Source organism: Arachis hypogaea, chromosome 4 (assembly GCF_003086295.3).
Source record: "Arachis hypogaea cultivar Tifrunner chromosome 4, arahy.Tifrunner.gnm2.J5K5, whole genome shotgun sequence".
In the NCBI taxonomy this organism is placed as follows: Eukaryota; Viridiplantae; Streptophyta; class Magnoliopsida; order Fabales; family Fabaceae; genus Arachis; species Arachis hypogaea.
Window position 1 is genome coordinate 37,536,332 of NC_092039.1, and position 72,089 is coordinate 37,608,420.

The 72,089-nt window shown below is 34.6% G+C and overlaps 1 protein-coding gene and 1 non-coding gene across 3 annotated transcripts; both read left to right on the forward strand.

Moving 5' to 3' along the window:
* The first annotated feature begins 15,645 nt into the window (after positions 1-15,645).
* On the forward strand, positions 15,646-26,404 carry LOC112796678 (cytochrome c6, chloroplastic). 2 transcript variants are annotated; one of them, XM_025839249.3, is made up of 7 exons: positions 15,743-16,149; positions 16,298-16,433; positions 25,079-25,176; positions 25,276-25,307; positions 25,404-25,467; positions 25,539-25,647; positions 26,197-26,404. In XM_025839249.3, the coding sequence occupies exons 1-7, from the start codon at positions 16,090-16,092 to the stop codon at positions 26,208-26,210; spliced, it is 513 nt and encodes a 170-aa protein (XP_025695034.1). In that variant the 5' UTR covers positions 15,743-16,089; the 3' UTR covers positions 26,211-26,404. The 2 variants fall into 2 exon arrangements, with proteins under 2 accessions (XP_025695033.1, XP_025695034.1); XM_025839248.3 differs by lacking the exon at positions 26,197-26,404 and having other exon boundaries at positions 15,646-16,149; positions 25,539-25,829.
* A 15,441-nt stretch (positions 26,405-41,845) lies between these two features.
* LOC112798708 (small nucleolar RNA R71) lies at positions 41,846-41,953 on the forward strand. The gene has a single exon (XR_003200307.1). It is a non-coding gene; the product is annotated as a small nucleolar RNA R71 (small nucleolar RNA).
* The last annotated feature ends 30,136 nt before the right edge of the window (positions 41,954-72,089 follow it).

Below are 72,089 nucleotides of genomic sequence, written 5' to 3' on the forward strand. Positions count from 1 at the left end.
GGTGAAAAAACGCCAGTAAGGGGTACTCTGGGCGTTAAACGCCAGAATGGATACCATTCTAGGCGTTTAACGCCAGTAAAGGTACCATTTTAGGCGTTAAACGCCAGAATGGGCACCATTCTGGGCGTTTAACGCCAGGTGTGCAGCATCCTGGGCATTTAGCAAAACGCCCAGTGATAAAGGGGTTTCTGGCGTTTAACGCCAGCCAGGGCACCTGGCTGGGCGTTAAACGCCCATAATGGCCACCAAGTGGGCGTTAAACGCCAAAATGGATACCATTCTGGGCGTTTAACGCCAGAAAGGCAGGGGGAGGAGATTTTGTTTTCCACTTCAAATTTTTTTCAAACTTTCTTGTTTTGATCCATAATTTTCTGAATATACACATTACAAACTTTCATCATTCATCCTTAAAATTCGAAAATTAAACAATTTTCTAAATCATTCTTAAATCTCTTTCAAATCCTTTCCAAATCTTCTCCAAAAACTCAATTATCTTCTCAAATTCTTTCCATATCTTCTCAAATCTCCTCCAAAATTTTCAAAATCTCTCCCCCTCCCTTTATAAATAAAGCTCGGCCATCCCCCTCTCCCCACCATTCGAATTTGCTCTCCTCCTCTCTCTCCTTTTTCCTTTCTTTTGCTTGAGGACAAGTAAACCTCTAAGTTTGGTGTGCTTTTCCGTGATCACTAAGCCAAGATTTATCATGATCATGGCTCCTAAGGGAAAACGAACCAATTCAAGAGGCAAGAAAGAGAATACTCCAAAGAATCTTTGGAGTCAAGAGAAGTTCTTAACCAAAGAACATGCAGACCATTACCACAAAATAATGGGTCTAAGGTCAGTGATCCCAGAAGTCAGATTCGATCTGAAAGAAGATGAATATCCAGAGATCCAAGAGCAGGTTCGAAACAGAGGATGGGAAGTTCTAACCAACCCTGAGACAAAGGTTCGAAGAAACATGGTTCAGGAATTCTACTCAAATTTGTGGTTGACAGATAAGCAGAGAATGACTGGAACTGCTTTTCATACCTACAGAACCATGGTCAGAGGGAGAATTATTTGCTTCCATCTGGACAAAATAAGAGAGATCTTCAAATTGCCTCAACTGCAAGATGATCCTGAATCCTTTAATAGGAGAATGGTGAGAGCAGATAAGGGGTTGGATCAAGTTCTAGAGGACATATGCCTCCCTGGAACTAAGTGGACAACTAATTCAAAAGGTGTCCCAAACCAACTCAAGAGGGGAGATCTCAAACCAATTGCAAGAGGTTGGCTAGACTTCATTGGGTGTTCCATATTGCCCACTAGCAACCGTTCTGAGGTCACTATCAAGAGAGTAGTGATGATTCATTGCATTATGCTGGGAAAAGAAGTGAAGGTTCATCATCTGATTGCTTGTGAGATCTACACAATTGCAAACAAGAACTCCACTGAAGCCAAACTGGCTTACCCAAGCTTAATCTCTTTGCTATGTAAAGATGCTGGGGTGAGGATAGGAGTAGATGAATTCATCCCAATTGAACACCCAATCACCAAGAAGTCAATGGAAGGACAAATGCAAGACAACTCTATCAAAAGGAGGGCGCAGGAGTTCCTCCCTGAACTTCTTGAAATTGACTACTGGACCCGCCTAGAAGCATCTGTTGCCAAGCTGCAAGAAGCTATGGAACAAATTAAGAAAGAACAGCAGAATCAAAACTGCATGCTCTGCAAATTGCTGAAAGAACAAGAGAAGCAGGGGCGTGAGCTACAGGAGCTAAAGCGCCAGAAGCTCTCCCTTGAAGGGTCAAATACCCCACAAGTTGAGGGAGCATCCACTTCTCAAAATCAAGGTTGTTGAGTCCTAACTCTGTGATAACTTCTATCATTAGGAGTCTATTTTAGAGTCATTTAAATTTTTGTTTTCTATTACTATTAGTCTTATCTTATATTTATTTTTGAGTCTTGTTCTTAATTCATGATTAATAAAATTCAAGGTTCATGTCTTAAAGCTATGAATGTCTTATGAATCCATCACCTCTCTTAAATGAAAAATGCTTTAATCACAAAAGAATAAGAAGTGCAGGATTTCAAATTCATCTCTGAAACTAGTTGAATTAGTTTGATTTGGTGACAATACTTTTTGTTTTCTGAATGAATGCTTGAATAGTGCATATGTCTTTTGAATTTGTTGATTAAAGAATGTTAAACTAGTTGGCTCTTGAAAGAATGATGGAAAATGAGAAATGTTATTGAGGATCTGAAAAATCATCAAATTGATTCTTGAAGCAAGAAAAAGCAGTGTATTCAAAAAAAAATGATCCAAGGCAAAAAGAGTGTGCTTAAGAACCCTGGACACCTCTAATTGGGGACTCTAGCAAAGCTGAGTCACAATCTACAAAGGTTCACCCAGTTATGTGTCTGTGGCATGTATGTATCCGGTGGTAATACTGGAAGACAGAGTGCTTTGGGCCACCGCCAAGACTCATAGAATAACTATGTTCAAGAATCATCACACTTAAATAGGAGAATCAATAACACTATCTGAATTCTGAGTTCCTATAGATGCCAATCATTCTAATCTTCAAAGGATAAAGTGAGATACCAAAACTGTTCAAAAGCAAAAAGCTACTAGTCCCACTCATCTAATTGAAGCTAAGTTTCATTGATATTTTGGAGTCTATAGTATGTTCTCTTCTTTTTATCCTAATTGATTTTCAGTTGCTTGGGGACAAGCAACAATTTAAGTTTGGTGTTGAGATGAGCGGATAATTTATACGCTTTTTGGCACTGTTTTTAGTATGTTTTTAGTATGTTTTGGTTAGTTTTTAGTATGTTTTTATTAGTTTTTATTTAAAATTCAATTTTCTGGGCTTTACTATGAGTTTATGTATTTTTCTGTGATTTCAGGTGATTTCTGGCTGAAATTGAGGGACCTGAGCAAAAATCTGATTCAGAGGCTGAAAAAGGACTGCAGATGCTGTTAGATTCTGACCTCCCTTCACTCGAAGTAGATTTTCTAGAGCTATAGAAGCCTAATTGGTGCGCTCTCAATTGCGTTAGAAAGTAGACATCCTGGGCTTTTCAGCAATGTTTAATAGTCCATACTTTGCCCGAAATTTGATGGCCCAAACCGGTGTTGCAAATCAGCTTCAGAATTCCCGGTGTTTAACGCCGGAACTGGCACAAAAATTGGAGTTAAACGCCCAAACTGGCACAAAAGCTGGCGTTTAACTCCAGGAAAAGTCTCTACACATGAAAGCTTCAATGCTCAGCCCAAGCACACACCAAGTGGACCCCGGAAGTGGATTTTTACGTCATTTACTCATTTCTGTATACCCTAGGTTACTAGTTCACTATTAATAGGACCTTTTGACATTGTATCTTTACCTCATGACATTACATGTTTCTTATTGTATCTTCTACGGCATGATTCTCTAAACCCCATGGTTGGGGGTGAGGAGCTCTGCTGTGTCTTGATGGATTAATGCAATTACTACTGTTTTTTCATTCAATCACACTTGCTTCCATTCTAAGATACCACTTGTTCCTCAACTTGATGAATGTGATGATCCGTGACACTCATCATCATTCTCACCTATGAACGTGTGCCTGACAACCACCTCCGTTCTACCTTAGACTAAGTGAATATCTCTTAGATTCCTTAATCAGAATCTTCGTGGTATAAGATAGAATTGATGGCGGCATTCAAGAGAATCCGGAAGGTCTAAACCTTGTCTGTGGTATTCTGAGTAGGATTCAAGGATTGAATGACTGTGACTAGCTTCAAACTCCTGAAGGCTGGGTGTTAGTGACAGATGCAAAAGAATCACTGGATTCTATTCCAACCTGATTGAGAACCGACAGATGATTAGCCGTGCTGTGACAGAGCGCGTTGAACATTTTCACTGAGAGGATGGGAGGTAGCCATTGACAACGGTGAAACCCTACATACAGCTTGCCATGGAAAGAGCCTTGCTTGCATGAAGAAGAAGACAGTAGGAAAGCAGAGATTCAGAAGATAAAGCATCTCCAAAACCTCAACCCGTTCTCCATTACTGCAAAACAAGTATTTATTTCATGTTCTTTTACTCTTCACAATTAAACCTGAGAATTATTGATATCCTGACTAAGAGTTACAAGATAACCATAGCTTGCTTCAAGCCGACAATCTCCGTGGGATCGACCCTTACTCACGTAAGGTATTACTTGGACGACCCAGTGCACTTGCTGGTTAGTTGTGCGGAATTGCAAGAGTGTGATTGCAATTTCGTGCACCACCTTAATATAGCTAAATTTAATTAACTTTAATTCCATTCGACGCCTTGATATGTTTGTTGAGTGATTTCAGATTTTTAAGGCAAGTATTGGATGGAAGAGGTGAAGAAAAAAGCATGCAAAGTGGAGAATTCATGAAGAAATGAGCATTTGGAGAATTGAAGGCCACACGCACGTGTCACCCACGCATATGCGTGAAGAGGACATTCACGCCACGCGCACGCGTCACCCACGCGTACACGTGAGGAGGTAATTTGCCAGCGCCACGCATGCGTCGTGCACGCGCACGCATTGTCCACACGCACGCGTGACGCTGATCACGTGACCTCATTAAAGGCAAAACGCTGGGGACCATTTCTGAGCTTCCCAGACCTAATTCCAACTCATTTCTGAGGTTATTTCATGCAGAATTCAAGATGGGACAAAGGGAGGAGCTAGTGACGGACCCAGAAAATTTATGTTAGGAGGCAAAAATAATACACAATACTACCAAAATATATATTAATTTAAATTTTAAAATATAAAAATGCACATTAATTATTCGAATACAAAAAAAACAAAAATTACATTAGTTGCTAACTTTCTTCGCTTCAAATCTTGAAGGTACTTCTCTTCTTGTTTTCATATTTTGAAAATGTTGACTAATTGTTTCATTATCAACTTGATTGAATGTCTCTCTTTCTATATATGTAACCAAACAATCATTCAACCACTCATCTCCCATTCGATTACGAAGTCGACTCTTTATGATATTACATATAATAGAATAGAACGAAAGATAAACAAATAAATAATAAGGATCACTAAATTGAGAATAAAATAAAATATATAAATTTATGAAGAGAATAAAAAAATAGATTAATACCTAAACTATAATTGTTTGAATTAAAATTTGCAATTGAAAATATCAAAAAGAGAAACAATGAAATTTAAAGATACATAAAGTCATAGAGAGCTATATAAAACAAAATATAGAATTTAAAATTTACCTTTTGATGAAGAGAAGATGACTACTAGACAAGGAATAGAAAAAGAAGATTGAAAATATGAAACTAAGAAAAGGGTTTAAGAGAATAAATGAGTGACGGCTAGGATTTAAAAATAGATGAAGACTAAATTTAATTAGGTTAACTAATAGTCAAAATTATAAAAAGATAAAACGGGCTTAGATTTTTAATAATTGGGCTTAATTTATCTGTAGTGGGGTCATTTAAAATTTAAAGTAGGGGCATATTATATATACATTTTTTTGGTTTAAAATTATCAAATGACACTGGGGGCAAGTGCCCCCCTCCCCCCTCCCCCCATTCATAAGCATGGGTCCGTGCCTGGGGGGAGTAATTAGATTAGGTTAGCATCATATTGTAGGTAGTTTTTTAGAGAGAAAAGCTCCCTCTTCTCTTTAAAGTTAGGGTAATTTCTCTTAGATTTAGGATTTATTTCTTGTTTTCATCTTATTTTCTTTACAATTTCTTGTTCTTACATCATTGTTCTTCTTAGTTCTCTTGTTAATTTTCCTTTTTATGCCTCTTTTATGTTTATGATCACTCTTGTTACTTTGATTTTCATTTAATGCAATTTATGTTTTATGTTCTTTTATTGTTTAATTGAGTTGTTATTCTTACTTTTCTTGCATTAGGTAGTGTAGATTTACTATTTCTTGCAATTTACCATATTTTTCTTTTATGCCTTACAAGTATTTGACAAAATGCTTGGTTGGATGTTAGAGTAGATTTTTGAGCATTCTTAGTTTGAAAAGAGAAATTAGGCAATCTTGAGTCATTAATACCCAACTTACGTTGGTGATCCAGAGTTGTTAGTTAATATTATTTCTATTGATGCTAATCTCCTGCTAATTTAATTAGTGAGTTGATTAAGACTTTTGGATTGAGATTAACTAGTTTTATTTGACTTTCTCTCATGTGAAGATAACATTATACCTTCTTCTATGTTGGAGATGACTAAATAGGATTAGCTCTTATTAATCATCGTATGATAATTAATGACTAGGATAGAAAGTCTATATTCTCAATCTTTGCCATGAATGTCTCTCTTTATTAATTGCTTTCTTTAGTTGCTTACTTTACATTTCTTGTCATTTATTTTCTTGCCCCTTTTATCAACCCAACCCTCGTAAAACTCATAACCAATAATTGAGCACTCGATTGTGATTCCTAGGGAGAATGACCCAGTACTAATACTCTCGGTTATTTTTATTGGGTTGGATTCGTGACAACCAAAATTAAACTTTGATTTGAGGATCGATTATCAGTTTGGGCTATGCTCACAATGAAATTATTTTGTTAAATTCTGAACCGATATAAATCCTCACATCAAGTTTTCCTCTAACCAAGAAGAAATTTTTAACCAACGGTTATGCTCTTTCAGGCGCTGTCCATAAATCTCGCGTACGCGGACATGTCATGCGTACGCGAGATTGGCAATTTTCACACTCATGCGTACGCATGACCACCCTGTTTTGGAAAAAGTTGTGTTTTGAAATCTAGACTTATCTTCTAGCTTTCCAAACTTATTTAACCCCTGTTTAGGGTCCGTTAGCGAGTTTTTAAGCCTTATAACAAGGGTGAATATGTTGAATAAGTTAAGGGGATACTGGGGGGATATGCGAAGAGATAACTAAATTAATGAAGTGTTCGTGATGTTAAATATGAAGTGATTGATAAATATGATGATGATAATGATGAATTGCAAATTGAATGAGAGATGGATTGATGATGATTGAATATGAATGAAGGATGATGGGGATTGTTATTAAAGTATGATATTTGAACGAATTGAATGATATTGAGGTATATGTGACTGGGTAATGTAAAACCCAGTTAATTAACAGCTAATTAACCCATAAATGAGAATTTATTCTGGAAAGCCTAAAATGTGATTTTTATGGCTAAATGTGAGAGAGGAGATTGAGACGAGAATTTCGGTACCAATTTTATAGAATTCGGACCAGGATTGGACCAAACGGGCCAAACCGGGCCAAACGGACCCAAAGTGGGCCCTTGGCCCAACATAACTAAACCAAAACCCTAGTTTTCACCATTCTCTCTCCTCACTAAACACACTCACATGCTGAAAATGGAGGCCATGGAGGGAAGAACACTCTCTCAAGTTCTTTCTCTCACTTGATCTTCAAACCACCATAACTTTTGATCTAGAGCTCCGATTGCCGCTCCGTTTGTGGCCACGCGTTCACCGCGGAGAGCTCTACAAAACCCATACAACCAATCTTGAGGTAAGCCACGTGTTGCTGTTCGAAATTCCAACTCTTATTTTCGAGTTTCATGGGTGAAATGTTGAGATTTTGGGTTCTTTGATGTTATAGGACCCAACTCTCTTGAAGGAGAAGGTTAATCTTGTCTCCTTGGACCTTGGGTGTGGTAAGATTCTCAACCCTAGTGTATTTTGTTGTTTTATGATGTTTGGGTTTTGAGATGTTGTGTATGGGTATGATGGTTGTGGCTTAGGTTGTGTATGTGTGGATATTGGAGCTTGATTGGTGATTTTGAAAAGCTTGGAAAGGGTTTGGTGGTGAAAAATCTGTTCTTGGAGGTGTTGAGGCCTTGAGAGCTTGTGGATAAGTGATTTGGAAGTGCTCCGGTGGAGCTTGGGAAAATCGGCTAAGGTATGGTTTCGGTTTCCCGTATCTAATATGTAATGTGGTAGGAAATACTTAGGCTAAAGGCCCTAAGATAGGCATTGAATGGTTGATGTTGTTGAATGATTGAGATATATGATGTGGTCATATATGTGATAATGATTATTGATGCCTTGGTGGTATGATGTATGAGAAATATGCATGTTGTGATATATGCTTGATGATTGGTTATGGTTGAATTGTGGGTTGAACCATGTTGATGGTGAGTATGATGTTGATTGTGTACAATAATGATTTATTGGAATTGGTGTTGTTGAGAATTGTCATGAGGAATAGTATATGATATGTCAATATGTTTGAGTTTGAGCCACTTGGGTGAAGTGGGTTAGAATGATGAGATAGTGATTTTGTATATTGTGGTAGAACCTCAATGTGTGAGTTGAGGAGGCTTGATGTTGAAATTGATGTATTTTGATTGATTTCAAAGGAAAGGGATGAAAATGGCATGTTTTGATTGATTTTGAAAAGAGTTGGAAATGGCTTGTTTTGAAAATGGCACTTTGTGGTTTTTATGAAAAACATGGATTTTGGGCATACTTTGGCGGGACATAACTTGGACTACGGATCTCTGTTTTGTACCAAATCTTTTTAGAAATGAAATTGGATCCGGGATGTCCATGCCGTTCGAAGAACGGGTGAAAAACGATTTAAAATGAGAAAGTTATGTCCGTTGGAAGATTGGGGTTTAAATTGGTGAATTCTGCAGCTTTTAACTTAGAAAATTTTTAGCAGAATGACCCCTTGCGCGTGGGCGCACTTGGCGCGTGCGCGCCGTTCTTCCCGAAAATGCCATCCACGCGTGCGCGTGATGTGCGCGAGCACGCCGATGGTGCTGCACCCAATGCCCAGCCATTTTCCAGAGAGTTATGCCAGAACTGTGCCAGTTTTGTGCCTGGGGCACGAGAGTACCCGCGCATACGCGTGGTTGACGCGTGCGCGTCGATTGGAAAATTTTTAATCCACGCGTTAGCGTGCATGACGCTTGCGCGTCGGTGAAGTTTTTGAGGCCATCCACGCGTGCGCGTAGAGTGCGCGTACGCGCGGACCTGTTTTCATCCCAAAGTTGATTTTTGAGTTTTAAAAGCCAAATTTCATACTTCTAAGCCTCCGATCTCACCACTCATATCTTAAGTCAATATGACATGCCTAGCTATTAAAAAGGGGCTAGGGAATGAGGTAACTTGCGAGTGAAGCAAGGGAAAAATGAATGATCATTGAGGATCAAGTATGATTATGTGAGATGCGGAGGATGGTGGTGGAAGTGCTTGTTATGCCATTGGCCGAAGGGCCGTAATTGTTTATGAATTGGCTGGTTCTGGATTGAACCGTGAGCCGGAATAGCTGTGTATGCTATGAATATTGGCTGGTTATGGATTTAACCGTGAGCCGGAATGGCTGTGTATGACATGAATATTGGCTGGTTCTGGATTGAACCGTGAGCCGGATGGCTGATATGGATGTTGATCCATGGATGAGAATTCATGCATGTTTATGCTGAATTATTGATAATTGTGATTTGCACTTCCACTATCGGAGATAAGAGTTTCCCTGGGTAGTAGCAGTGACTAGCTACCACGTGTTCCAGGTTGAGACTCGAAGCTCTTTTGACCCTATGTCATAAGTGTGGCCGGGCACTGTGAAAGACCCGGATGAGCTCGCCCCCGTAAATATTCACCAGTGAAGGTGATGGATATAGATCATGATTATGATCAAGTTTATGATGAGTATAACTCGAGTTGGGGATGCGTGACAGAGGGACAGTCCAATGGTTAACTTCCAGGACTTGTCGGGTTGGCTCTATAACCGACAGATGATATCATCAGCCACTAGGGACAGGCATTCATCATATGCATACTATATGAATTGTTTGAGATTGCCTATTTGACTGCATATTACTTGCTATTTGTCTAAATGCCCTACTTGTTCCTAATTGTATATTTCTTGTTTGATATAACTGTGTTTGCTACATTATACTCCTGCTGGTGGTTGGGAGGTCTGAAGGAATTGGAAAGGGAAGTATTAGTTAGACTGAAGTATCCTTAGTCAGATGCCCTTTTATGGTTTAGCTTGTTTATAAGCTTTGATATTATCTGGAGGAAGTTCTAGGATTGCCTTTGGCTTTCCTCCATTATTATGTATTATATATGTGGAAGCTGTTACCATGCTGGGGACCTCTGGTTCTCACCCATGCGGATCTTGTGGTTTTCAGATGCAGGACGTGATGTTTCCCGCTGATGCATGCTGGAGACTTCTATACTTGCGAAGATCCTTTGTTCTCGGGGCTATGTTTTGGTTTATATGTTTTGCTTAGATACTTTTATCTCCATTAAATAATACAAACTGTGATGACTCCTCTTATGGGAGATTTTGGAGAATAGGTTTTATGTATTTGTGTCCCTTTGGGTTTCCTTTGGGGTTTTCCTTATTTTTATCATATGTATATATTGCTATGCTCGGACCGGTTATCTTCGCAGCCGGATCTTGAGTCTTGATATTCCTGTTTTTGACACTCCTTTGTATATATATAATCACGCGTTGGTTATCCTTGTTAGTTACGTTATCGATCGGAGTGTTGCGCTTTCGAGTTGCGATTTTTTTGTTTACCCCTTTGTCTACAAAGGCTCCTAGTTATAATCAATTATTCATACTACTATACATACTAATTTTTATTTTAGAGGTCGTAATACCTTGCCATCTCTGAATTATGATTTAAGCATAAGACTGTGTATGGTGGGGTGTTACAGGTAAGATGCAGGGGAATTGTCCACCTGCTCCGGGTATGAGTTGAGACTCCGAGTAAGTCGCAGTGGCACTGTCCACTTGCTTTGGAGATGAGTTGAGACTCCGGGTAAGATGCAGTGGTGTTATCCACATGCTCCAGGTAAGAGTCGAGACTCCAAGTAAGATGTAGTGGTGTTATCCACATGCTCTGGATAAGAGTTTGAGACTTCGGGTAAGAGGCAAGGGTTGAGTTCTATCGCCGCTTACTCCAGGTCGAGAATTGTAACACAGCCTGGGTAAGAGGCAAGGGTGAGGTTGTCTCTTTGCTCTATGTACACAAGTAAAATGCAAGGGTTGTGGTTTGGTCCCACTTGCTCCGTGTTTGGTGTTCTATCTAGGGTTAGCTGTTGGACATGTCAGGTTTGGCTATATAACTGACAGATGAGACCCATCGATTGTAGGATAGGTATACATCATGTGCATTTGTATGTTTTGCTTGAGTGTGCATTGTTTTGGTTTGCTTAACTGCTTAACTCTGCTTATCTGCTACTTGTTCTACTTGGTGTAACTGCTATCTATACTTGTACTTTCCTTGTCAGTTTTGTATGTGTTTGCAATTGAGAGATCCCTCATGCCGGCGGAGGTGACACTGAGCTTGGTTCCACCGGTAATTCAGAGGGTTGAAGGAGATAGAAAGTGAAATGTTAGGTTAAAGTTAGATTAGAACTTGAATACCTTAAATAGTTTTACGTATAGTTGGATCTTAAGTTTAAATCTGAGTGTCGAAGTTCTAGAATTACCTCTGGGTTTTCTGAACCTTTTATATTAATTAGGCAGGCACCTTTACCTTGCTGAGAACCCCCAGTTCTCATTCCATACATATATTATTATTTTTCAGATGCAGGTTGAGAGGCTTCTCATTGAGGATACTGGAGACCTTCTTGAAGTGAAGAACTATATTTTAGGATAAAAATTTAGTTTCTACTTGAATATATATTGGTACATAGGTTTTCTCCGCTCCTTGTATTTTGTATTTTGTCTCTTTTAGAGGCTGACTTAGAGAAACAGGTGTTGTGTTATGTTTTGGGACACTTTTGGGATGTATATGTATGTATTTACACTCCAGCCGGCCTTAACTTCGTAGGTCGTGTCTAGAGTTTGATATTGTATCTTTTTGGAATTATGTTCTATATATGTATAGTTTATCCTTCCTTTCAATCTTGCATATTCGTTTTAAGCTTATCCATACGAGTGCGATGCGACTTCTGTTACTCTTTTGTTTAACTTCTTTTTCAAGGCTCCTAGTTACAATTTCTTCCAACTATATTATATAAGTATTTTTATTTTTAGAGATCGTAATACCTTACTACCTCTATTTTACAACTTAAGCATAAAATTCTAAGTGGTAGGGTGGACACTCTCACCCTAAACTATGCTCACACTCTCAACAATGGAGGTCAGGCCTGCACCCTCATCAATGCTGCCTTCATTGCCTCCCCGTTAGCCTCCCTTCCGCCTCGTCGTAGCTCGCACCCGTGTCAATCACCGTCGACCTTTGTGCTCGTCTGCGTCGTCCTTGTCTATCTCTTCTCTAGTCAACGTCATTTGTTGCTGCTCCGCCATTACCCTCTTAAAGCCTCGATTTCTTCCTCTATCGGGCCGCCTCCAATCTTGCCTCTAGCTGTGCTACCTCACGCCACGATTTGTCCCTCCATCGAGCTCATCCTTGGTCGCCTCCAGCCCTTATTTCTCCCCCAAGCCTTGCTCGCCTCTATTAGGTACATGACTCTTTTTTTCAATTTTGAGTTTTGAGAACACATTTTGTTGATAATTTTCCAACTTCTGCATTGTGAAAATGCGGAAGGTTGTTCTTGTTTTGTTGTTGTTTTATTTTTTTTTTAATTTTATCTAATTGTTCAATTTTGTTGTGTTCTTAGCTTCTTTATTGTTATGAGTACTACGTCTACATAGTGAGTCTATGATCTGTATTTAAAGTGAATTAGTGAAATTTGATCAATTCTTGTAATTTATTTTGGTGGAGTTTTGAAAAATTTTGGTTTTAATGATTTGGCTGTGATATTTAATTTTGCAATTGAGTGAGTGTGCCAGTTATCAAGTTTGATATTTGTGTGCAGAATCAAAATTTAAGGCTTCTTGAGAAATTTGGTGGTATTGGTTGAGTTTCTTTAAATTTTTGTTACTTGAATTTGCTGTGTTAATTATCATATTAATAGTTTGGAATTTGAAAACTTTGTGGCATGATGCTAATGGTTTCTTTGTGCTATTTGCTATACTGAACTTTGATTTGTTGCTTTGTTTTGTGTTGTGCCGACAAAAATTGTGCTAAAGTTTTGATAATCCTGGTTAATCTTAGAAAATTTTATTACTCTTTATTAAAGATGTGCTAAAATCTTGTTAGATTGGTCAGTAAAGATTCAATATATGCTAACAGCTCATGAATTGGCCTCTTAAATCTCTTAAATCTCTTAGATCTTCTAGTTGCCATAAGAATTTTATGTTGTTTGAATTTGATTTTTTGATGTTCTTTCACTCTTTAGCCCTTGATTTATGTAATTAGCATTTAATACAATTCTGTAATTTTTGTTAATTTGTTGAATTTCTGCTGTGATATTGAACTGACTTGTTGAATATTTATTATTTTAAATCTTTTCCAAATAGAAATGGCATCGAGTCAAGTTAATGCAAGTGAAAATATGATTCCTAATAATAAATATAGTAATACGGAAGCTTGTGAAATTCAAGAAGATTTTTCGATAAATGAAGAATAGGATGATTATTTAATAACTTATTTAGACTTTAGTTAAATAATTGTTTGTTACAGTAGTTTAACTGCTTTATTTACTACAATTTATTTTAATGTCGAATAAACTTGCCCGCTATAAATTTGTGTTTTGATTTGTGATTGAGCTGTAAATTTAAATTTTGAGTTGTGACTTTTGACTTGTGAATTTGTGTCCTCAGAATCCTAAAAAAATTTTATTTTTAATATTTTACGAGTTATGTTTACGTTCCGTCTTACCTCTTAAGAAATTACTAAAACTTTGAATTTTGTTAGTTTAGAAATTATTAAATTTAAATATTTAAAATTATATAGTGAATTTACAAAGAAATTTAAAAAAATTAAAAGTTTAAGTTTACCGGTGGTAAATCCGCTGGTATCTATTAATTTAATTATTAAAAATAATTAACATATTACTATCGAATTTATCAGGAGAAAATCCGACAATAACAACCTCCATAATTAAATTTATATTTGCCGCATTACCGGCGGATGAAAAAATCTGCCAGTAAATTCACCGCATTATCGTTGGATTTATTCTGCCACTAAATCCGAAAGTAAATCCAACAATATCCGCGACGTTTTTGTAGTGATATGCTGCATACTTGCTTCGTCAATGATCGGCATAATATCAAATTATATTAGACCACCAAATACTATAACGGATTCTAGTATAGAATATTGCTCACTCTCTTTAAAATATCATTCTCTTGCTTTGACAGAAACCATTCCGTAGCTCTACAAATGTCATGGTGCATGAAATCACAAACGAAAATGAATTCTCACATGCAAAGTTCACCCTCTCATGAATATTTCCTATAATTTTAATGTTGTAATACACCAGTATATTTGTGGTACCTTCTATCACACTACCAATACACTCAAACAATTCTCTTCGCAATAAAATGGTATCGAATTTTACCTTATATAGAAAGAGCACCCAACACGCAAGTCACATGTGCAATATGCTCCCTACGTATTGGCCAAGATGTCACCACATGTCTAACACATATCCCATATGTTGACTCAGTATGCGTCACTTGCATGTTGCCCTTACCTTGACTGCAACATCCACCCATTTGCAATTATATTATATTTTCCTATTTCGAACAAAATACTAACATTTTTTTTATATAGCAAAAAAATCAGCCGTCTTTAGAAGAGCAACTAATTCACTTATATATACTAATCAAATCTGTAATCATGAAATGTTTGTCACCATCCATTAGGGGTGTGCATGGGTCGAGTGAAATCGAATTTGATGTGACCCAAATCCGACCTGAAAATATATACCGGACCTATTTATTAGACCCGAACCCGGTCCTAAACCTGACGAAACCTATACACTTTCGGGTTACGATTATACCGAGTGAAAACCGAACCGTTAACATTATATTACCTTGATATCTTCTATAAGCTAGTATGTGAAAATATCCAAATTTTCAAGAACTCCAACCATTATTTGACATGGTAAAATTCACTTAGAAAAATATAATAAGAACCAACTCTTCTCTAAAATTAAAGCATAACCATAATCAATACTAATATTGTCTAATAACACCAAATATTTAAATCAATACACATAACACAATATTATGCATTAGTCTAAAATCTTATACATTTTAAACATAAAAACATTAACTAATAGTCTTATAATAACTAATAATACAAAATATTAAGGTTTACAATACTTAAATTCTATATAAGAATAGCCATCATTGATCACTAATAACACAAAATATTAACTGTGTATGATGATTGGGCCACCGGACCGAGTTCGGGTGACTCGAGCCATGACCCGGACCCGATCCAAAATAATGACCGAATTTATTTTTAAAATTTTTATCCGACTCTAAACCTGATAAAATCACACCAAAAAAAATTTCTAAAATATTCGAATTTTCGAGTAGGGCCGGACCTGCACACACCTACCGTACCATCCATTCCGTGCAGTGAATTGTTATGACATATTTTTTAACAGTTATATGCTCAAATGTGACTAGATACAAAGTAATTAACTTGATCTGATTCACTTTAGACGTTAATAAATTCATCTTTAGAATATGTTGTATTAAAAAACATGAATTATGTTTCGAAATTAATTTTAATATTTAAACTTTTTGGTGGACAATTAACTTTTTTTTTCAATTTGATGGATTTTAATTGACAGTATAAACAAGTTATCCATTTAGATTATCAATAACTTTAGATTATGAAAAATAATTATTTTTGTTGTTTATCTAATTTTTTTACACATATATGAAAATATAATTTTAGAGGAATTTTCCATTCATGTCAAATCGAACACTTTTTTTATTTTTGTTTTTTCTTTTTATTTATAAAACCTTGGAACATAATTTTTCAAGTTTTGAAATCGTTTCCTATTTACAGAAAAGAAATCAATTAATTTTCCCACTCTTTTGATCATATAACCATTCCAAATTTTTAACCACCACAGACAAAAATTTATTTTATTTTATATCTAGTATTTAGATGTGTGCATTGATACCTCATCATTGTTGTAGTGTACAACATACATTTCAGTATTTCACATCTCCCTTGAGTTTTAGCTATATGTATATATACTTATATTTTCCGCTTTCACATTCACTTTAGAACAAAAGAAGCAGCAACATGGAGCTTACCGGCATGATATCATGTTGCATTGATTACACTAGAATCCTCTCCACTAAGGTAATTAACTAATTAATTATACTCCTGTTATTCTCTCCGCCTGTCTCTTATCATCATGTGTGTTTATGAATCATAATCTTATAACCAACTAGAAGAGACTAGAATATGTAAGAAGGGTTAATGACATGTATGATGATATTGATTAAAGGATAATGTGAAGAAAGAAGAGAATTACATTCCTGGAAAGGTCAAGAATGGGGAAGTGAAGTTCTACAAGCTTAAGAGATTGGCTCCTCCAATTGTGGCTGCTCTTCTTGCCTTATCTCCTATCTCATCTCCCCAAGGTGACGTGTCAATCAATCCCACTGCCGCTCTTCTTATGCCTGGAATTACTGTAATGCCCCTGCTATATTTCTCTAAATTGCTGCTATATTGATAGATATATATTATTTTAAATAATTTTATTTAAATTTAAAAATTAAAAGATAATGAAAAAATTATATAATAATTTAATTATCTTTTATTTGTATTTACTTTTTTAATGATCAAATTTTTATATTAGTATTTTTAAGTGAAATAGTATTTTGAATTTGTTTTATTTAATAGTTTGTGGGTGGGTGTTGACGAAATTGCATGGACTATCCATTTTGTCACTTTTAATTCTGCATTATTAATTAAATATTATTTAAATATATTTTTTTTATCAAATTTAAAAAAAATTAAAATTTATTTTTAATATTTAATTTGTTTTAATTTTGTTTCTAGTATTTTAAATAAATTTCAACATTAAAATTCATTTTTCAGTAATCATGTGAAGTCAAACGTGAGATTAAAAGTTGAGGTGTGAAAGTAGTTCAGTAACGTCAACGATGAAGAGTAGAGTAGTACGGTAGGGATGGAAAATAGTACACTAAAATTTGAATTTTTTAAATTTTAGATTATTTAATAGAGTAAAGTATAATTTTTTTATTTTTTATTTTTGTTTTATTTATAAAATAAGTAATTAAAAATTATATTTTATTTTATAAAATAAAATTTAAAAGATATAAATTTATGTTGAAATGAGGAGTTGAGAAAGAAGTGTGATGATAATGGTAATAATAAAGTTAAAGATGAGAGGTTTTAAAAATATACTTTTTAAGATAGTAAGTGAAAACATTACTTACTAGTTAAATTGCCTATTATCTTCTATATATATATATGAGGAGTTGAGAAAGAAGTGTGATGATAATGATAATAATAAAGTTAAAGATGAGAGGTTTTAAAAATATACTTTTTAAGATAGTAAGTGAAATATATATATATATATATATATATATATATATATATATATATATATATATATTATATGGATGTGAGTGTGTGTCTGTATGTATGTGATAGATAAATTTTTGGTAAATTATTATTCAATCATCTTTTAAATAAAGAGCAAGTTATTTTTTATAATAAATTTAATAATTATTAGTTAAAATTAATTATACCATCAAAATAATTAATATTAATTTTTAATTTAATATAAGTTTTGATAACTAAATTAATTAATTACAATAAAACTATTTAAACTTTATATTTATAAAATCATATAATTTTTATATCAATTTTATTAATAATTATAAAATTTATTATTATTCAATAACATTTTATCAATTTTTTATTTTAAATTTGTAATTTGGTTTTTTTATTTTTTTATTTGTTCTTTTTAATTTTTTATTTTTTTGTATTGTTAGATCTAATTAATATATATGTAGTTAAAAAAATTATAAAATAAGATTTTTTTGTAATTCTTGTAATTTACAAAAAATATTTAATATATTTAATTAGTTTAATTAATTGTCAAAACTTGTGAACCAGCTTCATATCTTCAGATTTCACTCTCTTCTACTCACATTTTACACTCCTCTACATAACTAACTTGCTAACATATATAGAGTTAACAGTAGTGCTACGTTACCAATTTTTTATCTGTCAAAATCTGCCAACTTGAGTTGGGCTGGACATGAAGCCCATCTACTAAATAAAGCCACATCTAAGTTAATCATGGTTTAATCCTAATTTATCACGTGTTGGTAATAGTTGGCAGACTCTCTCTTGGTAACGTATACTTTTCCTAGAGTTAATTATTTAGACAGTTATTTTTTTGTTAGCAGTTGGATAATTAGTTAGTGGCATTCACACTATATATAACTAAACTTGTAACATTAACAATTTGAGATTTACTAATCAAGTTTTCAGTCTCTACAATTCACATCAAGAATTCAGAGTTCAGAAGCTCTCTTCTCTTGTTCTTGAATGTTCAACATTCATCCCTTGTTGCTCACAACTAGAACCAATTTATCACATGGAGCAAGGTTGAAGAACTTGAACTGTTGGTGAAGAGTTAGTGAATCCATCTTTCATCGATTTCTAATCGATTTCTCTCTCCTTTTCCAATCATAGTGAATTTTACTTTTCTTGATTCGATTTGATCATCCGTTCGATTTCTTGCACTCGAGAAATCCTTATCAAGAAATCTTTTCTCCTCCAATTTCTTTGCCTTGAAGAAGTCTCGATCAATGGCTAACCATCCTACAAATCCAATTCCCGAAGCAACAATTTTCGAAATCGATCTTCACACCCTAGCTAATCTTGTCAATCAAATAAATCATACTCAATCTCCAAGAACTCATGCCTCTTCTTCGATTGTAGATCCAACGAGTCCTTATTATCTAGATCCTTGTGAAAGTCCTGGTTCACCGCTAATTTTCATAGTTTTAAGCTCAAACAACTATCATAGTTGGGAGAGGGCCATGCTGTATGCACTAAGCTTAAAGAACAAGCTCAAGTTCGTGAATGGAAGCATCAGCAAACCATAATCAACAGATCTTTTGTTTGATGTGTGGGAACGATGCAATGAATTCATCATCTTCTGGATCACTCTCTCACTTAGCTCAGATATAGCACAAAGCGTGATGTGGCACAATGTCGCCTCGGATCTGTGAAAAGATTTAAAACACGGGTATTTTTCAGGGTGATGTATTCATGGTAGCAGGATTAAGAAGAGATGTTCACTTTTAGGCAAGGTAATCTAAACATGACCGATTAGTTCACAAGGCTGAAAAGAATTTGGAAAGAGTTAGAGAACTTTAGGTCTCTACCTGATTGCATACATTGCAAGAATGGGAACTGCACTTGTGGAACTGTTATGAGAGGATACAGAGATGAGACCTACATAGTTCGTTTCCTCAGAGGCTTAAACGAACAATATGCGACAGTAAAGTCGCAAATAATGCTGATGCAGCTTTTACCAAGAATTGAACAAGCCTTTTCACTGCTTTTGCAACAAGAAAGACAATTCCAGTGTAGTGAACCATTAATTGACAACAAGACCCTGATAAGTAGCGCTGCTCCATATCAACCCTCAACACAAGTAGAAAAGGGTCGAGGCAAGGGAGGAAAAACTGCTGGTAGAGAAAGAGGATGAACAAAAGTTTGTACTTATTGTGGCAAAACTGACCATCTAATCGACACATGTTATTAAAAGCATGGTTTATCTCCTCATCTCAAACAAGAAAGCGGTGCAATCAATAATGCTATCACTGATGATGAGAATTTTGCAAGAATCAGTGATGACCAGCTAGTAGAAGACAGTAGTACAGAATTGGAATTTATAAGGGAACAGAAGCATGCTTTGCTAGCTCTCTTGAAGCAGCCATTTCTAGATACACACAAACCTCAAAATGCCATAAACCAACTTGTCACATTTCCCTCTCATCAAGGTATTGCCTATGCCATGTCCATTTCAATTTTTAGACCCAGCTCCTAGGTCATTGACTCAAAAGCAACCGATCATGTAGCATACTGTTTAGAGCCTTTTCACTCATTACATAAAATAGAACCCATACTTGTTAGAATGCAAAATGGAACTAACACTATAACTTCAACAGTTAGGACTATAATTTTCTCTAAAACCTTTTTTCTCACAAAGATCTTGGACATTCTAAGTTTCAAGTTTAATCTTATATCAATTTCTAAAATGACTAACTTTCTCAAATATGAATTTTTCTCTGATGAAAAATGTTGCAAGATCCAGGACTGCCTTTCATCAAAGATGATTGGTGTAGCTGAGTAAAGGAGGGGACTTTATGCATTTAAAGACCTAAAACCTATAAGGAACTTTCAACTAAAATTAGCAATTGCAGCAGCATCTTTCATATCACAAACACAACATCTTAGCAATAGTAATAAGATGCATGACAATAAGAATAGAAGTGCATCAAACTTGTGGCATCTTAGACTAGGAAACTTACCAAATGACAAAATTCTTGTATTGCAACAAAGCTACAACTTCATTAATAAATCTGATCTTTGTACTATTTCTTGTGAGTCTTGTCATTATGCTAATCAAAAATGTTTTCCATTTCCAATAAGCATGTCTATATTAGAAGAAATATTTGATCTAATACACATAGACATTTGGGGGCCAATTAATATTAACTCTATTGCTGGACACAAATATTTTTTTACAATAGTGGAAGACAAAAACAGATTTTGTTGGCTATTTTTCATGAAACATAAATCAGAAGCTGCCACACTGCTAAAAGATTTTGTTCAATTAGTTCAAACTCAGTTTAACAAAACTATTAAACAAGTTAGATCGGATAATGGAGCTGAGTTCAAACTAACTGAATTTTATGCAATAAAAAGTATTATACACCAAAATACATGTGTTGAAATCCCTCAACAAAATGGCATAGTTGAGAGAAAACACCAACACATTTTAACAGTGATTAGAGCAATTATATTTCATGCAAACTTACTAAAAAAACTATGGCATTATGCAGTTGATCATGCCATATATATCATCAATAGACTTTCCAGCAATGTTTTGAAAAATAATTCCCCTTATGAAATTTTTCACAACAAACTACCTGACATACACAATTTCAAGATTTGTGGATGTTTAGCATATGCTGCAACCATTCATGCTAATAGAAAGAAGCTCGATTCGAGAGCTAAAAAATGCATTTTCTTAGACTACAAACAAGGAGTAAAAGGGTACATTTTATATGATCTAACTTCTAAAGAAATTTTTTTTAAGAAATGTAGTTTTCTATGAGAACACTCTACCTTTGTGCAACACACAGAATTTAGAATTCTTCCAAAAGTGCCATACATCACCTGCACAATTCTCAGACCCTTTCCTTTTTGATACCACATACACACAAAACACAAATAATTTGAATAACACCATTCCTTTTAATGCATCATCAACACAATCTGCATCTCAATATTACAACACCACAAATTTAGATATAGCACCACAAGACCAAATGGCCAATTCACTACAAATTAGTACATCAAATATACCATACAATCAACAAGATGTTGCTGCACCTCACATTCCTCAAAATGCTAGCCCAATTGTTGAAAGACCTCTCAGAGAAAGAAAATGCCCCTCCTACTTAAAGGATTGTTATTGTTTTCTAACTACTAGCTCAACTACATCACCAACTTCATGTAGGTACCCTTTTTCTCATGTTCTATGCTATCATAGTCTATCAAAAAGAAAAGAAAATTCTCCATTGCCTTGATCACCAACACAGACCCCAAAACTTATGAAGAGGTTGTGATGTATCCCTGTTGACAAAAGGTTATCAAAGCAGAACTTGCTGATCTTGATGAAAACCGAACCTAGTCACTCACTACTTTACCAGCTAGCAAGCATGCAATCGGCTACATAATGATTCACCCAATTTTCAGGCCAAGAATATGTTGACATCTTTAGTCCAGTAGTAAAAATGAACACATTGAGGATTTTTCTAGCCATTACAACCGCCAAAGACTGGTTCGTCCAGCAGTTGGATGTGAACACAACATTTTTACATGGAGATCTTGAAGAGGAAGTCTACATTAAATCAAATCCTGTCTTGAACGTGTCTAATCCGAAGCTGGTATGTAAATTAGAGAAGTCACTCTATGGCTTAAAGCAAGCCAGCAGATAGTGAAACTCAAAATTAGCTTACACTTTGGTCAACTTTAGCTACACTTAGTCAAAACATGATTATAGTTTGTTCATAAAGGTTGCTGGTTCTGGATTCAAAGCTGTGATAATCTATGTCGATGATGTGGTACTTGTTTAAAACTACATCAGAGAAATCATAGCTTTGAAGCAACATCTTCATGACCTCTTCAAAGTTAAAGACATTGGAGAATTAAAGATCTTTTCGGCTTTGAATTTGATCGAAGCAAGAGAAAAATAGCAATGTATCAAAAAATATTGTCTAGACCTACTGGAAGAACATGGCAAAAACATGGATTACACTTCTCATCTCTCTAAAGAATCTGGAGACCCAATGCTAAATGCTAGTAAATACAGAAGACTGCTAGAAAGACTCTTATACCTAACCAATACAAGATCCGAAATTAGCTTTACCATTGGAAAGCTAAGTCAGTTTCTTGAGTACCACACTAGTAAACACTTTCAAGCCACTCAAACAGCCCTGAAATATCTGAAATCATCTCCTGCCCAGGGTCTTTTATTCAAAATCGAATCAGATTTACAACTCACCGGCTTCTCAGATAGTAACTGGGCCACCTGCCTTGACACAATATTCGGCTATTGTTTTTTTTTTTTGGGTACTACGCTAATTACTTGGAAGAGTAAGAAACTGGTTACCGGTACTCGCTCTTCTACTAAAGTCGAGTATAGAGCCTTGGCTGCCTCAACATGTGAAGCTCAACGGATCATCTTCATCCTTCAAGATCTCCAAATTCCAATCCTCAGACCAACAGCTATCTATTGTGATAGTCAATCTGCATTGCACATTGCGACCAATCCGGTGTTCCACGAACGTACCAAACATATAGAAACTGTCAGCTATATAGTACGCGATAAGGCTCAAGCACAAGTTATCAAGTTCCTTCCCATCTCCACATTACACCAAACTGCCGATATCTTCACTAAAGTCCTCTCCCCTACACCCCTCTCTTCTTCTCACTCCAAGCTTGGCTTATATGACCTTTATAAGCCCAACCTTGAGAGGAGGGGAGGTGTGAACCAGCTTCATACCATCAGATTTCACCCTTTTCTACTCACATTTCACACTGCTCTACATAACTAATTTGCTGACATATATAGAATTAATTAAAGAGTTATTTTTCTGTTAGCAGTAAGATAGTTAGTTAGTGGCATTTACACTATATATATAGCTAAACTTGTAATATCAACAATTTAAGATTCACTAATCGAATTTTCAGTCTCTGCAATTCACGTCAAGAATTTGGAATTCAAAAACTCTCTTCTCTTATTCTTAAATGTTCAGTGTTCATCCCTTGTTGCTCAAAGTTCGAACCGATTTATCACAAAACTCAAGTTAAATTAAGAATTAATGTTAACCATAATAACATAATTTATTTCATTCAATAGTTATTAGACATGTTATAAGAGATAACTTATCCTTTATTTGAGAGAGAATTGAATAGAATTTACCTAAATTTTTTGGGTTTATATAAAATATATACAGCTTTTTGTGTTAATCCTGTAAAATTTATCTTTTGGTTTTAGTTTAATAAACTTCAAAATGTTTGCGTTTGATTTTACATTGTTAATTTATTCTGTTAAACATACTGACATAATAAATTAAAATATTGACTTAACAAAACGTGTTATATCAGTATTTAATCTATCAAGCCAACACTTAACACATCAAACCAGAGACAAATAAAAACTTATTAGACTCTAAATAAAAAAGTTACTTAAATCAAGATTTCATGTTGATAATTTATTTTGTCAAATATTAACGTGACAAGTTAAATATTAACATAACAAATTGAAATATTAATATGATAAGACATAATCGTATTCCGTCATCATTTAACCCACCACGTCAGCACTTATCACATTAAACCGGAAACAAATGGAGACCTTTTAAATTTTAGACTCACTACAAGAAAATAGAGTTATTTTGACATTTTATTTTTTAATATCATAATTAAATGTCAAAATTAATATATATTTTTGACAAATATCACAAATGTCAAATTTTCTATATTTTCTTGACGAAAAATTTGACCGTAGAAAATTACTCCTCAATTTTGACACTCATTTGTTTTCAATTTATTTTACTATTTTTTTTCTTTTTTGGGCTCTGTTAATTTTGACATCACACTGTTCTCAGTTTAGGATAGTTTCAAGATCACATCTCATTTTTTGTTAAAATTTTTTGTCAAAATTTTTTGTCGAGAATATTTTATAGTCCATAAGTGTCAAAATAAATAGTATTTTTGACAATTAATAAGTATCACAGAAAATATGTTCTCAAAATTTTCTAATAAATTATTTTTGACAGCCAATATTTATCAAAATAAGATTTAAATTTTTTTCACAATCGCTTATATGTTAAAAATACTATTTTTGACAAAACTTTTATTAACATATTTTCATAGTTAAAATAATGTCAAAATTTGTTTTTTTGACAAATTTTAATTTTCTTTTACACATTATAACCCTAAAAAATAATCTATATTGTTGTAGTGACTATAACTATAAATTTATTTACGTCAACTCAAACATAAAATTTCTTAGCTAAAATATAAAATATTTATTATTTTTACTGATTTCACATTTATTATTATTATTATTAGATAAATATAATTTATAAAAAGATTAGTTAACCCAGGTATTTATTAAGAGTAACTAATAAACTAGTTGATATTTTTTTTACAGCTAGTATAATTATTAATAGTTATGTAAATGCTATTTTTAGATGCATTCTGATATAACTACTAACTGTATTGGTTGCAAAAAAAAAATATCAACTAATCTAATAACTACTTTTAATAGGATTACAAAAATATTTAATAACAAAATAATTAATAAATATTAAATAAGATAAATTCTGTCTATTTTTTTTCTAGTAGTATTAACGATAGTATTAATACAAATAAAAGAGAAAAGTTTACCATTGCAATAATTGGAGCTAGCTTCTCTGAGATTCTTTTGGTTGTACAGTTTCAAGTGCGCAAACCTTAGAAATTCAGAGAGGAGCCACATTGTTTCAACAATCTTGTATTGGATGCCATGATGCAGGTGGTAACGTAATACAACCAGTAAGCATAATCTTCTATCATATAATTAATTATGCATGACATCGCATCTTCTATGTCGTAGCTAAATTTTATTCTTTTCATTTTCTTTTTCCCTTTCAGGGGGCAACTCTATTTACAAAGGATTTACAGAGGTAACTGCCACAACACAGCAACCTAAGTCCATGTAGAAAACTTGAGAATTTTGTTTAAGTATGTTTGAAGTAATCCAAATATTAATGCTACCACAGGAATGGAGTTGATACAGAAGAAGCAATCTACCGTGTAACATATTATGGCAAAGGAAGAATGCCAGTAAGTTATCTCGGGTATGTAACATTTGAGTGACTCATTTTGTATTATTATATATTTATATTATCGTGTAGGGGTTTGGAAAAGAATGCAAGCCACGCGGGCAGTGCACATTTGGAGCTCGTTTGGAAGACCAAGATATCAAAGTATTGGCTCAGTTTGTTAAGTCACAGGCAGATCAAGGTTGGCCAACTATCCAAAAATAATCACTACATTTAGGCTTATTTTTGCCCTATGCAATGCTTACAAGATACATCAGAGGATTGGAGAATACTATATTAGATTTTGTTCGAGTCTAGTGTTTTTTTTTTTTCATTTTTTAATTACTGACATTTTTCTTTTAAGAATTTGATCTTCGATTTTCATATTTGAGTTTTGGTTTTATTTTTTTATTTTTTTTGACAAGACATTTCATTTTATTCAAGAAAAATCAAGATATAAGATAATAAGGCAAAGGTTAGGCCGCGGCCAAATAGGTGAAATAATATTTAGTAGATTGATTAATTCGAGTTTTTCCCCTTGTTTTTGTTGCATACACTATACGTTACGACTTAGCTAAGGCTCAAATCCAAGACCTTTATACCGGAAAGGGAGACAAATATCGATAATCTGAGAGAATTTGTTTTCTCTTAAATGATTTGTCTTTTCGTTTTTTGTTTTTTTGGCATCAATGATCTGCTTTTATTAATTAATTTTTTCTTTTTCTTTGCATGGGCCTATTTCTTGGGTAAGTTGAATCACTATGAGGAGCGAAAAGTGCCATTTAATGACCCAAGAAAAAAGAGAGTTGCCCATTATTGTACACACACAGTTTGCTCTATCTTCTTTGTAATATGTAATTTGAACATCATATCAGTTCCTAAGGTCCGCAAAAAACAAGAGGAATATATCAGTTCCTTAAAATAATTCATATAAGTATCGAATTTTTTTGATCCATTTACATGCAACTTCCATTCTCTGTAAATATAACTAAATCCACCAAATTTTAAAGTTTTATAAGACATAACAATATGTATATATAAAATATTTTTTAGATAAATTATAATAATATTTTAATATTTTATTAATATTAAAATATAAATTAATTTATTAATTATTTTTAATATCTTATTGTAATTATATAAAATATTTAAAATATTTTTTATTTTAATAAATAAAAATATATATTATTATTAAATTTATTTTAATAATACATGTTAAAAATAAAATTAGACATACTGATATGTGATAATATTTAGATGTATCTAAATATGTTTAAAAAATTTTTTATTTTTTATTAAGACATGATTCGATACAATAAATACATGTGTCGAATGAATGTTGATAAATATCGTATCTAAAATATATCCGATACGCGAATACGACTAAAGTATTCGTGTTTTATAGACTAAATCATTTTTCTCTTCATAGTTCATACCATATAATGAATTCATACATACACTAATATCCATTAAGTAATGTATAAAAATATGGTACGATGAAACTAATTTACATTTTTAGTGCATATTTATTATAACAATATTACATGATCAATAAAATATATTATTTTTAACAAATATTTGGCTCATTCTAAATACTAAAAATTATATTCTAAATTTTAAATTATAAATACTAAATTTTAATAATATAAAAATAAAATATTAATTTAAAATATTAGCTAATATTAATAAAAACATATTAGCTGTCTAACACTTTTCTATTTATTAAACTGATTTTATAATGGAGACCTAGACTAGATCTTTAATTTCTAAACTAAAACTAACCAAAAGTCAAAATATACATAGAGACAAAAAACTGAATTTCACCAATTTATAAGTCTCATTCACTTCGCTGGTACACGCACCGAGGCAATGTCTCTTGACTTTTTAGCTTGAGAAGTGAAGCAACAAGCCAACAAGGAAAAGCAAGAGAAATAAAATGGCTAACAAGTACAATTCTCATTAAAAACGAGGTAAGATCATGCTTTGAACTAAATTAAACCATGCCCAACATTGTATTATTTAGTTCACGCACCATGTAGCTATATAGGATAGCTATGGCGGCTCCACTATCCTTTTTTAACTATTAACTAAGAAACAATTAAAACGAAAAGTTTATTTGAACTGACGATATTCTAAACAATGATTCTCGAGCCACGTGCATGTTCTAATCTTGGGTGAACCCTGTTCTCTTCATGCCAAATTGGTGGAACCTAAAGAAATATTATTTTATTATTGACCTAAATATAAAGGATTTGTTTGGATGAATTTTTAAAAAAAATTTTATAATTATTTTATTTTAAAAAATTTTATAAAAAATAAAAATAATTTTATGTTTAGATATTTTATATAAAATTTTTTTATTTATCAATTATATTTGGGTATAATAATATAAAAATATTTTTTATTTATCTATTATATAAAATATATCTTTTTTTTAAAAAAATACTTCTCAAAAAAATATTTTTTATTTTTTTCAATATTTTTATTTTTATCACTAAAAATTTATCAAATACGTGCTAAAAGATAAAAAAAATTATTAAAAAAATTTCTTTTTCTATTAACTTAAACAATCCTCAAACAAATACAAAAGTCAAATATTTTGTGAAAATATTGAAATAAATAAACCTTTTATTGAAAATATATATATTGTGGCTCTCTGGCATTTAAGGGAATATATTCCCCACTACACACCTTTTGCCAAAGCTGTTTCTTTGATAAACAGAAATAGGGGTAGAAATAGATAGAATAGGATAGAATATAATTAAGGTGAAAACGTAAGTGCAGTCGACTTTACGTGAAGTTGATAGTCGAGAGCTTATTTAAACACAACATTTAGTTTTTGTATATATTATAATATCAAATATTATTTGTTTGTAATTAAGAAATTCAGTTATTAATTTAGTGGCACTAATTATTTGTGTAAAATACAAAAATTTAGATTCAAATCTTTATTTATTTATTCTATATATATATATATATATATATATATATATATATATATATATTTTATGAACATTACATATTATATATTAAGAAGGTCGATTAGACGGATAGATCGAGTAAGTTCGGTACTCAAATTAGATCTTATTCGTTATGGGTTGATTTTTAATTCACTCTGATTGGATTAGAACAGGTTCAACATATATCCGCAGATGTGGGTTGTGTTACTAATCTTACTAGAAGCTAGTGTATTAAAATATTAATTCTCGGATAATATTATCCACGCATCTTCAAATTCAATATTCTATTATTCTTAACCGTTATTCTAATTGCTAAATAACCAATTTTTTCAAGTTTTGTTCTTTGAAAATAGTCTTACCATTTTTCAGAAGGTGGTGTCCTTATTGTACATTGTCCAATCCCTTGTGGAAGCAAAACCCTAATATCCGTACGTATATGCTTCTTATTAAAACGTAAATCACTAAATCATAATCTACTTACATACACTGGTCAAACAAATTATAAAAGGTCAGCTTTTGTTTTAAAGAATAACAAATGCAATGTCCAAAATACTTGTCATGTTTTCTAAAATAATTCATGCATGACACATAAATATATAATTTTTCATACAAATATATTAATATACATTAAAATCAATCACTAATATAAATATATATTAAAAATAAATTAAATTATATATATTTATACACAAATATATAATTATTGATTTATTGTGTACAAATGTTTATTTATTTTTCTCTAATTCTTTTTCCTGTTAACCTTCTAAAACTGATGGAAACAGTTGATTGTTCGAAAATTGGCGCAAACAGCTTATTGGTGTATATAAAGGAATGCTAAGCGTCATTTATTTTGGTATTTTATAATCATTAATTAGTTATCAACAGTATTTTTAATGGTATGAAATTATATTTAATAATAAAAAATCATTCATTTTTTTTATAGTTAAGTACTAGCCAAAAAATACAAAAATTACTTATTCTCTAGACTTTTCCATTAATATATATACATCTGGCATAAAGAGACATTTTTTATTAATTAATAACCAATAAATATATAGACTATAATATAGCGACATATATGTCACTGTTGATTACAAATTTCTCCATACTTCAGAAAGATTCATTAATTAATGAATGCAGCATTATTTAGCTAGGTTTGATTTTGTTAGTTTAATTTAGTGAGGTTCTTCATTAAAAATTAAAGTAGACTACTAGATTTAGAGCCTCATCACGAGCTACATATCAAGTTGTGCATATGCTGCCACGTGAAGAGTGTCTTCTTGATGGGTCCAGAGATTACAAGTGTGTCTTTGGTTGCAAAATAAAACAAAATCTTGATTACATAATATATAGTTCCAGCTATCAAATTTTGAATCTTCTTCATGTATCACTAATTAAATCAATTATTATTGTGTACCACAGAAATTTCTGCTCTTTATTAATTAATTAACTACTTCATTATTTGGATTTTGGTTAAATGATAATAGTAATAATAATAATAAATATAACGTTTATTTTTTGTTTTTAAATTTTATTAAAAATTTTAAAAATATTTCTAAATTTTATTTTATTTTAATTTTATTCCTTGCATTTTTAATTTGTATCAATTGTATTCTTCCCGACTAAATTTTCAAAAGACTTAAAAGACAAATATAACTACTTGACAACTAAACTTGATTTATTTGTATTAAAAATTATTTTTGATCAATTCAATTAAATTTTTTAAAAAATTAACTTCTAAAAGATACATTTGATGAAAAAAAAAAATACTTTAATAGTAACAATAATAATAATATGCACTCTACCAAAATCTTGTTACATGAATTAACATGGATGATACTTTTGGAGAACAGCAGCATCAGTTATATATCTCTGTGACAGGATTATATTCATGGTACCTAAATTGTGGCCTTCAATTATATCATGTCCCAATTATTGTGTGATATCATTTCACACACACTAAAGAATCACACTACATATTTTGTAACTATTTATATAATACTTCTCAGCCTCTTAAAGTACTCTTTGAGCACATAAACATATCTTTTAGAAAAATGTGAGTTTTTAAACTAAATAAAATAATGGTAATATATAATTCCGAAAAATCACAAAGGCTACAATCACAAAGTTGAATGTATGTACGGGTTCAATGACTATAGTTGCATCAAAGTTGTAATTGTAATGGCTATGATATATTCAGTCAATTGAATATAAATATATATATATATATATTCTAAAAACTTATGTTTTTAAAAGTTGTAATATTGTTTGAAGATATTATTACAAATTTTTTAATAATAAATAATACAAGTTTATATAAATATATTAATTATATATGCTTATATTTGTGAATAATTTGAATTCATAATATATGTTATAGGTATTTAAAAACAGTATTATACCCTAGTATTACTGACAAGTTATTATTTATATATTCATTCTTGTGTAGTGTTATATATTCATAAATAGGTATAGTTAGTACGTAGTTAATATTATACTTGTATATATATAAAATACTTTCTACAAATATGATTTTTTAAAAAAAAAATATTTTACATAAAATAAAAACAACGACAAGCATTGCACTTACTACAATGTCAAATTTATAATTTTAAAATAATAAAATATTTATTAACACAAATCTAACTCTTAAATTTATAATTTAAAAAAATTATAAACATAAATTTGATCCATAAATTTTTTATTCTCAAAATCTGACTCTTACATTTTTTTTACTTCACTTTCATAATTTTATAATATACTTTTCATTTTTACAGTATTTAGTATTTACGCACTCTTCTCTAATATTAAAAATAAAAAGTGACTTATTGCGGTGCAGCTCCAACTGCAATTTAAAACGTAGCTTACGCTTTCACTAAATCACTATCGCCTTTTGAGTTTAGAGAGAGAAAGAGAGAAAGGAGGGGCCGGGGGAACTTGCATCAGAAGGCATTTACTACAGCAAAAATAGTTGCTTTAAAATGGAGTAATGCATGCATGCGCTGTCTCCGCATGCTACCATTTAATTAATTCTTAGCATGTGATGGATGTTGACTTCATATGTACAACAATTGTAGTTTACTGTAGTGTACTGGTTAGATTGGATGAATTCAACTTCAAAAATACATCATTCTTTAATTTCTTCAAATTTTTTTAAAATTATTTTTCTCAAGTAAAAAGAGCCACGTGAATAACTATAGTTTTAATATATTTTTTAAATAAAAACTATTTTAAAGTTTGTTGAAATTTTTTATATTTTTTATTTTATATTCATTTTTTTAAATAACAGATTAAATTTTAAATTTTTAGTCATAACAATTTTGATATTATATTATAAAATTATTTTAAAAAATAAACTAAATTACAAATAAATAATTATATTTTTAATATAAATAAACTTGCTATTAGGCTAAACAAACAAGAAACATTAAGACAAAATTATAAAGATATAAAATTATATTTAACAAATAAAATATAAAGATAAATATTATATTTAAAGATATTAAATTAATATATTATATATTTTTTTGACAAAAAAAATAAAAATACTAATAAGAGATATAATTTATTTTTTATTATTTTTATTAATTTTATAATTATATTTTTTATTATTATATATTTTTTAAATATTTATATAAAAAATAATAATAAATTAAATTTTTATAATTTATTTTTTAATCTTATTTTTAGTATTCTATTTTGTTCTATCCTCATAAACAAATACAGTCTTATTGTTTGAGAGAATAGTCTCTCTCGAGTTACACCTGTTGAACTGTTGAAATACCCAAAGACAACGTATCACAACCGCATGCGCCACCATTAGACGTTCTGATGTTCTACGGCTTCCAAATTAAGCCTCCCTAGCTAGGATCTATATATGGGTAATCCCATTGATTATATTGATTCGATCAACTCTGACTCGATGATTAATTTAATTGGATCTAGTAGTAGCAATTAGGTAACTGAGTCCGATCTATATATGCATGGTTGAGTATCATGTCAATAAAGTTGGAATAGGATCGGTTACTTACAACTAGTCATAAACAAATTTGTCCTTCTTTAATTAACTATCCAATGTTAATTTATCACATAATTCTCGTTTTGAATATAAAAGGTTTTTATATCTAACAACCTATACCAATTATCAATCTATAGGTATTTATACAACGTACTAGATATAGTGTATGTTTGGATTACAGTTTTTAAATTAGAGTTTGCATAAAATTGATTTTGATGATAAGTTAGTTTGGGTTAACGTGATTTATGTTTGGTAATCTTTATATCAAAATTGATTATAGTAAAATAAATGTTGTTTGGATTATATTACTCAAAATCACTTTTAGATGAAAAATTACTAAAATAGACATCAATTTTATATACCTACAAAATCAAAATACTATAAAAAATAATATAAAAAATATTTATCATATAAATAAAATAAATACAATAAAAAATAAAAATATAAAAGAGAGTACTATAAATTTTATAATGTCACACAAAAAAAATATTCTATAATTTTTTTTAGTATCGTCAGTACTCTTTAATTTAGTATTATTTTAGACTATAAATTTTTATTATTTATGACTCTATTGTTACTTATAATTAATTTTTTATTTATTTTGTCCTTTTTCTATAAGATCATAATTTATATTATTCAAAATTTTGATAATAAACGTAGTATATAATAATTATAATTACAATTACAAATTTTACAAATTCAGAATAAAAAATAAAAAAATTAATACAAAACAAAAATAGAGTACATCAAAGAATAGAAAAAAAATTATACAGATAAGAAATAATAAAAATTCCATAAAACCAACAACATATATCATATGAACAAAAAAATACCATAAAACGTAAATAAAATTCATATGAATAAAATCAAATAAAAATAAAAAAATTCAATATATTAGTGATTGAAATAAATCTAAACGATTTTGATGAAAAAATGGAACTAAAAAATTATGAAGAAGTAGGAAGAACTACAAAGAATGACTGTGAAGATAATAGTTACTAGTATCATTCTTATAGAAGAAAATGAAGGGTAGGATTGGTAAAAAAAGAAATATTTTAGCTTCTCCTAAACATGAAACGTGAAACGTGAAACGCAGAAGCTACAAATTTGAGCTTCTCCTAAGCGTGGGTTCAGAGGCAGAATCAATTCTGCGTTCACAAAGATAAAAATTGCCAAACATCAAAGTGAAACTTTCAAGAAGCTCAAACGGACTTCTCTCCTCCCCAACGTGTTTGACAAACACACCCATAGTAATTTATATATCTTTACTTATCAATTTAAAATTTTTATGACTAAAAAATTAAATTTGATATTTATTAAAAGAAATTCAGTGTGTACGATAAATAAAAAGAAAAATATTTATATAATAATTTACATAAATTCAAAACAAAACTCATGAATAACATATTAAATACAATAATACTCTACATTTATAAAAATTAAATTTAACCAAGCCATTCAAGCATTTTTTTTAAACCCCCTTCCTCCACAAATTTATATAAAATACACGTGCGCTTCCTCCTTCTCCTATTAACATAACAGAATTACATAAAGTTTTTTCTTCAACTAAAACATTCTTCAATGTTAATGATATGCAATATTCTGCATTGCAATTTTTGGAGCTACTCTCGTCGTTCTTTTCTTTTATGCTACTTGTCGTTCTTCTCTGCTACTCATTGTTCTTCTTCCTATTCTTTTACATTTTTTTCTTCGATCTGTGGATTTATCTTATTCGTTTTCAGATTTCAATAGGCAATCAAAACAATGAATGATTCAACTTTAAATCAGTTGAATGAGAGCGATTTGGATTGTTCTTCTTAATCCTATCAAGCGGACGGAGTTTTGATTATTCAATTTTGAATAAAATTGAATGGAATGCAATTGCTAATTTGAATTGAATTGAATTGAAATGATAATCTCTAAATTGTAAACACAGGTGTTTTGAATTTGATTTTATATATACAATGTTTGATTCATTTAGCATTATACATTGTTTTCGCTTTGATTTATATTTTTGGTTCATTATGCAGGCAGTTGTTCAAATTTAAATTTATATAATGGACAATGTTCCGTTCATTTAGTACTACACAATGGTTTCGCTTTAATAATATGTTCGGTCCATTATGCAAACAGTTGTTCGAATTTGAATTTATATAATGGACAATGTTCCGTTCATTTAGTACTATATAATGGTTTCGCTTTAATAATATGTCCGGTTCATTCTACAGTCCAGGTGTGTTGCAGATGAACAATTTGTTCCAAAGGTTGGGATGACTTTCAAGACACTAGAAGAAGCTGGAAAGTTTTACAAAAACTATTCTAAACTTGCCAATTTTTCTACCAAAATAAGGAACACGACTCGGAAGAGAGATGAGATTAAGAATCAACTAATCGTATGCAGTAGAGAGGGCAGGTAGAAATCCAAGATATCTCAAACTCTAAAGACAAACCCCTCAGCCGGCATAAACTGTCCAGCTAGGATTTACGTACACATATTGAAGGACGTCAGTCTTTAGACAATTTCCAAAGTTGTTTTGAATCATTCACACCCCTGCTGTCCAAATTGAACAGAAATGCTCAAACAACACAGGCAGCTAAGCATGTTTGTGCGTCGCACCATCAAAAACAACGAGGAAGCCAGAATCAGACCGAGCAAAACTTAGCAATCATTTGTAACAGCAGTGGGCAGTCATCGACTTATCGGGAACTAAGTTTTATGAAAAAAATGTGAGGAATTACATCACAAGGAAAGTATGAAATGTGTCCGAATAAAACGATGCCAAAGAATTCGGGAAGTACCTATTAAGAATGAAAGAGAAGAATCAAAATTTCTTTTTCGAGCTCAACCTCGAAGGCGATCACTCTATCAGAAATGCATTCTAGCCAATGCAAGAAGCAGAGTTGCATGTGAGTATTTTGGAGATATCGTTTCATTCAACACCACGTACAACACAAACAGGTATTTGGTTCACCGAAATTAAGTCTTAGGTTCACACAGGCAACACATTTTGGTTCATAACAGATGACAGTGTCCATTTTTGCAGGTTCAATCTAGTTTTTTGTTCTTTTGTGGGCGTGAATCACCACGCTCAGTCGACCTTTCTCGGATGTGCTCTGATAAAAAATGAGGACATCCAATCATTCAAATGGCTATTCGAGTATTGGCTCCGTTGCATGGGAGGGAAGACACCAAAAGGCATTTTCACCGATCAATGCGCATCGATGCAAAGGGCCATCGAGATGTGCATGCCAACAACAATTCACCGGTAGTGCATCTGGCACATTGGTGCACGAAATTGTGATCATCAATGGCGCCATCAACATGGTACACACAATTGTAATCTCAACTCTTTATCACAACTTCGCACAACTAACCAGCAAGTGTACTGAGTCGTCCAAGTAATAAACCTTATGCGAGTAAGGGTCGATCCCACAGAGATTGTTGGTATAAAGCAAGCTATGGTCACCTTGTAAATCTTAGTCAGGCAAACTCAAATGGATATGAATGATGAATAAAACATAAAGATAAAGATAGAGATACTTATGTAATTCATTGGTGGGAATTTCAGATAAGCGTATGAAGATGCTTGATCCCTTCCGTCTCTCTGCTTTCCTACTGTCTTCATCCAATCCTTCTTACTCCTTTCCATGGCAAGCTGTATGCAAGGGTTTCACCGTTGTCAGTGGCTACCTCCCATCCTCTCAGTGGAAATGTTCAACGCACCCTGTCACGGCACGGCTATCCATCTGTCGGTTCTCAATCAGGCCGGAATAGAATCCAGTGATTCTTTTGCGTCTGTCACTAACGCCCCGCCCTCAGGAGTTTGAAGCTCGTCACAGTCATTCAATCATTAAATCCTACTCAGAATACCACAGACAAGGTTTAGACCTTCTGGATTCTCTTGAATGCCGCCATCAGTTCTAGCTTATACCACGAAGATTCCGGTTAAAGAATCCAAGAGATATCCACCCAATCTAAGGTAGAACGGAGGTAATTGACAGTCACACGTTCATAGGTGAGAATGATGATGAGTGTCACGGATCATCACATTCATCAAGTTGAAGAACAAGTGATATCTTAGAACAAGAACAAGCGGAATTGAATAGAAGAACAATAGTAATTGCATTAATACTCGAGGTACAGCAGAGCTCCACACCTTAATCTATGGTGTGTAGAAACTCCACCGTTGAAAATACATAAGAACAAGGTCTAGGCATGGCCGAATGGCCAGCCTCCCAATGATCAAAAGATCTAAAGATCAAAAGATTCCAAAGATCAGAAGATTATAATACAATAGTAAAAGGTCCTACTTATAGAGAACTAGTAGCCTAGGATTTACAGAGATGAGTAAATGACATAAAAATCTACTTCCGGGCCCACTTGGTGTGTGCTTGGGCTGAGCATTGAAGCATTTTCATGTAGAGACTCTTCTTGGAGTTAAACGCCAGCTTTGGTGCCAGTTTGGGCGTTTAACTCCCATCCTTGTGCCAGTTCCGGCGTTTAACGCTGGGAATTCTATGGGTGACTTTGAACGCCGGTTTGGGCTATTAAATCTTGGGAAAAGTATGGACTATCATATATTGCTGGAAAGCCCAGGATGTCTACTTTCCAACGCCGTTGAGAGCGCGCCAATTGGGCTTCTGTAGCTCCAGAAAATCTACTTCGAGTGCAGGGAGGTCAGAATCCAACAGCATCTGCAGTCCTTTTTAGTCTCTGAATCAGATTTTTGCTCAGGTCCCTCAATTTCAGCCAGAAAATATCTGAAATCACAGAAAAACACACAAACTCATAGTAAAGTCCAGAAAAGTGAATTTTAACTAAAAACTAATAAAAATATACTAAAAACTAACTAGATCATACTAAAAACATACTAAAAACAATGCCAAAAAGCGTATAAATTATCCGCTCATCACAACACCAAACTTAAATTGTTGCTTGTCCTCAAGCAACTGAAAATCAAATAAGATAAAAAGAAGAGAATATGCAATGAATTCCAAAAACATCTATGAAGATCAGTATTAATTAGATGAGCGGGACTTTTAGCTTTTTGCCTCTGAACAGTTTTGGCATCTCACTCTATCCTTTGAAATTCAGAATGATTGGCTTCTTTAGGAACTCAGAATCCAGATAGTGTCATTGATTTTCCTAGTTAAGTATGATGATTCTTGAACACAGCTACTTATTGAGTCTTGGCCGTGGCCCAAAGCACTCTGTCTTCCAGTATTACCACCGGATACATACATGCCACAGACACATAATTGGGTGAACCTTTTCAGATTGTGACTCAGCTTTGCTAGAGTCCCCAATTAGAGGTGTCCAGGGTTCTTAAGCACACTCTTTTTGCCTTGGATCACAACTTTATTTCTTCCTTTTTCTTTCTTTTTTCTTTCTTTCTTTTTCTTTCTCTCTTTTTTTTTTGTATTCACTGCTTTTCTTGCTTCAAGAATCATTTTTATGATTTTTCAGATCCTCAGTAACATGTCTCCTTTTTCATTATTCTTTCAAGAGCCAACATTCATGAACCACAAATTCAAAAGACATATGCACTGTTTAAGCATACATTCAGAAAACAAAAGTATTGCCACCACATCAAAATAATTAAACTGTTATAAAATTCAAAATTCATGCAATTCTTCTCTTTTTCAATTAAGAACATTTTTCATTCAAGAGAGGTGATGGATTCATAGGACATTCATAACTTTTAAGGCATAGACACTAAGACACTAATGATCACAAGACACAAACATAGATAATCATAAGCACTAAAATTCGAAAAACAGAAAAATAAAGAACAAGGAAATTAAAGAACGGGTCCACCTTAGTGATGGCGGCTTGTTCTTCCTCTTGAAGATCCTATGGAGTGCTTGAGCTCCTCAATGTCTCTTCCTTGTCTTTGTTGCTCCTCTCTCATGATTCTTTGATCTTCTCTAGTTTCATGGAGGAGAATGGAATGTTCTTGGTGCTCCACCCTTAGTTGTCCCATGTTGGAACTCAATTCTCCTAGGGAGGTGTTTAGTTGCTCCCAATAGTTTTGTGGAGGAAAGTGCATCCCTTGAGGCATCTCAGGGATTTGATGATGAGAGGGATCTCTTGTTTGCTCCATCCTCTTCTTAGTGATGGGCTTGTCCTCATCAATGGGGGTGTCTCCCTCTATGTCAACTCCAACTGAATAACAGAGGTGACAAATGAGATGAGGGAAGGCTAACCTTGCCAAGGTAGAGGACTTGTCCGCCACCTTATAAAGTTCTTGAGCTATAACCTCATGAACTTCTATTTCTTCTCCAATCATGCTGCTATGAATCATGATAGCCCGGTCTATAGTAACTTCGGACCGGTTGCTAGTGGGAATGATTGAGCGTTGGATAGACTCCAACCATCCTCTAGCCACGGGCTTGAGGTCATGCCTTCTCAATTGAACCGGCTTTCCTCTTGAATCTCTCTTCCATTGGGCGCCCTCTTCACAGATGTCTATGAGGACTTGGTACAACCTTTGATCAAAGTTGACCCTTCTAGTGTAAGGATGTTCATCTCCTTGCATCATGGGCAAGTTGAATGCCAACCTTACATTTTCCGGACTAAAATCCAAGTATTTCCCCCGAACCATAGTAAGCCAATTCTTTGGATCCGGGTTTACACTTTGGTCGTGGTTTTTGGTGATCCATGCATTGGCATAGAACTCTTGAACCATTAAGATTCCGACTTGTTGAATGGGGTTGGTAAGAACTTCCCAACCTCTTCTTCGGATCTCATGTCGGATCTCCGGATATTCACTCTTTTTGAGTTTGAAAGGGACCTCGGGGATCACCTTCTTCAAGGCCACAACTTCATAGAAGTGGTCTTGATGCACCCTTGAGATGAATCTCTCCATCTCCCATGACTCGGAGGTGGAAGCTTTTGCCTTCCCTTCCCTCTTTCTAGAGGTTTCTCCGGCCTTGGATGCCATAAATGGTTATGGAAAAACAAAAAGTAATGCTTTTACCACACCAAACTTAAAAGGTTTGCTCGTCCTCGAGCAAAAGAAGAAAGAAGAGAGTAGAAGAAGAAGAAGAAATAGAGGAGATGGAGATGGCCTTGTGGTTCGGCCATGTATGGGTGAGTTTGGGTGGGAAAGTGGTTTGAATTTGAATGGTGGGGTAGGTGGGGTTTTATGAAGGATGGATGTGAGTGGTGAAGAGAAAGATGGGATTTGATAGGTGAAGGGTTTATGGGGAAGAGGTGTTGAGGTGATTGGTGAATGGGTGAAGAAGAGAGAGAGTGGTGGGGTAGGTGGGGATCCTGTGGGGTCCACAGATCCTGAGGTGTCAAGGAAAAGTCATCCCTGCACCAAGTGGCTAGCAAAATTGCTCCCTGTGCCAATTCTGGCGTTAAACGCTGGGATGGTGCCCCTTTCTGGCGTTTAACGCCAACTTCTTGCCCTTTTCTGGCGTTTAACGCCAGTCTGGTGCCCCTTTCTGGCGTTAAACGCCCAGAAGGGTGCCAGATTGGGCGTTAAACACCCAACTACTAGCCTTACTGGTGTTTAAACGCCAGCAGGATCTTCCTCCAGGGTGTGCTGTTTTTCTTTCTGTTTTTCATTCTGTTTTTGCTTTTTCAATTGATTTTGTGACTTCTCATGATCATCTACCTACAGAAAACATAACAAAGGAAAATAGATAAAATATAACATTGGGTTGCCTCCCAACAAGCGCTTCTTTAATGTCAGTAGCTTGACAGAGGGCTCTCATGGAGCCTCACAGATGCTCAGAGCAATGTTGGAACCTCCTAACACCAAACTTAGAGTTTGAATGTGGGGGTTCAACACCAAACTTAGAAGCTAGTTGTGGCCTCCCAACACCAAACTTAGAGTTTGACTGTGGGGGCTCTGTTTGGCTCTGTTTTGAGAGAAGCTCTTCATGCTTCCTCTCCATGATGACAGAGGGATATCCTTGAGCCTTAAACACAAAGGATTCTTCATTCACTTGAATGATCAATTCTCCTCTATCAACATCAATCACAGCCTTTGCTGTGGCTAGGAAGGGTCTGCCAAGGATGATGGATTCATCCATGCACTTCCCAGTCTCTAAGGACTATGAAATCAGCAGGGATGTAATGGTCTTCAACCTTTACCAGAACATCCTCTACAAGTCCATAGGCTTGTTTTCTTGAGTTGTCTGCCATCTCTAGTGAGATTTTTGCAGCTTGCACCTCAAAGATTCCTAGCTTCTCCATTACAGAGAGAGGCATGAGGTTTACACTTGACCCTAGGTCACACAAGGCCTTCTTGAAGGTCATGGTGCCTATGGTACAAGGTATTGAAAACTTCCCAGGATCCTGTCTCTTTTGAGGTAATTTCTGCCTAGATAAGTCATCCAGTTCTTTGGTGAGCAAAGGGGGTTCATCCTCCTAAGTCTCATTTCCAAATAACTTGTCATTTAGCTTCATGATTGCTCCAAGGTATTTAGCAACTTGCTCTTCAGTGACATACTCATCCTCTTCAGAGGAAGAATACTCATCAGAGCTCATGAATGGCAAAAGTAAGTCCAATGGGATCTCTATGGTCTCATTTTGAGCCTCAGATTCCCATGGTTCCTCATTGGGGAACTCGTTGGAGGTCAGTGGACGTCCATTGAGGTCTTCCTCAGTGGCGTTCACTGCCCCTTCCTCCTCTCCAAATTCAGCCATGTTGATGGCCTTGCACTCTCCTTTTGGATTTTCTTCTGTATTGCTTGGAAGAGTACTAGGAGGGAGTTCAGTAATTTTCTTGCTCAGCTGACCCACTTGTGCCTCCAAATTTCTAATGGAGGACCTTGTTTCAGTCATGAAACTTTGAGTGGTTTTGATTAGATCAGAGACCATGGTTGCTAAGTCAGAAGTGTTCTGCTTAGAATTCTCTGTCTGTTGCTGAGAAGATGATGGAAAAGGCTTGCCACTGCTAAAACCTGTTTCTTCCACCACTACTATTGTTGAAACCTTGTTGAGGTCTCTGTTGATCCTTCCATGAGAGATTTGGATGATTTCTCCATGAAGGATTATAGGTGTTTCCATAGGGTTCTCCCATGTAATTCACCTCTTCCATTGAAGGGTTCTCAGGATCATAAGCTTCTTCTTCAGATGAAGCCTCCTTAGTACTACCTGGTGCGTTATGCATTCCAGACAGACTTTGAGAAATCATATTGACTTGCTGAGTCAATATTTTGTTTTGAGCCAATATGGCATTCAGAGTGTCAATCTTAAGAACTCCTTTCTTCTGATTTGTCCCATTATTCACAGGATTCCTTTCAGAAGTGTACATGAATTGGTTATTTACAACCATTTCAATTAGTTCTTGAGCTTCTGTAGGCGTCTTCTTCAGATGAAGAGATCCTCCAGCAGAGCTATCCAAAGACATCTTGGACAGTTCAGACAGACCATCATAGAAAATACCCATGATGCTCCATTCAGAAAGCATATCAGAGGGACACTTTCTGATCAATTGTTTGTATCTTTCCCAAGCTTCATAGAGGGATTCTCCTTCCTTCTGTCTGAAGGTTTGGACTTCCACTCTAAGCTTACTCAATTTTTGAGGTGGAAAGAACTTTGCCAAGAAGGCATTGACTAGCTTTTCCCAAGAGTTCAAGCTTTCTTTAGGTTGTGAGTCCAACCATGTCCTAGCTCTGTCTCTTACAGCAAAAGGGAATAGCATAAGTCTATAGACCTCAGGGTCAACCCCATTAGTCTTGACAGTGTCACAGATTTGCAAGAATTCAGCTAAAAACTGATGAGGATCTTCCAATGGAAGTCCATGGAACTTGCAATTCTGTTGCATTAGAGAAACTAATTGAGGCTTAAGCTCAAAGTTGTTTGCTCCAATGGCAGGGATAGAGATGCTTCTCCCATAGAAGTCGGGAGTAGGTGCAGTAAAGTCACCCAGCACCTTCCTTGCATTGTTGGCATTGTTGTTGTTTTCGGCTGCCATGGGTTCTTCTTCTTTGAAGATTTCTGTTAGGTCCTCTACAGAGAATTGTGTCTTAGCTTCTCTTAGCTTTCGCTTCAAGGTCCTTTCAGGTCCAGGGTCAGCCTCAACAAGAATGCTTTTGTCTTTGCTTCTGCTCATATGAAAGAGAAGAAAACAAGGAAATATGGAATCCTCTATGTCACAGTATAGAGATTCCTTGAGGTGTCAGAAGAAAAGAAAAATAGAAGGCAGAAGTAGAAAATTCGAACTTATCAAAGAAGATGGAGTTCGAATTTTGCATTAAGGAATAGTGTTAGTCCATAAATAGAAGGAGGTGAGAAGAGGGGAAGAAATTTTCGAAAATTAAGTAAAAGATTTTGAAAACATTTTGAAAAACTTTAATTGATTTTCGAAAACCATGATTGAGAAAGAAGTAAAGTGATTTTTGAAAAAGATTTTGAAATTAGAAATCAAAAAGATTTGATTGAAAACTATTTTGAAAAAGATGTGATTAGGAAGATATGATTGAAAATTTATGGTTTTAAAAAGATGTGATTGAGAAGATATGATTTGAAAAAGATTTGATTTTGAAAAAATTTTGAAAACTTGAAAAAAATTTGCATTGAAAACAGAATCTTCCCTCTTGTGCCATCCTGGCGTTAAACGCCCAGAATGGTGAACATTCTGGTGTTTAACGCCCAAACTACTACCCTTTTGGGCATTAAACGCCCAGCCAAGCACCCTGGCTGGCGTTTAAACGCCAGTTTGCCTTCCTCATTGGGCGTTTTTGAACGCCCAGCTTTTTCTGTGTAATTCCTCTGCAGTATGTTCTGAATCTTCAATTCTCTTGTATTATTGACTTGAAAAGACACAATTTAAAAATATTTTTGGATTTTTAATAATAAGGAATAATTAAAATGCAACTAAAATCAAATAACAATGCATGCAAGACACCAAACTTAGCAGTTTGTATACTACTGACACTAACAAAATGAGAATGCATATCAGAAACAACAAAACACTCAAGTCAAGAGAATTTAAAGATCAGAGTAATGAAATCATCAAGAACATCTTGAAGATCACTTAAGACACATGGATGAATGTAAGAGAAACAGAAACATGCAATTGACACCAAACTTAACATGAAACACTAGACTCAAACAAGAAATTTTTGGATTTTATGATTTTGTAATTTTTTTTTGTGCTTTTTCGAAAATTAAGTGGAAAAGAAAATAAAGGTATCAAAATTCTTAATGAGAATTCCAGGAATCATGCAACGTTAGTCTAAAGCTTCAGTCTAAAGAAATTAGACATGGCTAGCCAAGCTTCAGCAGAACATTGCATTCAAGAGCTAAATTGATGAAGATCAATCAGCTTTGGTGATGATAAGAACATCACCTTGAAACACTAGAATTCATTCTTAAGAACTCTGAAGAAAAATACCTAATCTAAGCAACAAGATGAACCGTCAGTTGTCCAAACTCAACAATCCCCGGCAACGGCGCCAAAAACTTGGTGCTGTTGCCGGATCAAAAATTTGGCACTGATGTTACCGGACCAAAAGCTTGCCGAAAACTCGAACAATCCCCGGCAACGGAGCCAAAAACTTGGTGCACGAAATTGTGATCATCAATGGCGCCATCAACATGGTACGCACAATTGTAATCTCAACTCTTTATCACAACTTCGCACAACTAACCAGCAAGTGTACTGGGTCGTCCAAGTAATAAACCTTACGCAAGTAAGGGTCGATCCCACAGAGATTGTTGGTATGAAGCAAGCTATGGTCACCTTGTAAATCTTAGTCAGGCAAACTCAAATGGATATGAATGATGAATAAAACATAAAGATAAAGATAGAGATACTTATGTAATTCATTGGAGGGAATTTCAGATAAGCGTATGAAGATGCTTGATCCCTTCCGTCTCTCTGCTTTCCTACTGTCTTCATCCAATCCTTCTTACTCCTTTCCATGGCAAGCTGTATGCAAGGGTTTCACCGTTGTCAGTGGCTACCTCCCATCCTCTCAGTGGAAATGTTCAACGCACCCTGTCACGGCACGGCTATCCATCTGTCGGTTCTCAATCAGGCCGGAATAGAATCCAGTGATTCTTTTGCGTCTGTCACTAACGCCCCGCCCTCAGGAGTTTGAAGCTCGTCACAGTCATTCAATCATTGAATCCTACTCAGAATACCACAGACAAGGTTTAGACCTTCCGGATTCTCTTGAATGCCGCCATCAGTTCTAGCTTATACCACGAAGATTCCGGTTAAAGAATCCAAGAGATATCCACCCAATCTAAGGTAGAACGGAGGTGATTGACAGTCACACGTTCATAGGTGAGAATGATGATGAGTGTCACGGATCATCACATTCATCAAGTTGAAGAACAAGTGATATCTTAGAACAAGAACAAGCGGAATTGAATAGAAGAACAATAGTAATTGCATTAATACTCGAGGTACAGCAGAGCTCCACACCTTAATCTATGGTGTGTAGAAACTCCACCGTTGAAAATACATAAGAACAAGGTCTAGGCATGGCCGAATGGCCAGCCTCCCAATGATCAAAAGATCTAAAGATCAAAAGATTCCAAAGATCAGAAGATTATAATACAATAGTAAAAGGTCCTACTTATAGAGAACTAGTAGCCTAGGGTTTACAGAGATGAGTAAATGACATAAAAATCCACTTCCGGGCCCACTTGATGTGTGCTTGGGCTGAACATTGAAGCATTTTCGTGTAGAGACTCTTCTTGGAGTTAAACGCCAGCTTTGGTGCCAGTTTGGGCGTTTAACTCCCATCCTTGTGCCAGTTCCGGCGTTTAACGCTGGGAATTCTATGGGTGACTTTGAACGCCGGTTTGGGCCATCAAATCTTGGGCAAACTATGGACTATCATATATTGCTGGAAAGCCCAGGATGTCTACGTTCCAACGCCGTTGAGAGCGCGCCAATTGGGCTTCTGTAGCTCCAGAAAATCCACTTCGAGTGCAGGGAGGTCAGAATCCAACAGCATCTGCAGTCCTTTTTAGTCTCTGAATCAGATTTTTGCTTAGGTCCCTCAATTTCAGCCAGAAAATACCTGAAATTACAAAAAAACACACAAACTCATAGTAAAGTCCAGAAAAGTGAATTTTAACTAAAAACTAATAAAAATATACTAAAAACTAACTAGATCATACTAAAAACATACTAAAAACAATGCCAAAAAGCGTATAAATTATCCGCTCATCACACATCATGAAGAAGATCCCAAGCAAACTAAATGGCTACAACAACACGAAAAATTCGAACAAGAGATGAGCCACGTCATTTGGAACTCGTTCAAAAAATACACATTCAATAGAAACTGGAACGAATTTGTCACAAAGTTCAGTGTCGGAGGCAATAAGTGGCTCTCAGGTAACCGATGTTTTTAATTTGAATTATTTTGATGCTATTGCTTTTTCGGTTAAAATGTGCATAACTTTCGATTTATATGGGCTCATGTTTTCGGTTCATTTTGCAGAGCTATACAAAGATCTCCATTTATGGATTCTAGTTTACCTGGATCACCATTTTTGGACCGGAATGAGAAGCACACATAGGAGCAAGAGCATGCACGCAATTTTCAACAAGTTCATCACACGAAATAGCTCCTTGATTCAATTTGTGAAGCAATACGATAATTGCCTAGCAAACAAAGAGCAAAGAGAGAGAGAATTTGATGCTGCAGATTTTCACACCGTGATACCGTGTGCAATAAAATCAGCAATAGAGACTCAATTTCAGCACGTGTATACCCCCGAGAAGTTCAGGAAAGTTCAAGTACAATTCAGAGAAAAGGTAAACTGCATCACAAGATCAATGCATTCCACCCTAGGTGTTATGATATACGAAGTCGTAGAGTAGGTTTCTAACTCCACATTTAACAAGTTTTTCGTCACCTACAACACAGTATCATGAGAAGTAAAGTGCCAGTGCCTACTGTTCGAGTCAAGGGGCATACTGTGCCGCCATTCTCTGAGCGTCTTAAGCTTCAAGCGAGTAGATAAAGTAGCACCAAAATATATTGAAACGCTGGAGCAAGAACATAAAGAGGAGGCACGCACACATCAAGAGCAGCCAAGACGAGCCTCCATTGGAGTCGAGAAGCAAGAGATTCGACGATTTGGTGTTTTGGTCTCGCAACATTTGCGAATTTACGTCAAAGTTTGAGGAGCTGACCGAAAATCTGCACCGGACTTTTGACAATGTCATGATTGAGATACAAGAATATCAAGCAAAAAATAAAGAAAAAAGTTCGTTATCTCACGAAGAAGTGACATTAAGCGATGTGAATGACCTCCAAAGCCCACCACGTGTCAGAACAAGAGACTGCCCCAAGAATAGACTATGATCAAACTTAGAAAAAAAGATCGCAAATGCCACAAAGAAAAAGAAAAAGCCAGCTCCAAGCGAGGTAACATTGATTTGCTTTCGATTAGAGAAAAATTCATTTGTGCATTTTGCTAATATACAATTTATTTTGTCTTTCGCAGTTGAACCTTTTAGACGGTGGATCAACGATTCAGTCAAGCTCCAGCCTTTACAATGCACAGGATATGAATTATCCTTGAGAGGATTATAGGAGTTTTAGATTTTATTAACATAAGTTGCCATTCATGTATGAGCAAATTTCATTTCATTGAAGTTATAGTAAGGTTAATTACTTATTGATGTTAGTCTTTACTGAATAGTCACTTTTTTGTTTTTCAAATTAGCTTTGTAAAATGATTTATTGAATAGTCACTTTATTGAATAGTCACTTTATTCTGTTATGTCAAAGAGTTTAGGTGTTTCTGAAACTGAATACTGATATAAACATTTTTTTTTCAAATTAGCTGCAATAGTGATATATGTACTTTTTTCGGTTCATGATGAGCGGATAATTTGTACGCTTTTTGGCATTGTTTTTAGTATGTTTTTAGCATAATCTAGTTAGTTTTTAGTATATTTTTATTAGTTTTTAGTTAAAATTCACTTTTCTGGACTTTACTATGAGTTTGTGTGTTTTTCTGTGATTTCAGGTATTTTCTGGCTGAAATTGAGAGACCTGAGCAAAAATCTGATTCAGAGACTAAAAAGGACTGCAGATGCTGTTGGATTCTGACCTCCCTACACTCGAAGCGGATTTTCTGGAGCTACAGAAGTCCAATTGGCACGCTCTCAACGGCGTTGGAAAGTAGACATCCTGGGCTTTCCAGCAATATATGATAGTCCATACTTTGCCCAAGATTTGATGGCCCAAATCGGCGTTCAAAGTCACCCTCAGAAATTCCAGCGTTAAACGCCGGAACTGGCACCAAAATGGGAGTTAAACGCCCAAACTGGCATAAAAGCTGGCGTTTAACTCCAAGAAGAGTCTCTATACGAAAATGCTTCAATGCTCAGCCCAAGCACACACCAAGTGGGTCCGGAAGTGGATTTTTATGTCATTTACTCATATCTGTACACCCTAAGCTACTAGTTTTCTGTAAGTAGGACCTTTTACTATTGTATTCTCATCTTGGTTCTTCTGGTTCCCTCTCCTGGGACCGAAGCCAATGATCACTCTTGTTCTTATGTATTTTCAACGGTGGAGTTTCTACACACCATAGATTAAGGTGTGGAGCTTTGCTGTACCTCGAGTATTAATGCAATTACTATTGTTCTTCTATTCAATTCCGCTTGTTCTTGTTCTAAGATACCACTTGTTCTTCAACTTGATGAATGTGATGATCCGTGACACTCATCTTCATTCTCACCTATGAACGTGTGACTGACAACCACCTCCGTTCTACCTTAGACTGGGTGGATATCTCTTGGATTCCTGATACACGATGCATGGTTGATCGCCTGACAACCGAGTGCTCGCCTGACAACCGAGTGCTCGCCTGACAAACGAGCCAGCCATTCCGTGAGATCAGAGTCTTCGTGGTATAGGCTAGAACTGATGGCGGCATTCAAGAGAATCCGGAAGGTCTAACCTTGTCTGTGGTATTCTGAGTAGGATTCAATGATTGAATGACTGTGACGTGCTTCAAACTCCTGAGGGCGGGGCGTTAGTGACAGACGCAAAAGAATCACTGGATTCTATTCCGGCCTGATCGAGAACCGACAGATGGATAGCCGTGCCGTGACAGGGTGCGTTGAACATTTCCACTGAGAGGATGGGAGGTAGCCACTGACAACGGTGAAACCCTTGCTTAAGCTTGCCATGGAAAGGAGTAAGAAGGATTGGATGAAGACAGTAGGAAAGCAGAGAGACGGAAGGGACAAGCATCTTCATACGCTTATCTGAAATTCCTACCAATGAATTACATAAGTATCTCTATCTTTATCTTTATGTTTTATTCGTATATCACCATACCCATTTGAGTTTGCCTGACTAAGATTTACAAGGTGACCATAGCTTGCTTCATACCAACAATCTCTGTGGGATCGACCCTTACTCGCGTAAGGTTTATTACTTGGACGACCCAGTACACTTGCTGGTTAGTTGTGCGAAGTTGTGTTTATGCCATGGTATTGAACACCAAGTTTTTGGATTCATTACCGGGGATTATTTGATTTGTGAAAAGTATTGATCACAATTTCGTGCACCAAGTTTTTGGCACCGTTGCCGGGGATTGTTGAGTTTGGACAACTGACGGTTCATCTTGTTGCTTAGATTAGGTATTTTTTTTCAGAGTTCTTAAGAATGAATTCTAGTGTTTCAAAGTGATGTTCTTATCATCACCAAAGCTGATTGATCTTCATCAATTTAGCTCTTGAATGCAATGTTCTGCTGAAGCTTGGCTGGCCATGTCTAATTCCTTTAGACTGAAGCTTTAGACTAACATTGCATGAATCCTGGAATTCTCATTAAGAATTTTGATACCTTTATTTTCTTCTCCACTTAATTTTCGAAAAACACAAAAAAAATTTTACAAAATCATAAAATCCAAAAATATTTTATGTTTCTTGTTGAGTCTAGTGTCTCATTTTAAGTTTGGTGTCAATTGCATGCATTCATTCATGTGTCTTAAAGATCTTCAAGTAATTCTTGATGATTTCTTACTCTGATCTTTGAATTCTCTTGACTTGAGTGTTTATGTGTCTCATATGCATTAGTGTCAGTAATATACAAACTGCTAAGTTTGGTGTCTTGCATGCATTGTTATTTGATTTTAGTTGCATTTTGATTATTCCTCTTTATAAAAAAATCTAAAAATATTTTTAATTTGTGTCTTTTCAAGTCAAAAATATAGAGAATTGAAGATTCAGAACATACTGCAGAGGAATTGCACAGAAAAAGCTGGGCGTTCAAAACGCCCAGTAAGGAAGACAGACTGGCGTTTAAACGCCAGCCAAGGTACCTGGCTGGGCGTTTAACGCCCAAAAGGGTAGATTTTTGGGCGTTAAACGCCAGAATGTGCACCATTCTGGGCGTTTAATGCCAGGATGGCACAAGAGGGAAGATTTTGTTTTCAATGAAATTTTTTTCAAGTTTTCAAAATTTTTCAAAATCAAATCTTTTTCAAATCATATATTTTCAATCAAATCTTTTTCAAAATCAATTTCTTTCCTTTTTCAAAGATACTTGCTATCAATTAATGATTTGATTCAACATTTCAAGTATGTTGCCTTTTCTGTTGAGAAAGGTTTAACGTTTGAATCATATCTTTTCTTGTTAGGCAAGTTATTAATTTTCAAAATCACATCTTTTTAAAATGTTTTTCAAATCATATCTTCTCAGTCACATCTTTTTAAAAACCAATCATATCTTCTTAACCACATCTTTTTCAAAATAGCTTTCAATCAAATCTTTTTGATTGCTAATTTCAAAATCTTTTTCAAAAATCACTTTAATTCTTTTCCACTCTTGGTTTTCGAAAATCAACTAGTGTTTTTCAAAATGTTTTCAAAATCTTTTACTTAATTTTCGAAAATTGCTTCCCTTCTTCTCACATCTTTCTATTTATGGACTAACACTATTCCTTAATGCAAAATTCGAACTCCATCTTCTTTGATAAGTTTGAATTTTCTACTTCTGCCTTCCATTTTCTTTTCCTCTGACACCTCAAGGAATCTCTATACTGTGACATAGAGGATTCCACATTTTCTTGTTCTCTTCTCTTTCATATGAGCAGGAGCAAAGACAAAAGCATTCTTATTGAGGCTGACCCTGAACCTGAAAGGACCTTGAAGCAAAAGCTAAGAGAAGCTAAGGCACAACTCTCTGTAGAGGACCTGACCGAATTCTTCAAAGAAGAAGAACACATGGCAGCCGAGAACAACAACAATGCCAACAATGCAAGGAAGGTGCTGGGTGACTTTACTGCACCTACTCCCGACTTCTATGGGAGAAGCATCTCTATCCCTGCCATTGGAGCAAACAACTTTGAGCTTAAGCCTCAATTAGTTTCTCTAATGCAACAGAATTGCAAGTTCCATGGACTTCCATTGGAAGATCCTCATCAGTTTTTAGCTGAATTCTTGCAAATCTGTGACACTGTCAAGACTAATGGGGTTGACCCTGAGGTCTACAGACTTATGCTATTCCCTTTTGCTGTAAGAGACAGAGCTAGGGCGTGGTTGGACTCACAACCTAAAGAAAGCCTGAACTCTTGGGAAAAGCTAGTCAATGCCTTCTTGGCAAAGTTCTTTCCACCTCAAAAATTGAGTAAGCTTAGAGTGGAAGTCCAAACCTTCAGACAGAAGGAAGGAGAATCCCTCTATGAAGCTTGGGAAAGATACAAACAATTAATCAGAAAGTGTCCCTCTGACATGCTTTCTGAATGGAGCATCATAGGTATTTTCTATGATGGTCTCTCTGAACTATCCAAGATGTCTTTGGATAGCTCTGCTGGAGGATCTCTTCATCTGAAGAAGACGCCTACAGAAGCTCAAGAGCTAATTGAAATGGTTGCAAATAACCAATTCATGTACACTTCTTAAAGGAATCCTGTGAACAATGGGACTAATCAGAAGAAAGGAGTTCTTGAGATTGATACTCTGAATGCCATATTGGCTCAGAATAAAATATTGACTCAGCAAGTCAATTTGATTTCTCAAAGTCTGTCTGGGATGCAAGATGCACCAAGCAGTACTAAGGAAGCTTCATCTAAGGAAGAAGCTTATGATCCTAAGAACCCTTCAATGGAAGAGGTGAATTACATGGGAGAACCCTATGGAAACACCTACAATCCTTCATGGAGAAATCATCCAAATTTTTCATGGAAGGATCAACAGAGACCTCAACAAGGTTTCAACAATAATAATGGTGGAAGAAACAGGTTTAGCAATAGCAAGCCTTTTCCATCATCTTCTCAGCAACAGACAGAGAGTTCTAAGCAGAACACCTCTGACTTAGCAACCATGGTCTCTGATCTAATCAAAACCACTCAAAGTTTCATGACTGAAACTAGGTCCTCCATTAGAAATTTGGAGGGACAAGTGGGTCAGCTGAGCAAGAAAATTACTGAACTCCCTCCTAGTACTCTTCCAAGCAATACAGAAGAAAATCCAAAAGGAGAGTGCAAGGCCATCAACATGGCCGAATTTGGAGAGGAGGAAGAGGTAGTGAACGCCACTGAGGAAGACCTCAATGGACGTCCACTGGCCTCCAATGAGTTCCCCAATGAGGAACCATGGGAATCTGAGGCTCAAAATGAGACCATAGAGATTCCATTGGACTTACTTCTGCCATTCATGAGCTCTGATGAGTATTCTTCCTCTGAAGAGGATGAGTATGTCACTGAAGAGCAAGCTGCTAAATACCTTGGAGCAATCATGAAGCTAAATGACAAGTTATTTGGAAATGAGACTTGGGAGGATGAACCCCCTTTGCTCACCAAAGAACTGGATGACTTGTCTAGGCAGAAATTACCTCAAAAGAGACAAGATCCTGGAAAGTTCTCAATACCTTGTACCATAGGCACCATGACCTGCAAGAAGGCCTTGTGTGACCTAGGGTCAAGTGTAAACCTCATGCCTCTCTCTGTAATGGAGAAGCTAGGGATCTTTGAGGTGCAAGCTGCAAAAATCTCACTAGAGATGGCAGACAATTCAAGAAAACAAGCCTATGGACTTGTAGAGGATGTTCTGGTAAAGGTTGAAGACCATTACATCCCTGCTGATTTCATAGTCCTAGAGACTGGGAAGTGCATGGATGAATCCATCATCCTTAGCAGACCCTTCCTAGCCACAGCAAGGGCTGTGATTGATGTTGATAGAGGAGAATTGATCATTCAAGTGAATGAAGAATCTTTTGTGTTTAAGGCTCAAGGATATCCCTCTGTCACCATGGAGAGGAAGCATGAAGAGCTTCTCTCAAAACAGAGCCAAACAGAGCCCCCACAGTCAAACTCTAAGTTTGGTGTTGGGAGGCCACAACCAACTTCTAAGTTTGGTGTTGAACCCCACATTCAAACTTTAAGTTTGGTGTTGGGAGGTTCCAACATAGCTCTGAGCATTTCTGAGGCTCCATGAGAGTCCTCTATCAAGCTAATGACATTAAAGAAGCGCTTGTTGGGAGGCAACCCAATGTTATATTTTATCTATTTTCCTTTGTTATTTTTTTTTTTTTGTAGGTTGATGATCATGAGAAGTCACAAAATCAATGAAAAAAGCAAAAACAGAATGAAAAATAGAAAGAAAAACAGCACACCCTGAAGGAAGAACCTGCTGGCGTTTAAACGCCAGTCAGGCTAGCAGATGGGCGTTTAACGCCCAATCTGGCACCATTCTGGGCGTTTAACGCCAGAAAGGGGCACCAAACTGGCGTTAAACGCCAGAAAAGGGCAAGAAGCTGGCGTTAAACGCCAGAAATGGGCACCAGCCCGGCGTTTAACGCCAGAATTGGCTAAAAACACATTTTTGCATGCCATTTGGTGCAGGGATGACTTTTCCTTGACACCTCAGGATTTGTGGACCCCACAGGATCCCCACCTACCCCACCACTCTCTCTCTTCTTCACCAATCACCTCAATACCTCTTCCCCAAAAACCCTTCACCTATCAAATCCCATCTTTCTCTTCATCACTCACATCCATCCTTCATAAAACCCCACCTACCGCACCATTCAAATTCAAACCACTTTCCCACCCAAACCCACCCTCACATGACCGAACCCTACCTCTCCCCCCACTCCTATATAAACCCTCCTTCACTCCTTCATTTTCACACAACCTAAACACCACTTCTCCTCCTATAGCCGAACCACAAAGCCATCTCCATCTCCTTCATTTCTTCTTCTTCTACTCTCTTCTTTCTTCTTTTGCTCGAGGACGAGCAAACCTTTTAAGTTTGGTGTGGTAAAAGCATTGCTTTTTGTTTTTCCATAACCATTTATGGCATCCAAGGCCGGAGAAACCTCTAGAAAGAGGAAAGGGAAGGCAAAAGCTTCTACCTCCGAGTCATGGGAGATGGAGAGATTCATCTCAAGGGTGCATCAAGACCACTTCTATAATGTTGTGGCCTTGAAGAAGGTGATCCCCGAGGTCCCTTTTTCACTCAAAAAGAGTGAATATCTGGAGATCCGACATGAGATCCGAAGAAGAGGTTGGGAAGTTCTTACCAACCCCATTCAACAAGTCGGAATCTTGATGGTTCAAGAGTTCTATGCCAATGCATGGATCACCAAGAACCATGACCAAAGTATGAACCCGGATCCTAAGAATTGGCTTACTATGGTTCGGGGGAAATACTTGGTTTTTAGTCCGGAAAATGTAAGGTTGGCATTCAACTTGCCCATGATGCAAGGAGATGAACATCCTTACACTAGAAGGGTCAACTTTGATCAAAGGTTGGACCAAGTCCTCACGGTCATATGTGAAGAGGGCGCCCAATGGAAGAGAGATTCAAGAGGGAAGCCGGTTCAACTGAGAAGGCATGACCTCAAGCCCGTGGCTAGGGGATGGTTGGAGTTTATCCAACGCTCAATCATTCCTACTAGCAACCGGTCCGAAGTTACTATAGACCGGGCTATCATTATTCATAGCATCATGATTGGAGAAGAAATAGAAGTTCATGAGGTTATAGCTCAAGAACTTTATAAGGTGGCAGACAAGTCCTCTACCTTGGCAAGGTTAGCCTTTCCTCATCTCATTTGTCACCTCTGTTATTCAGTTGGAGTTGACATAGAGGGAGACATCCCCATTGAAGAGGACAAGCCCATCACTAAGAAGAGGATGGAGCAAACAAGAGACCCCACTCATCATGAGATCCCTGAGATTCCTCAAGGGATGCACTTTCCTCCACAAAACTATTGGGAGCAACTAAACACCTCCCTAGGAGAATTGAGTTCCAACATGGGACAACTAAGGGTGGAGCACCAAGAACACTCTGTCCTCCTCCATGAAATTAGAGAAGATCAAAGAATCATGAGAGAGGAGCAACAAAGACAAGGAAGAGATATTGAGGAGCTCAAGCACTCCATAGGATCTTCAAGAGGAAGAACAAGCCGCCATCACTAAGGTGGACCCGTTCTTTAATTTCCTTGTTCTTTATTTTCTGTTTTTCGAATTTTAGTGCTTGTGTTTATCTATGTTTGTGTCTTGTGATCATTAGTGTCTTAGTGTCTATGCCTTAAAGTTATGAATGTCCTATGAATCCATCACCTCTCTTAAATGAAAAATGTTCTTAATTGAAAAAGAGAAGAATTGCATGAATTTTAAATTTTATAACAGTTTAATTATTTTGATGTGGTGGCAATGCTTTTGTTTTCTGAATGTATGCTTAAACAGTGTATATGTCTTTTGAATTTGTGGTTCATGAATGTTGGCTCTTGAAAGAATGATGAAAAAGGAGACATGTTACTGAGGATCTGAAAAATCATAAAAATGATTCTTGAAGCAAGAAAAAGCAGTGAATACAAAAAAAAAGAGAAGGAGAAAAAACGAAAAAAAAAGGGAAGAAAAGAAAACGAAAAAAAAGAGAGAAAAATAAAAAAATAAAGTTGTGATCCAAGGCAAAAAGAGTGTGCTTAAGAACCCTGGACACCTCTAGTTGGGGACTCTAGCAAAGCTGTGTCACAATCTGAAAAGGTTCACCCAATTATGTGTCTGTGGCATGTATGTATCCGGTGGTAATACTGGAAGACAGAGTGCTTTGGGCCACGGCCAAGACTCAATAAGTAGCTATGTTCAAGAATCATCATACTTAACTAGGAGAATCAATAACACTATCTGGATTCTGAGTTCCTAAAGAAGCCAACCATTCTGAATTTCAAAGGATAGAGTGAGATGCCAAAACTATTCAGAGGCAAAAAGCTAAAAGCCCCGCTCATCTAATTAATATTGATCTTCATAGATGTTTTTGGAATTCATTGCATATTCTCTTCTTTTTATCTTATTTGATTTTCAGTTGCTTGAGGACAAGCAACAATTTAAGTTTGGTGTTGTGATGAGCGGATAATTTGTACGCTTTTTGGCATTGTTTTTAGTATGTTTTTAGCATAATCTAGTTAGTTTTTAGTATATTTTTATTAGTTTTTAGTTAAAATTCACTTTTCTGGACTTTACTATGAGTTTTTGTGTTTTTCTGTGATTTCAGGTATTTTCTGGCTGAAATTGAGGGACCTGAGCAAAAATCTGATTCAGAGACTAAAAAGGACTGCAGATGCTGTTGGATTCTGACCTCCCTGCACTCGAAGCGGATTTTCTGGAGCTACAGAAGCCCAATTCGCGCGCTCTCAACGGCGTTGGAAAGTAGATATCCTGGGCTTTCCAACAATATATGATAGTCTATACTTTGCCCAAGATTTGATGGCCCAAACCGGCGTTCAAAGTCACCCTCAGAAATTCCAGCGTTAAACGCCGGAACTGGCACCAAAATGGGAGTTAAACGCCCAAACTGGCATAAAAGCTGGCGTTTAACTCCAAGAAGAGTCTCTATACGAAAATGCTTCAATGCTCAGCCCAAGCACACACCAAGTGGGCCGGAAGTGGATTTTTATGTCATTTACTCATATCTGTACACCCTAGGCTACTAGTTTTCTATAAGTAGGACCTTTTACTATTGTATTCTCATCTTGGTTCTTCTGGTTCCCTCTCCTGGGACCGAAGCCAATGATCACTCTTGTTCTTATGTATTTTCAACGGTGGAGTTTCTACACACCATAGATTAAGGTGTGGAGCTCTGCTGTACCTCGAGTATTAATGCAATTACTATTGTTCTTCTATTCAATTCCGCTTGTTCTTGTTCTAAGATACCACTTGTTCTTCAACTTGATGAATGTGATGATCCTTGACACTCATCTTCATTCTCACCTATGAACGTGTGACTGACAACCACCTCCGTTCTACCTTAGATTGGGTGGATATCTCTTGGATTCCTGATACACGATGCATGGTTGATCGCCTGACAACCGAGTGCTCGCCTGACAAATGAGCCAGCCATTCCGTGAGATCAGAGTCTTCGTGGTATAGGCTAGAACTGATGGCGGCATTCAAGAGAATCCGGAAGGTCTAACCTTGTCTGTGGTATTCTGAGTAGGATTCAATGATTGAATGACTGTGACGTGCTTCAAACTCCTGAGGGCGGGGCGTTAGTGACAGACGCAAAAGAATCACTGGATTCTATTCCGGCCTGATCGAGAACCGACAGATGGATAGCCGTGCCGTGACAGGGTGCGTTGAACATTTCCACTGAGAGGATGGGAGGTAGCCACTGACAACGGTGAAACCCTTGCTTAAGCTTGCCATGGAAAGGAGTAAGAAGGATTGGATGAAAACAGTAGGAAAGCAGAGAGACGGAAGGGACAAGCATCTTCATACGCTTATCTGAAATTCCTACCAATGAATTACATAAGTATCTCTATCTTTATCTTTATGTTTTATTCGTATATCACCATACCCATTTGAGTTTGCCTGACTAAGATTTACAAGGTGACCATAGCTTGCTTCATACCAACAATCTCTGTGGGATCGACCCTTACTCGCGTAAGGTTTATTACTTGGACGACCCAGTACACTTGCTGGTTAGTTGTGCGAAGTTGTGTTTATGCCATGATATTGAACACCAAGTTTTTGGATTCATTACTGGGGATTATTTGATTTGTGAAAAGTATTGATCACAATTTCGTGCACCAGTTCACTTGGTCTATTAATTTTGGTTCATTTGTATTTTTGGGCTCTTAATATTTGATAAATACCCTAAATCCATTCACTGTGAATCTAGAAAAAAATAGCAGCCAGACAGTTCGAATAGATATATACAGTAACATTAGTTTTTCATTAACATTTGATTTCGTATAATATTTACATTAATATTTGCATATATACATTAAAGAAGTATTGTTTGCTTTTTTAAACAAGTTAAACAAAATAGTACTAATTTCAACCAGTCAAAGAAATGATAACCTATTTACTATCTATATCCCCAGATGTGAATTTATAAAAAGGGTTGGAGAGCGCAGCAGAGGGCTTCGGGAGTCTTATGACTTCAGATGCCCGAATTACTTGGTTTCTAATTTTGTTCATTTTGTGGAACAAAATGTTTGGACCATATTCGCGCTTGAGGGTATCAATTTCTTCCTACAATTCAATTAAAAGGAACTAGTTACATAAGAAATGAATCCAACTGAAATAAGAAATGAAACAAATTTCATTAATTTAGAAATTACTTACTTGTGTCCAATTTTTATATTGATACCTCTTCCCTTTTTTGATCTTTTGAGGATCAATTATTTCCAGCCATTTCATGACGTATATTCTGCAATCATAGCTAAGCAAGAAACAAGTAAAATATGATTAATAGTATACAAAATAAAACACATTAAAAATAGCACTATACTACAAAAAAATGAAACATTTGTAACAAAAAATTTGTATCAAATTTAAAATTGTTACGAATTATGATTTTTTTGTAACAATAATTAGTTATTGTTGCAAAATAAGAATATTTTGTAACAACAAAAAAATTTGTTACAAAATATTTCAATATTTTGTAACAACGTGATTCTTTTTGTTACAAATTATGTTGGTTTTCGTATCGAATCGTTGTTTTGTTGCAAAATGTTATAATATTTTGTAACAAAAGATTATATTGTTGCAAAAATTTAAAATATTTTGTAACAAAATATCTATTTGTCTCAAAAGCTCTAAATATTTTGTAACAAGAAATTAATTTGTGACAAAATACAATATTTTTGTAACAAGTTATTTTTTTGTCACAAAATTCAAAGATTTTATAATTAATAACAATTTTTGTTTCAACATATTAAAAATAAGATTTCAAATTTTTAAAAATTAACATAATGAGTTATTTATGATTTATTATATTTATTTAAAATTTTATATTTAAAAATTTATTTTACTAAAAATACTTAAGTCATACTTTGAGTTTAAAAATATTTTAAAAATTAAATAATAAATCATTTATGATTTATTATATTATTCAAAATAAATTTTTAGATATTTTTATATTAAACGGGATATTTTTTATTTATAATTTAAAATGTTAATATTTTAAAAAATATAAAAATTTTATATAATTTAATTTAAATATTTAAAATTTTTGAATTCAATACTTTAATTTTTATAAATAAAAAATTTAATTTAATTCTCTCTAATTTTATTTTAATTAATATTTATTTAAAAAATTATAAATTAATAACAAAATAATAGTTTAAAAATAAATAATTTAATTTTCTCTAATTCTTAAAATTAGTGTATTTATTTAAAAATACTTTGAGATTTTATAGTTAAATAATATTTTTATATAATTATTATTAAATTAAAATTAATTTTTAATTACTATACTACTCCCATTTTTATTAAAAATACTTAAATTATCTAAACATTAACCCTAATACAACTCTCTCTCACTCCACCCTCTAAACCTAGTCGCCAACTCCTCCTTCCCAAAACACATTTGCCCAGTAAAAAGAAAAGTAAGAGAAAGAGAAATAGAAATAGGGAAAACTGGGAAAGAGAAAGAAGAGAAGGAGAGGGGGAAGGAGGGGAGGACGACGCCGGCGGACATCACTGTCGTCGCGCCGTCGTGTCACACCCAGATGAGAGAGGGCGCCGTCGGGCAAGTGCCAAGGAGAGAGAGAGCGCGTCGTGCCTGCCGCGAGCCTGCTGTTAGAGGAGTCGTCGTCACGCCCAACCACCATCGTCTCTGTTCAAGCCGCCAAACTGCCGCATGTAAGGAACTTTCCATTTCGCCGCTGTCTTGCCGAGTCAGGGGAGAGAGCGCCGTTGAGAGAGGAGACACCATGATAGAGAAACTGTGCCGTGAAGGATGAGACCGTTGTCGCCGAGGCTCCGCCACCGCCCAACCGCTGTCGCCGAAGCTGTGATGCCGTCTCTGCGCCAGCAGGGAGAAGTAGCCTTTGAGTGTGTAAACCCCGATAACCCTTCTTTTTCCATTTTAATATCAAGTTTTTTATTATTTTTAATTTTTGGGGATGAAATTTCTTTTGTGATTTAAAGACCATAACTTTGATTTCTTCTGAACTTTTTGGCTACAAGCTCTAATTCATGCCATTCTAAAGAATGAGTTTATTACTAATGATGAATATTGAACATTATTGAAGATTATTGAACTGTTATTATTATGAGTAATGATTTTTTTAGATTTTTCTGTTATGAGTAATTTAGATTATTTTGTTGTACAGTAATTATGGAACTGTTATTGTTGTTCACATATTGTATTTTTTTATTTAATTATGAAATTATTCTTGTTGTGTTTATTCAGTATTATGTTTATTTAATTATTCAGTGTTGTGTTTAGCTTGATCAGATTTGGCCTAGTGCATCTGTGTGTGTAGGAAGTGAGCTGTTATCTTGTTGTCAGAGTTTTTCTTTTTCTTTTGTCCTAACTCTAAAGATGATCTTGAATTTCAAATTTATTATTAAGTTACTGAATAAGTAATCAGCATATATTATATATTGTTATAATTGTGAGATGATCGATTTTGTTGTCATCACATGTCAAATCTGTCTTATGAAATTTTATAGTATGATTCTGTAAAAATATGAGAAGAATAAAATTCTGTGGTTCATCTTATTCTTATTTCCATTCTCATTTATGTTTCTGTCAATCATCCCACTTTGGCTGCTTTGCACCAAGTGATAAAGAGCTTTTGTTTGAGGGAGGGGGATGATTTACATTATTTGTTTACCTGAAAGGACTTTGATATTGCAAACATGTTGACTTGTGTGTTTCTTAGCTTTCTTTTCCTTTATTAAATGTGTACTATGAAGCTTTGCATCTTGTCCCTATATTATGCTGCTTTATGAAAAATAATTGTTACTGAGAATAACATGATATTTTTCTTTTGATAGTTTGTAATATTATCTTTCACATCTTGTCCCTAATTTATCTACATATTTTTAACTTTGAATAAAATCTAGTATATATATTTTGTTGCATGAAAAACTCGGTACAAGAAAAAAGTTGGCTAGACTTGACATTATTTTGGAAGAGTTCTCAAATTGTGTTTTGTGTGGAGAGGTCATAAAAACTGTCCACTGTCTCTTTTTTCATATGCAAGATTTCATAAGAGTATTTTGGGAGCAGCGTTGAAGGAGAAAAATCTGGTGTGGCTATGGTTAGGAAATGCTTTGTCATGTTTTGAAATATGGCTAGAACTAAAAATGCCAAGTAAAGTAAAAGAGATATGGTGCTTTGTCTTTTATGCTATAATTTGGTGTTTTGACATGAATCTCACTTTCTTTGTATGCAACTTTGTGAGTGTAAAAATATGAAAAGCATTATTAGAGTTTACATTATGTTATTTTGCATGTTTGATCTTGTGTTCATGGTGTCATGGAGCAGAGTTTTTGTAATGTTATAATTGGGTTTATCTATTTTTTTGGGGGAAATATGTTGGACTGGGTTTCTTGAGGGATAAATTACTGCAATATGCGGTATATGAGAGTTTATAGAGATGGGGAGTTTAAGGATAGAATATAAGCTTGATACTATATTGAATTTTCTGTTGGTGCAGCATAGATTGAGATTGGGGAAGTACAAGAGAGATTTGCATTCTTTGCAAAAGGAAGGGAAAAACTTGCAGACTGTGTGGAGCCCTGAAGACAAATTAATCACCATTCCTGTAAGTTAGTGGAAAAAACTTAGTGAAAAAATTATAATTAGTGTTATATCTTGTTTCTAACTTTTTTGTTTCGATTTTTCTTGTTTATAGGAGTGCTAAAATGGTGACTATATGCTACCTTGAGGGCTCAAGAATGTTTTGATGCATAGAGACATTAATCTATGTTAGAACTTTTATGTTTTGGTTGAACTTTTATGTTATAACTTTTATGTTTTGGTTGAACTAATCAATGTACTCACTAGCTAATGATATTTTGTTTCAAGACAATTTTAGCTAAAAGGATCTTGTTTGACTTATGTATGTTTTTGCATATTATATACATGTAAACTTGTTTATTAAATTCGTTAATATATTAGTTAATTTAAAAAATAATTTAGTAAATTATGCATCCAATTTGTAATAAAAAAAGCTACAAAATAATTAATTTGCTTTCGTAACTAAAGAAAAAAATGTTACAAAATCATGTTATATTTTGTAACAAAATTTTTTGATAGGAAAAAAATTGACTGTCACAAAAAATGCCTTCAAAATCAAAATTTGTTATCACTTTTGTAACAGTTTTTGATTTTTTATATCAGAAAAAATTGTTACAAAATATGGTACTGAATTGTAACAGTTTCATTTTTTGTTACAAAAACTTTTTGTAACGGGACTTACTGCAATGGACCTTTTTTTTGTTACAAAAAACTTTTGTTTCAAAATTTCGACGTTTTGTAACAATATTTTTGTTACAAATACGCCTTTTTCTTGTAGTATAGCAGAGAAAGATTTTTACTTTGTTTGTTAACCACTGAGCCTGATATACTCTGCTTCTACTGTTTTTCCGTCCTCCATTAAGGGTTTTGCCCTAGAGTAAACCCTCATCTGGGAGACTATTAATCTCAGAAAATGATACAAAAAGTAAAATCAGGCACAAGTAGCGATTGAATAAAACGTGATAAGTATTCAGTTAGTAAGAAAAATATTTTTTGCATGCAAAAGAACCCAAGTGAACACTTAAGGATGAGGTGAATGTAAATCACCAGCTACAATGAACCAAACTCTATTTCACGTTTGAATAAAATGTGATAAACATTCAATCAATAAAGAACATATTTTTGCATGCAAATGAACTCAACTGAACACTTAAGGATGAAGTGAATGTAAATTACCAACTCCAATGAACCGAATTCTACTCATGTTTGAATAATTTACAACAAAATATGTATGATATAAATAACTTACAACAAATTTGTTCAGTTTAATTCTCAAATCAGGTATTTCATCTTTCTTTTTGTTGACAGGGTCAAGGACATAGAATGCCTTTTTTTGACATCGACAATCCACAACCACTAGTGTCCTCTATTGTAAATGGCACAAACAGCTAAAGTTTAAAAAATGAGAGAATATTTAGTCTAAATGATAGAAAACGATAGGATTATCAAAGAAGTTTTAGAAATCACAACTTACAAATGGATGTGATGCCAGTTTTCTTTTGTTAAGAAAACGAAAGTGGTGCGCATATTGATTGATATCGATATGGTAAGCCTTGTTGGTATTTGGATCAATGTGATTTTTGCCATGGTTTTTCAACATAAAATTTTGCAAAATGAACCTCAGTTAAATCACAAATGAACCGAAATCTAAACTACTTAAGGAATAAAAAATTTAGCATACCAGGATATCTATCGGCACACAGTAAATTTCTTCCTCAAACCGGCGACATTTTCTATCGTTGAGAATCATACACATGGCATTGACCACCTACAGGAAGAAAATTGATAAGATATACAGTATAAAAGTGTTTAGAAAAAATCATTAATATTAACGTAATAGGCAAAGAATTTACTGTGTAATCTACATCTTCTCTGGGCATTAGAGACAAGAAATGATGTCTAAGCCCCTCTATATACGCTTCATGGTTCAAGATGAATATGGTATCATATTCATTGGTTGTATCTTTGGTTTCCTTTACTTGTGTCATACAATGATAAGACTTCTCCTTCAAATCTTCTGTGGTTTCCTTTTCTTTCTTAGGAGTTTTGTACCCTGCAGAGGTGGTCAAGCTCGACTCAGCACTAGTTTTCTAAGGAAATTTCAATGCTACTGTCACTGCAGCAACCATCACCGCATCCGCCAGCACTTCAAGTTATGTCACTGTCAGTTGAGAGGCCGGAAGAGTTGGTTGAGATGTTGGGAGACTTATCCCAAGGATGAAGGAAGGTGCATCATCCTCCCAGTTCCAAGGAGGAGCAGCATTGCAAGACGACAGACGAAAGTTTTAAGTAATAATGAAAAAGCAATATCATATAACACGAAAGCTAATAAAAATGATATTAAATAAAACTTACACATCCAACGGAGGTTCTGGCTCCATCTTCCTCGGCGAAGATTCCTTGCCAGCCTGCTTTTCGGGATCTGGAGGACAGTTGTAACAAACAGAAGAGAGTCCAATAAAAAACGCATCGAATTGATTTTTGGATTCAAATGAACCACAAGTAAATCATGTAATGAACCGAAATTACCTAAATTTAAATAAGAAGTAAAAACTTATAAATCAAGTTATGCTTCTTCTTCTTTTTATTGCCCTGCTGCCGGAGCTTCTTAGCACGTTTGCTATTGTTCTTCTAGAGGGCTGTTGCACTAAACATATAAGAGTTCAATAATGACTGGAAATTAATATCCTATACCATTAAAACTAATAAAAATCATTCTAATTACAACTTACTCAACAGTAGCTTCTTCTATTTGACTCTCCGAAGGGACATTGATGAAGGTCTCTCGATGTTTTATTATCTCTTTCACAAGAGAACTCAGAAGAGACACGACAATAGGAGCTCTAAGCAAGATAAACAAGGAACAAGTTAATATTGAATTACCAGAATAGGTATTGAAAAACCGAAAGTTACACACTGAAAAACTCACATATCAAGAGGTTAAGGATGAGTTTCTCCTCCAACAGCAATGATCTAGAGTTGAAAATCAGGTGTAGTGCTACTGACAATTAAACATAGATTCTGTGTCATTAATGAAACAAAAATTACTACCTACAACTAAAAGATCAACATAAGTATTTCAACTTACATAGTTGGAGTTTGTAAACTCTACTTTTGATGGAGTTTCTTTCTTCTAAAAATTTTTACCAGGGTTTCTGGGATATTTTTCTTAATAAAAAAGATACCAAAATAAAAACATCAACCAAGATTAAAAGCAGACAATTAAAAATACATCAAATTCATTTATGGAATCCAATGAACTTCACTTAAACCCAGAATGAACCGAATTTACCTAGTATTTGCCTATGCATTTACAGACGACATGGAGCTCGTCTGAGTTTGCAAAGTTTTGCTACCCAAATTTACAGTCGGCAGTCTGAGCAAAAAAATCAATATTATTCAATAAATCCATAGGAAATACAAGAGGTTTTAGGAAAATTTAACAAACAAAGGAAAATAACTCAATATAAGAAACTGAATCTTACGTCTCGAAAAAATCATTTCGGGCATCTGTCTAGTCAAAGTCATCTGGAGCAACATTTGTTTTTTGAGCTCTATCACTTTTTTTTCTTTGATCTCTTTTCTCTTAATAGCTGAAATATTTCTCTTCCTTTCTCGCAGCCCTGACCTTTACTTACTCACTTCTGAAAATTCATAAAATAAGTATCAATGAACCTAAAATAAAAGTATCAATAAACTGAAAATATGATTTCAAAAACTTACTCCTTTTCAGATTCAGTTTTGCTTTCTGAATATGTCAAAACAAGCTTCCTTGATTTGGTTTATTTTTTGGCAACCCTCTCTGGTTGTTTTCTTTTTATTGTCGGTGTTTTTTTATTTCTTTTTCTCTTTAAGACATACAAACACATCGAATTTATACCGAAGACAAATATTACAACTGTAATTTACTTAACAAGCACACGCAAAAATTTTCAACAAATAAAAGCAAAACTAAGACAAATGATCATCATACAAACATAGCAATGAACTGAAAATAATCAATTTCCAAACTTACTGGTTTTCAAATTCACTTGTGCTCTCCAAATCTGTCAGAACAAGCTTCCTTTTTTATTTGTTTTTTAACCACCTTATGTGGTTGTTTTCTTTTTTTGTCGGTGTTTTTTCAATGTCTTCTTCTTCTCTGCAATACATACAAAAAGTTTCATTAAAATAACATAATAAACATTTAAATAAATAGATAGTTTTCGAAAAGTATACTCAGATTCAGATTCAGAAAAACTGTCTTAATTGGATGCAAATTCCAGAGCTGTAATTAACTTAACTACCACATAAGAACAACTTTTAGCAAATAGAAACAAAACTTAACCAAATGAACAAATAAAGCAATGAACCGAAATAGTCATTTCCCAAATTTACTGGTTTTCGGATTCACTTGTGATTTCCGAATCCATCGGCCTGCTTTGATTTTCAGATTCACTTATGGTTTTTGAATCCGTCAGAACATTCTTTTATTTTTTCACCAGCCTCTATTGTCTTATTCTTTTGTTTGGCGGTGTTTTCTCAGATTCAGATTTGGATTCGGAAAAATTGTCTTCTTCGGAAGAAGAATCCAGAACAACAATTTTCTTTTTTTTTCTTCAGCTTTCACTTCTCTTTCCCCTTCAAAAAACCTATCTTCGACACCTTCTTTTCTTTTGTCTTTCTCTCCCTTAATTGTGCTCTATACACAAGTCCCTAAAACACAAATTTATTTAGTTAGCAGAATATTTTAGAAGCATCTGAACCAAATTTTCAAGAGAAATTTTTGTTTATTTTACCATCGTATCAGTTGCTTCCTTAGCAATCCAGTCGAGCAGAAGACTCTGTGTCCAGTGGGCCACCCACGGTCTCCCGAGAGTCTCAGGTGCATCCAGTCGAGGGAACTCAAATTCATGGAAATATATCATAATCAAAACAAATACGCAGCCGTCAACGGACTATTTCTTTCCCTGTTTCCCGACTTCGATCCCCTTCCTCAAGAATCTCAGCACATGAGTTGCCCAATCCCATTGTCAGATGTTGTCCACATAAAGGGCAGGGGCTTATGGATCAGGGAGGTCATGCTCACAACGTCGGCAGCAAGAAGCACTTCTGGACAAAGACGACAAAAGTCCTCTTGAATTTCTTACGGTTCTCCTCCCCTTCAATACTCATATCAAGGACAGACTTTGTCAAAGATGCCAATGTAGCACTTTTGAAGCTGTCGATTATCTGCTTGTTTTGCTCATTGAGTTTGCCGTAATCAACTTTCTCAGAAAAATAATTTCCTACAACATTTTAATAGCAACAAATCAGTCAAAAAGGCTCAGTTTCATTTTCTGTACTCAAATGACCTAAAAATAAAAGAACTAAAGAGCTGAAATAAGCACAAGTTGAAGAGATATTACCGCCGTGATTTATACCCAGCGCAGAGTGTTATGTATATTCTGCAGTGCAGAGTGTCCAAGTATCCATAATAGTCATCATAGCAAGCATTCAATTCTCTCAAGAGCTTGTAAGAGACATTCATTTTCCGAATATGTGCCAGCACACCGAATCCCATTTCTTCGACAATATCTTTCTTTTGCTGACTCATATTTTTGAACACTTTCTCTATTGCTTTTGTCTAGCATTTGAGATCGTGAATTTTCTGCAAGGTTTTGAAACAGTGTGTTATGATATATTTATAAAATAAAATAGATTTTATTTGAATGAAAGGCGATAAATATATTTAATGTGTATATATGCTTACGTTATAGCGCAGTTTCTGCCTTTTTGTCACCGTCATCTTTTTCATTTTTGCTGTAAGGACAAAAAAATTTGGTCAATACTTCACTCAATAGACCGACAAACACAAGCATGCATATTTTAATAAAGTGAATCAAAATCACCAACTCCAATGAACTAAACTCCATTCATGTTTGAATAAAATGTGTTAAACATTCAATCAGTAAGGAAAATATTTTCACATGCAAAAGAACTCAACTGAACACATAACAAATAAGTAAATCAAAATCACCAACTTTAATGAACCAAACTCCATTCATGTTTGAATAAAACGTGTTAAACATTTAACCAGCAAGAAAAATATTTCTGCATGCAAAAGAACTCAACTGAACACATAACAATCAGGTGAATCAAAATTAACAACTCCAATGAACCAATCTTCATTCATGTTTTGAATAAAACGTGATAAATATTCAATCAACAAGAAAAATATTTCTGCATGCAAAAGAACTCAATTGAACACTTAACAATCAAGTGATTCTAAATCAGCAACTCCAATGAATCGATCTTCACTCATGTTTTGAATAAAACGTTATAAATATTCAATCAGCAAGAAAAATATTTCTGCACACAAAAGAACTCAATTGAACACACTAACAATCAAGTGAATCTAAATCACCAACTATAATGAATCGTACTATATATCACAGAAAATAACAACACATTTCCATTCGCATGCCCTAGTTACGCAAAAAAATGGAATCAGAATAACTTGATCTACTAAACAAAGCAACTCAATCCAGTAAACTTTAAATCCAACTAGGAAAAACGCGAGAATGCAAGATTTTAAATGAACAGCAGTTTTTTTCATACCTTTCGCAGTCTCTGTTCTTGTTTTTATTTGTTTTTTATTTTTTCTTTTGAGATCTTCTCGCGATTTTTCAATAAAAGCACAGAATATGAATGAGCTTTGAGAGATTCTGAGAGAGGTAGTTTTTCTCATACTTTTCACAGTTTCTATTCTTGTTTTTATTTGTTTTTTCTTCTTCCTTTCGAGATCTTCTCGCGATTCTTCAATAAAAGCAAAGAACACAAATGACCTTTGAGAGATTTTGAGACAGATTTGAACTCCAGTAGTGGTTTTGAGGCTGAAAAAAGAATGTTTCATATTCAAGGCACGAATGAATATGCTAACATGTTGGGGGGTTTGGGCGAGTATAACGCTCATTTGATGGGATTAAGTTTTTTTTGTTGGGCCAATTTGGATGGATTTAGATGGAAAATTACATGGATATGTAGCCCATTTGTATTAAATATAACTATAAGTATGTGTATTTATTTATTAGTCTAAATTTTTTGAATAAATAATTTTGTAATAGAAGGATCATAGTTACAAATTAAAATACTATTTATTTTTTTCTTAAAATATTATGAAAAAATTTAGGTGATTAATAATTTTTAAACTAATATATATTTAATAGTTTTATTATGTTTACTTTCTTTTCATCAAAAAAGAAAAAACAAAAAAAAATATGAAATGATCAACATAATTGATTGTTTTAACTAATAATTAGTCAACGATATTTAAAAGTGTAGACTAAAAATATAATATTAAATTATTAAATTAAAAAAATTGAGTTGATGACAAAAAATACTAATAAAAAATAATAAGTTATGTTAATTCTTGAATTTTCTGAAAAGAAAAAGCATAATTGATTAGTTGATTTTCTTGTTTTTCTATTGTCTGGTGCTAATCACATGCATATTGGATTCTTAACTATACACCATGACTTATAGTTTTTTTTTGGATTAACTACGAGGCAAAAATTTGAGACAAACAAAAACAATTACACCAAGAAAGATTTACAAAACCTAACATCATGAGTGTCAGCAAGAATGTTATGAAGCAATAAGGGAGAAGGTTTTCAAAGAAATAAGAGTGCAAAGAGAAAGAGAGGTGAGAGAAAATAAGAGTGACGATGAGGGGTTAGAGAGAGAAGATTGGCAAGTAGTGACAAGGAAGAGATCCAAAAGTCATTGGAGACCATACCAACAATGTGCACCCAACAATCACCCCAAGCAGCGCAATCCACAAAGTTGGAATAAGGTTAACGGATGAGAAACGGGAACAAACAACCAAATGGTGACAGTCTTCACTGACAACCTTCCACTAAGCACAAGAACAAGTTGTCGAAGAAGAAGAGATTTCGGAACCGATTGATGTTTGCGTTTGTAAGGTTTGCAACACAAACAGATGCATTAAATGCCATCCAAAAGCTTGATGGATGGATTGTATGGGGATGTAAGATTAAATTATCAGAGGTCAAATATGGGAGACAAGGCAATGGAAACAGGTTAATGCCAGTGCAAAACAGCAAAAAGAAAGTAGAAGATACTGACTTAGAAAGAGGAAGAAAGGAAAGGTACGACAAGACAAACAACAGGAGGACCTATAAGGAGGTGGTGAAGCACGGGAAAGACACGAAGTCCATGTATAACTTAAGAGAAGACAACAATATACAAACATTTGGAAATTCAAAACTGGTACTCAAAAGTGATGATAGTCAAGTGGAGAAGCTGGGAAGAAGTTTAGTCGGGGAAGTCATAAACCCACTAAGGAGAATATAGAGGTTGCTGCTTAATCATCATTCTTGTTAAATCATTTTGTGGAGGTGCGTAAATGGACAGCAAGGGAGGCAAATAGATCAAGGAGGTTTTAGATTGAGGTCTTTGGCTTACCAATGCATGCATGAAACCATGAAAATATGTTGAAGATTGGTGATGTGTGGGGGGCACTGTTACGAGTTAAAGAAGGGGACGCCATGCATTTTAATTCATTTAAAGTGTTAGTGGATTTAACATTTGCCACCACAGTACGTGCGTATTTGACTGTTGAAGTTGATGGAGAGGATTACCAAATTTTCGTAAAAGAATTGAGCATCATGAATACATACTCAAAAGCTTTGAATAAAATGGAGGATATGCAAGATCAAGATCCAAGAGAAAGTGACAATGTGGTAGGAGTGAGAAGGGAGCATGATTGGGACTAAAGTGATCATGAGCGGAATATAAAAAATGGAAGAACTATAAAGAAGATGAATGGCGCACGACATGAAAACCACTGTGAAGAAGATGAAAGGTGTGGGGGGACATATGTGAAAATTTGTTGTGATAAAAATGAGAAGGAAAGAGACTGTACCTCCAAAACAAAAATGTGGTTAGATGATAGGGTTACTGGAGATATTATCAAGGAGTCAAATTTGGTCTTATCATGTGGGCTTCATATCAATAAGGAGAAAGGATCCCAATTTGATCCAAACAAAACAATTGGGGTAGAATGTATGAGTGGGAATAAAATACAAGAGGAGGGAGAATCAATATCAGACCCATTAGTACCGCCTGGATTTGAGAATCCTAGATATGAAAAAGAGCATTGCAGCAAGACAAAAGAGGGCAGATAAAAAACATGTGGTAGAACAATGGTGATGCAAAGAACAAAAATAAAGAAAATTGTAAAGAAGGTGAAAAAACGAGATGAAACCAAGAGTGCAATGTGGAAGAAAAAAGCAGACAGAACCAGAGAAGAACAAGGCACAAAGAACGATGAAGAGAACATTTTCTCAAGTGATGACAATGAAGACAGACTAGAAAGAGATACAAAAGACATAGGAAATAGGAAGTAAGCTTGGATTAGTTGTACAAGATGAAGAAAGAGCAAAGAAATACCTTAGAAGATTGGAAGCCGAAGCTAGAAGAGACAGAGACAACAGATCAAAAGTGGACCACCAAAAGCGATCAAAACATAGCAAAAGGAAGACAGGTAATTCTATCAATTTGTCTAAATGATTCTGCTATGGAATTGTAGAGGATTGAAAGGAGGGGAAAATGGTGGTGATAAGAGAATTGGTGAGTAAAAATTGTGTGAAAATTTTAGGTCTTATCGAAACAAAAACATCTACTATACAAAATTATGAAATTAATAGGTTACGGGAAAATGTTGAGTCTGGGTGGGATATAGTGGCAGCATCTCAAAATAATGGAGGGCTAGTTTATGTGTGGGGAAAGGGATTTTTAGATGTTGAATAAGTATTTAAAGGAACTATATTATTGTGGTTGGTGGGGACTATAAAGAAAATAGAAAAAAATATTTGGGTTGTGCTAGCATATACACCAAACTCTGTTATAGAGAGAAGAAAAGTTTGGGAGAAACTGTTTTCTCTTAAGGGCCAGATCAATGTACTAGCAGTAGCATTTGGTGACTTCAATGAGGTTTTGCATACAAATGAAAGGAGTAGTAGAAGGGCTAGTACAACAGGCATGAGAGATTTTAGGCAATGGCTACAGGATATACAAATTGTGGATGTTTTGCTTGGAGAGAGGAAATATGCATGGAGAAATGGTAAGACAGCTAGCAAGATTGATCGATTCTGTTTGGACCCGCTGTGGATACAAAGACTCCCGAGATTGAAAGTTAGAGTATTAAAATGTGCAAAATCAGATCATGTATCTATTATCTTAAAAGAAGAGACAAAGAATTGGGGACCGAAACCATTTAGGTCTTTGGACGTCTGGTTCTCACATCCCTATTTCAAGAAAATGTTTAATCAAGAGTGGAAGAAGACTCAAGGAAGCACAATGGTAGAAAAACTAAAAAACATGAAAGGTGTTTTGAAGACGTAAAACAAGAAAAAAATTTGGCAACATTGAGAAAAAAATAAAATGCTTTGAAGAAGAAATTAAAAATTCAAAAAAAATGATTGAAGAAGGCACAAACATGGAGGAAAATTTAGTTAGAATGGATGCTTTGAAGAACCAAGTTGAGATATGGTACAAGAAGAAAGCAGAGTTTTGGAAGCAGCAATCTAGAGACAAGTTCATAAAAGATATTGATAAGAACAATAAGTACTTGAATGTGAGATCAACTATTAGACAGAGAAAGAGTAGAATTGAAGATGTACAAGTTGGAGGAAGATCAGTAAAAGAGCCTAGCAGAATAAATCAAATTGCATAGAGATTCTTT

Excerpts from the sequence above, each read along its gene's own strand:
- LOC112796678 (XM_025839248.3), top strand. The coding sequence starts at position 16,090 with ATGGAGCTTACCGGCATGATATCATGTTGCATTGATTACACTAGAATC. Across the intron at positions 16,150-16,297 it reads CTAGAATCCTCTCCACTAAG|GATAATGTGAAGAAAGAAGA; the intron begins GTAATTAACTAA and ends TATTGATTAAAG. Across the intron at positions 25,468-25,538 it reads ATGGCAAAGGAAGAATGCCA|GGGTTTGGAAAAGAATGCAA; the intron begins GTAAGTTATCTC and ends ATTATCGTGTAG.